This window comes from Crinia signifera, chromosome 1 (assembly GCF_055691185.1).
Source record: "Crinia signifera chromosome 1, ASM5569118v1, whole genome shotgun sequence".
Classification (NCBI taxonomy): Eukaryota; Metazoa; Chordata; class Amphibia; order Anura; family Myobatrachidae; genus Crinia; species Crinia signifera.
In genome coordinates, this window is record NC_139217.1 from 15353169 (window position 1) to 15425257 (window position 72089).

Genomic DNA, 72089 nt, shown 5'->3' on the forward strand with positions numbered 1-72089 from the left:
TGTCCTGCTGCCAAGAAGTGGCGGGGAACAGGGAGTTTTGCTTTGTTTATCTCGATCGCAGTTCTAATCGAGTTGCGGTGATTCGCCATCCTTTCCCTGAATTTGCGTGTCGTCATGCCGACATAGGCCAGTCCACAGGGGCAATAGAGGAGGTAGATCACGTGATCCATCTGGCAGTGTAGACGGTACCTTATTTTGATAGGTTTACCTGTATGGGGGTGTGGGAAAGTGGATCCTGGGGTGATGCTGTTACAGGTTGTACAGCCAGCACATCGGAAGCATCCCGGTCGTTTTGAATGGAGCCATGTTAGGTTCGTGTCAACTTGTGGACTAATAGTAGGTCGCATGAGGAGTTCTTTAAGGTTCGATCCTTTCTTGTAGGCAACCATCGGTGGGCCATACTGTTGTAATTTAAGCGACTGGTCGGAAGCCAGGATGGGCCAATGTTTCCTTAGGCTGGTCTGGACTTTGGAAGAGGTGTGGTCATACTTGTTAACAAAGACCATCCTTGGTGGTTTTGGAGTCTGGGTCTCAGAGTCGGAGGGGTTCATCTTCTTCTTGGCCTTTGATAGGCAACGCTTGAGGGTAGACTCGGAGTATCCCCGCTGTTTAAAACGTTCCGTCATTTCGCCCAGTTGGATGTTCATTGTTGTGTCATCTGTATTGTTACGCATAACTCTCATATATTGTGAGATTGGGAGATGTTCTTTCAGGGTTGGTGGGTGCTGACTTGAAGTGAGGAGAAGGGTGTTTCTGTCAGTGGATTTGCGGTAGAGGCTGGTGTGCAGTCTACCATCCAGTATGCGAACATTGATGTCCAGGAAATTTATCGATTCATCATTGATGAGGTGTGTAAACTTGATGGGGTGGTCCTTGGCATTGAGTGTGTCTACCATCTCAGTGAATTCTTCTGGCGAGCCTGCCCAAATAAGAAACACATCGTCGATGTACCTTTTGTAGAATTTAATTTTGTCCTTGTAGTGTGGAAGGATGTACCTATGTTCATAATCGAGCATGTAGGTACACGCATAGGATGGTGCCAGGTTCGACCCCATCGCGGTCCCTGACACCTGTACGTAATATTTCTTCTGGTACATGAAGTGATTGTAGGGGAGTATTACCTCAGCCAATTCAACCAGGAAGTCTGTAGAGGGGGTAAGTGTTGGGCGTTCATCGAGTCTATTTCGCAGTGTCCGTAAGCCATCGGTATGGGGAATTACCGTGTACAAGGAGTTCACGTCCATCGTGGCTAGGAGTACTTGTTGTGAAGAGATGTCAACTACTTTTAGTTGATCGATGAAGTCCGAGGTGTCCCTGATGTAAGTATCGCTGGAGGTGACAAGAGGCTGGAGGTGGCTGTCGACGTAGATGGCCAACGGCTGTAGTAGGGACCCTCGGGCCGAGATAATAGGCCTGCCAGGTGGGTGAGAGTGGGATTTATGGACCTTGGGCAAGGTATATATAATGGGGCAAATTGGGAATTCTACCGTGAGGAATTCAGATGTATCTTTGGAGATACAATTATTGGTTAGTCCTCTCTGTAGGATCTTGTCAATAATTCGTTTGAACTCAGGTATGGGGTTGTGCTGTACGGGCTTGTAGGTATTGGTGTCTTCTAACTGTCGGACCACTTCAGAGTGGTAGTCAGACCAGTTTTGCACCACCACCGCACCCCCTTTGTCTGCTGGTCTAATCACTAAGTTAGGGTTCCCTTTTAATTCTCTGAGTGCCTCCCGTTCAGTCTTGGTGAGGTTGTCAAACCTTGGTTTGGCGGGTGATTGTTGTGTGTCCCTTTCAACAAGTCTGGTGAACGTTTTGATACTGGGGTTGGTAGACATAGGTTCAAACACAGAGGGTTTATGAAATTTGGATCTGGGGATTCCTGGGTTGCTGTCAGCAAATTGTTCTTGTAGCCTCAGTTTGCGCCCAAATTTATAGATGTCAATGGTGGTGTCGAAGCCGTCATGGGGGTGGGTGGGGACGAATGACAGTCCTTTAGAGAGCAGTGAGGTCATAGCAGGTGTCAGTTCGGAGTCAGAGAGGTTAAACACTAGTTCTGCACCTGCTTGCGTATTCTTTTGCCGGAGACGACCGCAGCGGGGGTGTGGGCGCTGCCCCTGCCTCTGGGGGGTTTTCCCGGTTTTATTGAGCTGCTTGAGCCTACGTCTAAAAAATCAGACTGGGGTTCAGACTGTTCGGTCTCGGACGCTGAGGTCGAGGAACCGGTGTTAAATTGGTACGGATTTCTCTGTCGTCTCTCTCGCGGAATGGACGCTGTGGGCGGGTTGAACCTGACTCCCCCACTAGCCACCTATAGACGGTGTGATTACGATAGTCCGAAGTGACCACAGCTAGTTTATTGTGTTTAAAGGACAGTAGGTCCTGTTTATAAGCTTCAATCTGAGTTTTAATTTTGTCAATCAGGTTGGTGTTTTTGTCAGTTTTAATGGTAGCCAGATGGGCGTTACCAAATTCTTCTATGTCCTGTCTGACTTTTTTTAGCTCAACCCCTACCTCTTCGACCACGAGTAGCATGAGGTCGAAGGAGCATTTATTGAGAACCCCACACCAGCGACTGCAGAATGTGGGGTTCCGTCTCCCAATGGTAGGTACGTTAGAGACCCTAAAGCCCCTGGGTATAAATTTCTTACGATAATATTCCGAAAGAAAGTGTCCGTGTAGGGACAGGTCAACCTCTCGTTTTTTGATTTTTAGGAGCCTCTGGTAGAGGTCAGTCGGTGACTCATTGGGTAGTGAGTCAAAGTCGGTGGCGTCGAATAAGACTTTGTCGGCGTCGTCGTCGGTAAGTGAGACTATGCCGTGTTCGGCCTGTGAAAGGAGGAGGTCGTCTAGGAAACCTCCTGTGGCCATAATGGATGGACTATACTTAAGGAAGAACAAATAGAGCACAGGTAGGGAGAGACGGTACACACAGACACGTGGACAGTGGTTAGGGAGGGGAGGTCTGTACCCTGGTAGATACAGTGATGGGCAGCAGTTCAAAGTGCCGACACCTGGTCCTAAGGTACCAGGTCAGATGTGGGTGTCAGGTCAAGAGGTTTAGAGCCTCATAATCTATAGAAAGTGGAATGACCGCACTCTCACCCAAATGGAGACAGCAGAGGGGTGCCCGGCAGAGGTACATGCAACAGCATGCCCCAAATGAATAAATGCAGATTTCCACACCAGTAGGTATGGAAGCAGAGCACTCTCCTTAAATCACACATCAGCCATGTGATAAAACGACAAAGTATTTAATTCCAGCTGGGTCAACACAGCGTATGGTAATCAAAGTATACAAGCCCCGACGTTTCGGTCCCAACATGGACCTTTATCAAGGAGCCTACAGGTATACAAAAAAAATATACATACAGTTGGTACATGTACTGCTGAATTAAATGACAAGTACATGTTACACAAGCAAAAGCATAGTTACGTTTTTCAACGAGGCATCATATAATCAGCAGCACAGGAACAGCCTGGGTAAGGACAGGGTCAGCCAGCTGATCTGACTGCCCCCCCGTCCGGCTATTTATACCATATGAGGGGTATGGAGCTGGGAGGCGCCACAGACACAGGTCTGACAGGCGCTATCGTACTTCCGGTAAAACCGGAAGTGCGTCGGCCGGAGGCCGGCCCTGGAACGCAGCTCTGGAGCGCACAGCTTCCGGTAGAGAGCCGGGGCTGTGCGTAACTATGGCAACAGATTGTTACACGCACGGAGTAAACATGGCAACGAGGGATACATGGGCTATAGCCTTTAGTGTATCAGTAGTAATGCGTTAATAAAGCCGTGCTGTTTGCATTTAAAGCGAGGTATAAAGCCGGGGGGGTTAACTTATAAAAACCAGGGTGAGTGACAGGAGTGTATCGCGGGTAGTGATGGTGATTGCGCTAAGGATGGAGTGCATTTAATCGGTCATCAAGAGTGATTATGGTTTAAAGAAACACCACGGCGCGTGAATGGTGGGGTAGTGATTACAGGGATTATATGCTACCCACCTGAGGGTAGAGGGTTACAGTGTGTAATCCGTGTTTCGGAGAGGCGGGCACCAGGTGTGAAGATATAATTGGACATGAAGTGACGGTGACTGGGGGAGTGGTGGGTGGTTATACGGTGTATCACTAGGGTCTGTGTGGGTCTCTTTGGGTTAGTGCTAACTCTGCATAAGGGACACTGATGGGTATAGGGGTAGCGTTTGTGATCCCAATGATTGTAGGGAGTAACCATGTGTAGATTATACACAGAATGCAGCAAAATGCATAATACGCTTATAGAGGAAAAGTTGCAAATTTACATATCATGAAAACAGCGTATAGAGCAAGACTGCATGGGGGAAGCATAGTTAGGAAAAATCAGCCATGGTACTTCCATAGGTAGGGAACAAATCGTACATCAAACAAAGCGACTATACAAAAAAAACTATATGAAAAAAAACTATATGAAAAAAACTATATGAAAAAAGAGCAAGTCTGAATAAGGCATAACACGCAAAGAGTCTTATGGGGTTCATTTCAAGAAGATGGAGAGGGGATTGTTCTCGTTAAGACCTTTGGGGGCAAGTGTGTCCAAACGATGGATCCACCTGCTTTCCAGTTTTCTTAGAGCCAGTCCACGGTCACCTCCACGAGGGGGTGGGGGTACCCAATCGATAATGCGGCATCGGAGGCTGGAGTTCTGATGTCCTGCTGCCAAGAAGTGGCGGGGAACAGGGAGTTCTGCTTTGTTTATCTCGATCGCAGTTCTAATCGAGTTGCGGTGATTCGCCATCCTTTCCCTGAATTTGCGTGTCGTCATGCCGACATAGGCCAGTCCACATGGGCAATAGAGGAGGTAGATCACGTGATCCATCTGGCAGTGTAGACGGTACCTTATTTTGATAGGTTTACCTGTATGGGGGTGTGGGAAAGTGGATCCTGGGGTGATGCTGTTACAGGTTGTACAGCCAGCACATCGGAAGCATCCCGGTCGTTTTGAATGGAGCCATGTTAGGTTCGTGTCAACTTGTGGACTAATAGTAGGTCGCATGAGGAGTTCTTTAAGGTTCGATCCTTTCTTGTAGGCAACCATCGGTGGGCCATACTGTTGTAATTTAAGCGACTGGTCGGAAGCCAGGATGGGCCAATGTTTCCTTAGGCTGGTCTGGACTTTGGAAGAGGTGTGGTCATACTTGTTAACAAAGACCATCCTTGGTGGTTTTGGAGTCTGGGTCTCAGAGTCGGAGGGGTTCATCTTCTTCTTGGCCTTTGATAGGCAACGCTTGAGGGTAGACTCGGAGTATCCCCGCTGTTTAAAACGGTCCGTCATTTCGCCCAGTTGGATGTTCATTGTTGTGTCATCTGTATTGTTACGCATAACTCTCATATATTGTGAGATTGGGAGATGTTCTTTCAGGGTTGGTGGGTGCTGACTTGAAGTGAGGAGAAGGGTGTTTCTGTCAGTGGATTTGCGGTAGAGGCTGGTGTGCAGTCTACCATCCAGTATGCGAACATTGATGTCCAGGAAATTTATCGATTCATCATTGATGAGGTCTGTAAACTTGATGGGGTGGTCCTTGGCGTTGAGTGTGTCTACCATCTCAGTGGCAGGCCTATTATCTCGGCCCGAGGGTCCCTACTACAGCCGTTGGCCATCTACGTCGACAGCCACCTCCAGCCTCTTGTCACCTCCAGCGATACTTACATCAGGGACACCTCGGACTTCATCTATCAACTAAAAGTAGTTGACATCTCTTCACAACAAGTACTCCTAGCCACGATGGACGTGAACTCCTTGTACACGGTAATTCCCCATACCGATGGCTTACGGACACTGCGAAATAGACTCGATGAACGCCCAACACTTACCCCCTCTACAGACTTCCTGGTTGAATTGGCTGAGGTAATACTCCACTACAATCACTTCATGTACCAGAAGAAATATTACGTAAAGGTGTCAGGGACCACGATGGGGTCGAACCTGGCACCATCCTATGCATGTACCTACATGCTCGATTATGAACATAGGTACATCCTTCCACACTACAAGGACAAAATTAAATTCTACAAAAGGTACATCGACGATGTGTTTCTTATTTGGGCAGGCTCGCCAGAAGAATTCACTAAGATGGTAGACACACTCAACGCCAAGGACCACCCCATCAAGTTTACACACCTCATCAATGATGAATCGATAAATTTCCTGGACATCAATGTTCGCATACTGGATGGTAGACTGCACACCAGCCTCTACCGCAAATCCACTGACAGAAACACCCTTCTCCTCACTTCAAGTCAGCACCCACCAACCCTGAAAGAACATCTCCCAATCTCACAATATATGAGAGTTATGCGTAACAATACAGATGACACAACAATGAACATCCAACTGGGCGAAATGACGGACCGTTTTAAACAGCGGGGATACTCCGAGTCTACCCTCAAGCGTTGCCTATCAAAGGCCAAGAAGAAGATGAACCCCTCCGACTCTGAGACCCAGACTCCAAAACCACCAAGGATGGTCTTTGTTAACAAGTATGACCACACCTCTTCCAAAGTCCAGACCAGCCTAAGGAAACATTGGCCCATCCTGGCTTCCGACCAGTCGCTTAAATTACAACATTATGGCCCACCGATGGTTGACTACAAGAAAGGATCGAACCTTAAAGAACTCCTCATGCGACCTACTATTAGTCCACAAGTTGACACGAACCTAACATGGCTCCATTCAAAACGACCGGGATGCTTCCGATGTGCTGGCTGTACAACCTGTAACAGCATCACCCCAGGATCCACTTTCCCACACCCCCATACAGGTAAACCTATCAAAATAAGGTACCGTCTACACTGCCAGATGGATCACGTGATCTACCTCCTCTATTGCCCCTGTGGACTGGCCTATGTCGGCATGACGACACGCAAATTCAGGGAAAGGATGGCGAATCACCGCAACTCGATTAGAACTGCGATCGAGATAAACAAAGCAGAACTCCCTGTTCCCCGCCACTTCTTGGCAGCAGGACATCAGAACTCCAGCCTCCGATGCCGCATTATCGATTGGGTACCCCCACCCCCTCGTGGAGGTGACCGTGGACTAGCTCTAAGAAAACTGGAAAGCAGGTGGATCCATCGTTTGGACACACTTGCCCCCAAAGGTCTTAACGAGAACAATCCCCTCTCCATCTTCTTGAAATGAACCCCATAAGATTTTTTGCGTGTTATGCCTTATTCAGACTTGCTCTTTTTTCATATAGTTTTTTTCATATAGTTTTTTTTCATATAGTTTTTTTTGTATAGTCGCTTTGTTTGATGTACGATTTGTTCCCTACCTATGGAAGTACCATGGCTGATTTTTCCTAACTATGCTTCCCCCATGCAGTCTTGCTCTATACGCTGTTTTCATGATATGTAAATTTGCAACTTTTCCTCTATAAGCGTATTATGCATTTTGCTGCATTCTGTGTATAATCTACACATGGTTACTCCCTACAATCATTGGGATCACAAACGCTACCCCTATACCCATCAGTGTCCCTTATGCAGAGTTAGCACTAACCTAGAGAGACCCACACAGACCCTAGTGATACACCGTATAACCACCCACCACTCCCCCAGTCACCCTCACTTCATGTCCAATTATATCTTCACACCTGGTGCCCGCCTCTCCGAAACACGGATTACACACTGTAACCCTCTACCCTCAGGTGGGTAGCTTATAATCCCTGTAATCACTACCCCACCATTCACGCGCCATGGTGTTTCTTTAAACCATAATCACTCTTGATGACCGATTAAATGCACTCCATCCTTAGCGCAATCACCATCAGTACCCGCGATACACTCCTGTCACTCACCCTGGTTTTTATAAGTTAACCCCCCCGGCTTTATACCTCGCTTTAAATGCAAACAGCACGGCTTTATTAACGCATTACTACTGATACACTAAAGGCTATAGCCCATGTATCCCTCGTTGCCATGTTTACTCCGTGCGTGTAACAATCTGTTGCCATAGTTACGCACAGCCCCGGCTCTCTACCGGAAGCTGTGCGCTCCAGAGCTGCGTTCCAGCGCCGGCCTCCGGCCGACGCACTTCCGGTTTTACCGGAAGTACGATAGCGCCTGTCAGACCTGTGTCTGTGGCGCCTCCCAGCTCCATACCCCTCATATGGTATAAATAGCCGGACGGGGGGGCAGTCAGATCAGCTGGCTGACCCTGTCCTTACCCAGGCTGTTCCTGCGCCGCTGATTATATGATGCCTCGTTGAAAAACGTAACTATGCTTTTGCTTGTGTAACATGTACTTGTCATTAAATTCAGCAGTACATGTACCAACTGTATGTATATTTTTTTTGTATACCTGTAGGCTCCGTGATAAAGGTCCATGTTGGGACCGAAACGTCGGGGCTTGTATACTTTGATTACCATACGCTGTGTTGACCCAGCTGGAATTAAATACTTTGTCGTTTTATCACATGGCTGATGTGTGATTTAAGGAGAGTGCTCTGCTTCCATACCTACTGGTGTGGAAATCTGCATTTATATATATATATATATATATCTCCTGTTATACTAATTTTTATTCTGCATGTAATATTACTTTATTATTTGTTCTCTGTTAAATATTGCCAATCATGTCCAAAGCCGATGCGGACCACATAAAGGATGAACTCTGGAATTTACCAACAGCAAAACACTATAATCCTTTATACCAGAACCCGTCTATACAAGGTGAATTTTGCCACATGTTGTAGGGTTGTTTTTATAATGTGTTTTGTCTTAAATGTTGCATATCACCGCAAATTCATGAATAGTGGCCACACAGATTGTTGTTGTTGTTATCACGACTTAAATGGCATTTTTTTCAAAACCCTGCGATTGTATCATTAATTGATAATGTATGTATTACAGATGCTATAACCCACCGTAATGAACTGACGATACCAAGGGCCGATACGACTGAAGCTGGGCTATCTGGATACAGTGCCCCAACATCGGGGGTCAGAACAGACGCCAAACAACCTATCTGGGCACTGGCTACAGGAACCATGCCTGCGCAAACCTTTGACAAATACAAAGGTAATGTTATGTTTATTTATTTTCAGTTTCTTATATAGGGCAGCATATTCCTTTGAGCTTTACAATTGGAAACCACATGGATTAAATAAACTGTGTAGATGCAAACAGACATGGAGGTGTGGGTTTTGTGAGGGGGGTCCTGAATATGATAGGCTAGACTGAAGATGTTATAAAGCGGTTGTCTTAAACTTTGCAACCATAAATGTGTAACTAAACAATGTTGTTTTTATTACAGCTGATCCACTACAATATGCAAAAATTATAGCTGGGGCCGGCGCCGGAGATGATCAATACCCCGACCCTGAAACGGTGGTTGGACAAAGCGATACACCGATGATCGAGCGCCATCACCAAAAGAATGTATCTAGGGCTGTGGTTATGGCCGCTGAGCGTGACTATTTCAAACCAAACAAATGTCAAGTGGCGCGATCCAGAATAAACAAAGAAAAGAAAACAGATTTATCAGATCTTAAAATTAGGCTGGAATATTCAGAATGTGTGTCTCAACAAAAAAGGATCACATTACAAACCGTGTCAACTGTGAGTAATGAGGATTACCCACATGTATTTACCTCACCTGCATTACCTACAGCATCCGACATTGACATACCTCGTAATACAAAGACTGTGAAGATTCGTAAAAACTTCACGACTCTCAAGAAAAAGATTGACTCCGTTGATGGATGACGATGTCATTGTGATTTCAGACACGCAGGAGCGGCCTACAGCAGAAATGCAAAGCGTGGTTGGTAACACGCCTGCTGATGCAATTTCAGTTAATGATGAGGACTTAGATGGGCAAGTGTTTTTGACTACCCCTGTTGTAGAGTCGTCCTCACATACCCCACAGAATGGTGATGATGAGATGGTAACAGCTGTAGCAGGAATCCCAGTTAGTGCAGCGGAGGATGATTATGCAGCAACAATAACCAGGGTTTTTACCATGGGCGGCGGGGCATCCACATCGGCTGATGTTAATGCCCCGCCGTCCTTAGTATCACCAGACATAGTTGACGGGGGACAAAATCCAGATCAATTAGGGCAAGATGCTGAATTACATATATAGGACATATGCGTAGAAATGTCAATTTCCTGTTGAACAGTATAAAAGATGAGATTTATGGTTCGAAAAGGAAACCAGAAATCATTAAAGATTTGGTAGAAATGTATATGATTGGTATGTCAAATCATATAGAATAGACAGTGACGACTAGGGAGTTTATTAAAGCAAACATGTACCATTTTGCAGAAATAATTGAAACTGATCCGTGACTATGCATGGTGGGGTATAGATTGAAACGTTATTTACATGACTGTAAAAACAACCCAAGAATTAAAACAAATGTAAGGTTCAAAATCTCACAAATCTTTCACCATTCGAAATTAAAACAAGCTTTAAAATGCATATACAGGTTGAGAAAGCCTAAATGACACGAGGTGCAAGGTATACCTCGAACCCTGTGTGCCCAGGTTGACAAATCACTGGTCCAGCCATTATTAGGTGATGCAGCACAGCCTGACAATGTTGAACCCCCATCCGTGCATCATCCGTGCATAACGACTTAGACAGGGGTGCACCACCCGATAATGGCTATGGCTGGTGACATGTGTACTTAGAAGCTGTTAACAGGTATGAGTGACACCATTCTAATTTAAGAGCCATTGAGCATCATAATCATTTTCAATTTGTTAATTTGGAAAGTGTTACATCATTTGCGGAGGGTGTTCAAGCAGTACACAGCGCTATAGAGGGTATGATTGATGCATTCATGGTTGATGTTGACCCTAATGATCGTGTACAAATTAGAAACACGCTTCAAAGTAATGCTGAATTCTTATTAGCCGTGGGGTAAAGGTTTGTGATCACTGTTTTTAGAAATAGATCGGGCGGTGCCCTAACTGGTCGCGACCTTATGCGCATTCCATACAGCTTAACTATAGAAGGCGCAGAAAACACCTGTTTGATTTCAGCAATATACACATTTATTTGTGCTTTGCAGCATCGATCTGCAAACTTCTGGATAAAGGTAATGCCAATGACGCTGAAATACATGATCGGGTGCTTCAGGTTCATAAGGATTTGAACCTACCGATCGATAAAGCAGTCAGCTTTAGCAACGTTGTTGTTTTTGAAAAACACTTAAAAACAACAAATTAAAATATTATACCATAATAATGGGTCTTGCCATTATTTATGCACAGCTAGTCTATACAACGATAATACCCTGTATGTATTATATCACGATTCACACTTTTATGGTGTGATTAATATTGCCTCTTTTCTAGGCACGAGGTATTTTGTAAGTTCTGTAATAGGACTTATGAGCGTAGGATCAGCCACAATTTTCTTTTCTTTTGTAAGGCCTGTCACAGACAAGCGTGCGTTGATGATGGGGTTTCTGCATTAAGGTGTTCGGTTTGTAGGGTATTTTGCAGGTCAAATGATTGTTTAGAGGAGCACAATGCCTTAGCTTTAGATTGCAAAATATCCTGTCTTGAACATGTTTATTGCGACAGGTTTGTGTATACCTCCACAGGGCTCATGAGTGTTAGGGGCTAAAGTGTTTCACTTGCAAGGCATATGTTGATGGATTATCGGATCATTTATGTTATATACAAACCATCAAAGCAGATTAACCCACCACCAAATACATCTTTTATGATTTTGAATGTATGCAGGAGACGGGTATACATTTTCCAAACTACTGTTACGCTCTAACATTAATGGGTGAGAAATCCTGGGAGTTTAATGGCGTTGGGTGTATCGAATATTTTGTAAAGACGTTCATGAAACCAAAATTTGCGCATTACACATTCATAGCCCATAACACTGGGCGGCATGATGCATATTTTGTATTAAGCCAACTCATTAAAGAGAGATTTACCATTGACCTCCTCTCTAATCTCGGAAATATAATGTGTATCACGCTAAAAAGATATAAAAAATAAGTTTATAGACTCTCTCAACTTTCTTTTCATGAAATTGAGCAGAATTCCAAAGGCCATGGGATTTGACGGTGCTAAAGGTCATTTCTCGCATTTTTTTTTAACACAGCCGATAACCAAAATTACATGGGGGACATGCCCTCAATAGATTATTTTGGCCTACAACACATGATGTCTGATGAGAAAGCTGAAGTTACTTAGTGGTACGAAAAAAACAAGCACAAGTCGTGTAATTTAAAAAAAACATTAATACGATATTGTAAAGAGGATGTGAGAATATTGCGAAAAGGTTGCGCTGCTTTCAGATCAGCCGTTATAGCCATGACAGAACAGGAATTTGTAATAACAGTGGTAACTACACTTTATTTCAACAGTTTGCAACAACGGAACATAATTATCGCTGACCCTCTGATGTTCGATAATATCTGTGTACACGAACAGCGTATATTGGCCTCCGCTGATGTCAGCGCACGGTTTTAAAAACGTAGTTTTCGGGTGTAACCCCAGTACTCTTGGCAGTTTAGGTCCGGCTGAGATGTTGTACATAGCCTTATTGTCGATGATTACATTTCCTCCAAGCGGGTCGTACCATAGTTATATACCTCCATCCAGTTTATGCCGGTCAATTTCATAAAACCCCGGTTTAACGCAAACCCTCGTGACTGTACCGCCCAACCCATCCCACCTTGTTATTTTCAAGACACAATCACGCACATCGAGTGTATTCCAGGTGTGAGGATATTGTATTTCTGTAAGAGCTACTTCCCGATCGCCGCTTAAGTCTATCGGCCTTGCCAGGTTTGTCGTACAGTTAGAAATCTTATTTTTTGGTATGTAGAATTGTTTGTCATCCATCTTCCTCTTTGTTTATATATCCTTTATCTCCGATGCGGCGATCCAATTGTTAAATTTTGTGGGGTATCCGCGCCACTTGACTAATGCGTATTTCCGACCTCTAAGCGTCTTATTTTTTAAAATATTTTCAACTTTTTAAATCCTATTATATTTTTTTTGATATGCATTTAAGTTCTTCGGGGTAAAAACTACCTGTTATAGCCTCCCCGTAGAGCTCCTCCAATGTGTAAAGCAGCTTAAGTCCTTTAGTGTTCACGCCGCATATTACAAATATTTCCTCAGAAAAACTCTGTTCGTAACCTTTCTGAAATATATCCTTATATTTTGAGATACGAACGTAATCCCCGAACGCTAAACAAGCCTTTGTTTTCTTACTTCTAAAGTAATCGCCATATATAGTCTTGAAGACGCTCAGTCCATTAGAGTCACCCACTTCGTTTGGAGCGCACTTAATCGTTCTATGGTAAGTGTTATTATAGCTGGTAATGAAAGCTTGTAAAACGTCTATATATCGGTATGTATTATTCGCCGTGAAATATCAGCACATTCGTGTTTTTAAAGTTCTATTGAAGCATTCTATAACGGCTGCTTTCACATCATTATTGGTTGTGAACTGTTGTATATCGTATTTTTCTAACAACTTTTTTAGGACTTTGTTTAGAAACTCTTTACCATTAACGGTTTGTAGCTTCCTCGGAACGTCACCCTGCTGGAATATTTTTTCAAAAGCGTCAGCGACTGTTGTAGCGCTCTTAGCAGTCAGACTTTCAACCCAGGCCCTCTTACTGAATATATCAATGTATATATATTTAACACCGTTGTTGTACTTTGCCAAATCTATGAGCGATATCACATTGACACTTTTGGTTTTTAGTCGATACGCATATCATATTCCTTTTATAGTTTTTCTAGCCGGTTTGTGCAATGTGTACGCATCTTGCTCTTGTTACCATTTTCTCACATCGGCTCTTTTAAATTTATTTTTCAAAGCTTTAGAATATTTATCAATACCACAAAAAGTACCCGGTTTTAAAACGTTATAATATCCGGCTTTCAGCTGTCTGTTTTGATAATCATCTTTGCGCGACATCCTATCCAAATCAAATTTTCATTTAAACACGATAAAAAATTCTACGAAATTTATAGCGAGTTTATATCAAACCTGTATAAATGGGAGCGTGGCAGCTGTCAAAATCAATTAGTTTGAAGAAAAAGTGTGCCTTATCTACTCATTTGGAATTAAAAACATGTATAAATGGTTAAACCATAAAAAAAAAATCATATGTATTTAATGAATAGTTTGAAGTAGATAAAAATAATTTGAAGTAGATAAAATTTAAATATCCGGTATTGTGGTAATTACCGCATATCATAGGTGGCAGCGGTCAAGTGACCTTAAGTGTGCATCTCCTGTTGCTGGGAGACGAGTCACGTGGTTGCGTCTTCTCCGGAAGACTACATTACCCAGCTAGGCATAACCGGAGTGCGACCATTTGACTTCTGCCCCAGAGAATGGAGTTGTGGCAGCGGTCAAATGACCTCAGATATGCGTCCCTTTTTGCCAGGATACAAATCACATGGTTGCGTCTTCTCCAGGAGACTACATTACCCAGATAGTCATAGCTGGTGCACAGACGACGTGACCTCTGCCCCAGGGAATGAAATGGTGTGGTTGCTGCTGTTGTCACCGCCTCCAGCTGCATAGACAATGTATAAACCCCTGATAATAGAGGTAATATATTCCTTTATTAGGAGATAATCATCTAAATACATAGTATTCGCAAGACATTTACAGGTCGGAAAATGATGACATTTGTAAATAAATTATTCAGCAAGATCCTAAGTTGCCTCAGCAACCACTCAATTATTGATTTCCACTCCAGAGCTAAGAATGGTATTTATGTATTATTCAGGCATATCGGATTGAATTAAGATTAATTGTTTTGTAGAGTAATACATAAGCTAATGTACATAACTATACTGATCAGTTAAGCACTCTATAAATAAATTATGTACACAACATTTATAGTTTATATAATGAGAATTTAAGATATTTTAATGAGTCACAATAACCAGATTGGGGGAGAGTAAGTCAGATAATCATGGTTGAGATTGACCATTTCATTTAGGCCGTTCGGATGAATACAACCTATCAAATGCATCCAGAAAACTTCCTGCTTGCAAAGCTTTCTGAATCGATCTTTCCCTCTGTGTAATGGTGATATGTTCAGCCCATGTATATATAATGTATATATAAATGTATATAAATGCTAAGCACAGTGTTTTGGAATCCAGCAGCTTAGAGAGGATGACTGTGAAAAGAGTAGTCTTCAAGGAGAGGGGGAGAGGAAAGGGGGAGGTGGGGGTGACCAGTCAGCATTAACCAGTGTCTCATTTTGCTAGCTAAAGCACGGCAATTGGGAAGTTGTGTGAGCCTCTAAGTCTCATAACCAATACAGCCATTGCTTGGAATGGTAATCTGTCCTCCAATTATATAGTCCAGCATGTGTTAAAGTGTCAGCAGCATTGGTGTTAAGGTACACTGCTATAGTATTGCTTTAGCTTAACCATATGCATAAAAAAGGGGCTTAAACCTTAATTTCTCCGGTTTTAGTTGTCCAATCAGCTCAGAACCAGGTTCATATGGAGGGGGAGATGGTTAGCTACCAGAGTGTATGAACCCTAAATTTCTGAAACCTCCAAAGGCTAATGGCAAGCGTCAGAACCCATGGTGGTTCTAAATTTATGGGCCCATTTTAGTCTATGGGGAAAATATGTAATTTTTACCATGATATCTCTGGTTCTAGGTATCCTACAAACTCAGTGCTGACCATATGAAAGAGGAGAAAGACTAACTACTAGATTGTTTGACACTGGCAAGGAAGTGGCAAGCAACCGCATGTGTGGACCCCTCCAATTATCTGCCCAGCTTGCAGAGGTTACTGGCTAGGGGACTTGGGGACTTGGATGTACAATTTACAGAATTTACACTGGATTTGTTGACTGTGAAAAGAGCAGTCTCACAAGGTGTGGGGAGAAGTGGGGGTGACCAATCAGCATTAACCAGTTACTAATTACGCTAGCTACAACATGGACAATCAGGGATTTTGAAAGCTTCTAAGTCCCATAGCCAATACAGCCAATGAGCTGCAGGTTGGAATGACAATCTGTCCATCTCTAATTATATAGTCTAGCATGTGTTACTGCAGGGAACATACAATAAATTAAAAATCAATTATAGTCTGGGAACACAAACTTTAGTGATTAGTGCTTCACCATCCAAAAATAAATTTCTAATAAGAACTTAACCTTTGAAGTTGCACATTAAAGGGGTCCTATATTTAACTTAATTGGTTGCACTGTGGAGAGTGACAATACTGATACAAACATATTCTTTTTTTTTTCACTGCCTGATAAAATTTGCTTCTCCACACAAACTGCAACATACTGTATGTTGCTTGGCCGGTTCAGTGGATATTAAATCACAGACACTGAAACGTACTATGGATTACTAATAAAATTGAGGAGCACAATTGTTTTATAGATACCCATGATTAGCTGAGAAGCTTATAGATACTTATGACAGTGGATATACAATGAGACGCTGGGCATATAAAGAATTTAATTGATGTTGTGCACAGAAACACACACACACAGTCCTTTTAAAAAATTGATGGTGTCTTGTTTCACTTTTTGTTTGTTTGTATGTTTTTATACTCCGCCTTTTATCCCAATACTCAATAAAAATTTAACTTTTTAGGACTGACATTACTATCCCTCCTTGGTGCACTATAAAACGTGACAAACTTCCTCTTTTACCATCATTCCTATTGACATCAATAATGCTGCCTCCTCTAATCTTCTTGACGATTCCGCCTCCTTTGGACTTTCTCAATGGACCTCCACCCCCACTTATAATCTCGGACACTCCCTTGTCCTCGTCTTCACCCACCATTGTAATCTGATTTCTCAAATACTTCCTTCCCATTCTCTGACCACAATCTGCTCTCTTTCACCCTCCCATCCTCCCCTCTCCCCTCATTGTCCAGACCCACAAGCATCAGACACAACCTGAGGTCTCTTGACCCTACTGTCATGTCCTCCCTGGAGACTTTCCTCTCTCCTCTTTCCACCATGACCTGCCGCAACGAGGTTGCCTCTTTCTAGTACTCTTCTCTTTCCTCTGCTCTCGACTCTGTGGCCCTCCTCCTCACTGTCCCCCTCTGACGCTCTAAATCCCAACCCTGGCACAACAAACTAACATGATTTTTGCAAAAATGTTTGTGCTTTGCTGAACGCCTCTGGAGGAAATCTCACTCTCTGGCAGACTTCCTCCATTTCAAGTTTATTCTCTCCTCCTATAGTGCTGCTCTCTCCATTGTCAAACAATCTTTTTTTTTCAAATCCCTCATCTCCTCTCATTCTTCCAGTCCCTGCAATCTCTTTGAAACTTTCAACACTATCCTTCACCCTCCTCCACCACTCATCCATGCATCCCTCACTGCCACTCACTTTGCCACTCTAAAATTGAGATAATCCAACATGAAATCTCCTCTAATCCTCCCCCTCCCCCTCCATCTACCCAACTCTGTCCTCCTTCTGCCTTAATACAGTTGAGGAAGTCCACTCCCTCATCTCATCCACTCCCATCTCCTCTGTTCCCTCTCCCCCACTGGCTGCTCCCACCTTGCTCAACTCTTTAACCTATCCCTTTCTACTGGCATCTTTCTGTCACCCTTCAAACATGCTCTGATCTCACCTATTCATAAAAAAACAACCTGGACCCTTTATCTCCCACAAGCTACCACCCTATCTCTCTTCTCCCATTCAGCTCTAATCTACTTGACTGGCTGGTTTACAGGCATCTCACCAGCTACCTGTCTGTCCACTCCATCCTTGATCCCCTGCAATCTGGATTTTGCCCACTACACTCCCCTGAGACTGCCCTAGTGAAATTCAATAATGACCTGCTGTCAACAAAATCCATGGGTCACTTCTCCCTGCTTATCCTTTTGGACCTCTCAGCTGCCTTTGACACTGTGGATCACCCTCTCCTCCACACACTCCAAAACATTGGCCTCTCTGGCACGGTTTTCAACTGGTTTTCCTCTTACCTCACCAACAATTCCTTCTCAGTCTCTGCCTCTGGCTCCACCTCACCACCTTCCATCCTTCATGTCGGTGTTCCTCAGGGTTCCTTCCTTGGCCCCCTTCTGTACTCCCTGTACACCTCTTCTCTGGGTGCGCTCAGTAACTACTTTGGCTTCCAATGCCACCTCTATGCTGATGACACCCAAATATTCCTCTCCTCTCCTGATCTGTCCCCCACTGTTCTCTCTCAGGTTTCCAAATGCCTCTCTGCCATCTCCTGCCGGATGTCTGAGCGATTTCTGCTCAATGTGGACAAAGCTGAACTTATTATCTTTCCCCCACCCAGAGTTACACCCCTTACTAATGTCTCTATCACTGTTAACAATACCATCATCTTCTCTGTTCCCCAACTCCGCTGCCTGGGTGTCACTCTTGACTCCTCCCTCTCCTTTGCACCCCACATCCAAGCTCTGGCCAATTCTTGTCAATTCCAGTTACGCAACATTTCTCTCACAGAGTGCAACTAAGATTATCATCCACTCACTGGTCATCTCACGGCTCGACTACTGCAATGTTCTCCTCACTGGCCTAGCTCAATCCCAGCAGATTCCTCTCCAATCTGTCCTCAGCTCTGCAGCCAGGGTTATCTTCCTCTCCCACCACTCTACTTCTGACTCTACCCTTCAACAAAATCTGTACTGGCTCCCACTCCCCTACAGAATTATCTTCAAACACATCACACGCACATACAGGGCCATCTCTAATTCCATTGATCCATACATCTCTAACCTGATCTTTATTCATACACTCTACCCAATTAACCCGATCACATCGCAAAGCAACACGATCACAAAATGGTAAGTACCCTTCTTTTTTACCGGTTCTTATTCCCGTGTTACATAGAAACATAGAAACACAGAATTTGATGGCAGATAAGAACCACTTGGCCCATATAGTCTGCTGCTTTTTTAAACATGTTACCTCAAACCATATGTAATCCTTATTTTTTTGTAAGGATATCAATATGCCTATCCCAAGCAGTTTTAAATTGTACTACTGTATTTGCCACTACCACCTCTGATGGGAGGCTATTCCACTTGTTTACTACTCTTTCTGTGAAGTAATTATTCCTCAGATTTCCCCTAAATCTTCCTCCCTCTAATGTCAGTGCATGGCCTTGTGTTCTGCTGCTCCTCTTCCTGTGAAGAATGTCTCCCACCTGCAGCTTGTTAAAATCCTTGATATATTTGAAAGTTTCTATCATGTCCCCCCCCCCCCCTTCTCTGGTCTAAAGTGTACATATTAAAATCTTTTATTCTTTCTTGGTAGTTTTGTGATGTAGGCCATGCACCATTTTAGTTGCCCTTCTTTGTACAGTCTCTAATGTAGTTATATCCTTCTGGAGATATGGCCTCCAGAACTGAACACAGTACTGTAGATGAGGTCACACCAATGACCTATACAGTGGCATTATTACTTCTTTCTTTCTACTGTTGATACCTCTCCCTATGCAGCCAAGCATCTGACTTGCCTTCTTAATTGCTTTGTTACATTGCCTACCTGCCTTTAAGTCCCCTGAAATAGTGACACCTAGATCTCTCTCTTCCTCAGTAGTTTCCATTATAGTGCCATTTATACTATATTTAGTCTTTGGATTTTTGCAACCCAAGTGCATGATTTTGCATTTTTTGGCATTAAACTGTAGTTGCCATGCTCTTGACCATTCCTGTAATCTACCTAGATCATCAATCATTTGTTTTACTCCTCCTGGTGTGTCTACCCTGTTGCATACCTTTGTGTTATCTGCAAAAAGGCACATTTTACCCTCAATTCCATTTGCAATATTACCAATAAAGATATTAAAAAGTAATGGTCCAAGTATAGATCCCTGGGGTACTCCACTTGTAACTTTTCCCTTCTTTGACTGTACTCTGTTTACTACAACTCTCTATTTTCTGTCCTGCAACCATGCTCATATCCATTCAACTATCTTAGAATCCAATACCAAGCTTACAAGTTAATTTAACAGTCTGCGATGTGGGACAGTGTCAAAAGCCTTACTAAAGTCTAGATAAGCTACATCTACAGCCCCACCTTGATCTATTACTTTAGTCACCCAGTCAAAAAAGTCAATAAGATTTGTTTGACATGATCTTCCCCCAGTAAACCCATGCTGTTTTGGATCCTGTAAATTGCTGGTTTTGAGATATTCTACAACTCTTTGTTTTAAGAGTGTTTCCATCAATTTCCCTACTACTGATGTAAGGCTCACTGGTCGATAGTTGCTTACCTCTTCCAGTTTTGTGCAGTGGGACTACATTCACTGTTTTCCAGTCCTCTGGGATTACTCCAGTAGCTAGTGACTGGTTGAATAATTCTGTTATTGGTTTTACCAGCTCCCTTTAAGCTCTTTTAGTATCCTTGGATGTATCCCATCTGGCCCCATTGATTTATCCACTTTCAGTTTTGAGAGTTGCTACTGGTTTGCGGGACCTGGTAAATCTTTTGACATTGCACCAATTACCAGGTCAAACTGGCAAGAAACCGTCATGATCTCAGTAATTAGGTGCAATTTGAAAGGTCTACTAGAGTACTGGCGCAGAGATAACATAATTTGTTTTTGTTTTATGCTTGGTTTTAAGGTGTTATTGTATGTAACCACAAGCATGATTTTCACTTGTGTTGCTTATTATGGTAACATACAGTATGAGTATTTTACAAACAAATCCTCTATAATAGTATCAAAGCTGGGTTTGTAGTGTGCTTAAATAAAAGTATTGTCATTAGTAATGTTACAGATGTTTCAAATTCATTTAACTACTGAGATGAAGAACTTAATTTTGCTATTTTTGTGTATTGTTTGAATTTTAACATATGTCTACTGTAGTGAGCATATAGCAATCATAGCCTTAATTACTAACATATCTTTTCTGTAGTGAGCACATACTGTATCAGTCATAGCTTCAGTTACTAACATGTGTCTACTTTAGTGAGCATATAGCAATCATGGCCTCAGTTACTAACATATGTCTACTGTAGTGAGCATATAGCAATCATCACCTCAGTTACTAACATACAGTATGTCTACTGTAGTGAGCATATAGCAATCATAGCCTCAGTTACTAACATATGTCTACTGTAGTGATCATATAGCAATCATAGCCTCAGTTACTAACATATGTCTACTGTAGTCAGCATATAGCAATCATAGCATCAGTTACCAACATACAGTATGTCTTCTGTACTGAGCACATAGCAATCATAGCCTCAGTTACTAACTTGTGTCTACTGTAGTGAGCATATAGCAATCATAGCCTCAGTTACTAACATATGTCTATTGTAGTGAGCATATAGCAATCATAGCCTCAGTTACTAACATGTGTCTACTGTAGTGAGCATACAGCAATCATTGCCTCAGTTACTAACATGTGTCTACTGTAGTGATCATATAGCAATCATAGCCTCAGTTACTAACATATATCTATTGCAGTGAGCATATAGCAATCATAGCCTCAGTTACTAACATATCTCTACTGTAGTGATCATATAGCAATCATAGCATCAGTTACTAACATATGTCTACTGTAGTGAGCATATAGCAATCATAGCCTCAGTTACAAACATTTGTCTACTGTAGTCAGCATATAGCAATCATAGCCTCCGTTAATAACATATGTCTACTGTAGTGAGCATATAGCAATCATAGCCTCAGTTACTAACATACGTCTCAGTGGCGTAACTATCGTCCCGCAGCCCCCGCGGTGGCGGGAGGCGCTGAGGGTATGTGGGCGCCGGGGGGGCTGCGGGATGATAGTTGCCTTCTGCCGCCGTACCGTGCACCACCGGGTCCCAGCTCTCCCGAGTCCCGGCAGCCGCAGCGCTGTTCTAGTACAAAAAGGTGACACTTGGAAAATGGCTGCCCCCATACCGCAGACAGTTTTTCGTCTGCAGTATGGGGGCAGCCATTTTCTAAGTGTCACTTTTTCATTAGCAGCAGTAACGGGAGAGCCGCCCGGGACCCGGCGCAGATGGATGCGGCCAGCCGGCCAGAGGTAACGCACACACGCGCACACACGCGCACACACACACACACACACACATACATACAAACACACACACAGAAACACAACCCCCCCTCCCCACCGCCGTACCACGGCTCCCCTCCGCTCCGTTTTTTTTTACAGGGGGGCGCCTCCTGACTTGTCGGCAGGGGGGCGCCGAAAATCTAGTTACGCCGCTGATACGTCTACTGTAGTGAGCATATAGCATTCATAGCCTCAGTTACACACATATGACGATTCTTCCTGTGTACAACACATCAGTACCTGTAACATTGGACATTTCTCCCTCAGAACACAGGACACAGTCATAGCAGCAGACTTGGATTCTTCCATTAGAAGCTTTTCTGTACCCAGGAGGACATCTGTCATTGCACCGAGCTTTGGGCATCTTGTATAAGTAATGAAATGTAAAATACGAATCAGAATTTCATCCAAAATATTCCATCTTAATAGGTTTAATATATTTAATTTATAAATAATTACAACCATTAACTAAACATATTATTTATTATAAGTGTAATGTTTCCCCTTTGATACCATTGTACAGGAGATATTGGTATCCGACTCTTGTATTATATACATCTGTGTATGTCCTTGTCTGTAGAACAAAGTATTTTGTATATTGAAAAAAGGGTACAGTTCAATAACAGGGCCAGAAGTATCAAGGTTCAAATAGTGATAAAGTGGGTAATTCTGGTGATCCATCTTTAATGGACAAAACCATGCAGCACTGCAGGTGGGGCAGATGTAACAGGTGCAGAGGGAGATTTGGGTGAGTTATTTTGTTTCTGTGCAGGGTATATACTGACTGCTTTATTTTTTTACACTGCGATTTAGATTTCAGTTTGAACTTATCCCACCCAAATGTAACTCTCTCTCTTTCTCTGCACCTGTTACATCTGCCCAACCTGCAGTGCATATGATTTTGTCCATTAAAGAAGGAGTTTTCTTTTGCAAACCAACCAGATTCAGGTCAATGAAATGCATGCAATGTTACAGGTTGGGTTTGAAAAATGACAGTTATAAGCTGCTTAACTGGATGTTTATCACTCTCCACTTTATAACTTTTTAAAGCTTCATACATCGGCACCTTAGACCCCTTTCCCATTGCAGCTGGACCGGGATATTGCCAGGTTGAGGTGCGTAGTGAAAGCACCAAACCTTATAACCGAGGTCGAGCACCCTGCCCATTTGACACAGGTTATGAGAAGGATTAAACCCAGGGGGATGCAGTCAATATCCCGGCAGTCAAAAGCCGACCTTAAAATACAGACATTTAATATCCCGACAAGGTCAAAATGTAGAATGTAGACAAGTGAAAAAGTCAACATGACTTTCAGTCGACATGGGTTTTTTCACCGTTTTTTTGACCCTACATGTGCCGACAAGCGGTATTTCATGCCCTACCATCCACTAGGGCGTGATGGGAGAACAAAATAGTGTGCCCGGAGCACAGTGGACGAAGCAAGTGGTGCACGAGGTTGCAGTTGACTTCCAACTGTGTTGAAGTCGACAGTGAAAAAAAACAGTGAAAAAAACCCATGCTGACCTCGCGACCTGTCGTCCGGAAGTCATGTTAACTTTTTCACCTGTCTACCTTCTATATGTCGGCTGCTTTCCTTATGTACAGTAAGCTACGTTATCAGCGCTGCCAGGTCACTGTGGTACTTGTAGTTCCACAGTGAAATAGGCAGTCCTGCGCACCGCTGACAACCGGGGCACGTAAACTGGACACCCTGGCAATTTAGACGCTAAAGCATATAAATCCAGACTCCCTGAACTGTACACCCCGGCGATTTAGACGCTAAAGCGTCTAAATCCAGGCTCCCTGCAAACCACTAAGATGGGGGCATCTAAATTTAGACGCTAAAGCGTCTGAATTTAGTAGGGTCTATGGGCACACTATTAAACCTGTTCACAATGACACTAGTCGACGTAACAGCTGTCGACCTTGTTAATTCCGCTATCCATGCCAACCCAAAGTGTGGCGAGCGCAGCGAGCCCGCGAGGGGCGGCGGTATGCGTCCTACGACCTTTTCATACCCCCACTATCCACGTCGGCGTGGAGTTTATTTATTCAGCTATTAAGTTGCTCACCACAGGTGCTGACAATCACAAATTACCTGCTAAATGGTGGAGGTGAACATTTTCTTCCTCATGGAGAGGGTCAGCTAGGCAACCATGATTAAGTCATCACTAAATACACCTCAACACCATACTCAATGATGTGTATGTGCACACAAATAATGTATTGATGTTACACAATGAACACAAAACATTTCACATCAAACACGTTCATTTAATGGTTTAAAATAATATTTATTGCTGTTCAGCATCACAGCTCAAATGTATTGTAGATAAAATTGCAAATAATAATTAGACCGGTAATGTAAAAAAGCAACCAGACAGAACAAAAAGTACCATTACATGAAACATGTGAGACACAGCAGGAGCATGTTGAAATGAAAGGCCACACCAGCATCCGAACTGCATCATCCAGGAATAATGCTAACCAGGATCCACAGCATCAAACCTATACCCTGCATTTCAAGAGTGAGAATTACAGATTTTAGTTCCCTTTACACAGGAATGAATAGAGTTAGCACACAGGAAGGGGCCCACCACAGCAAAGGACAAGATTTGGGGCCAAACCACAGACAAAGTCAATAAGGTGACACCACATCATTTCTTCCCCCCTCTTTTCCCCTTGGATGTTGGGGGCTTGGGGGCAGCAGGTTAGCGTCCTCTTTGGACACTGGACTGAGGAGCCTCGGTTGATGTAGGCCTGGGGTAGCCAACCCTAGTCCTCGAGAGCTACCAACAGTTAATGTTTTGCAGGTCTCCTCACAGAATCACAAGTGAGCTAATTAGCTCCATCTGTGGATCTTTTAAAATGTGTCAGTGATTAATGAGTGCAGCTGTGCAGCAGCTAGGTTGTCTGGAAAATGTGAACTGTTGGTAGCTCTCGAGGGCTAGGGTTGGCTACCACTGATGTAGGCAGTGGTGCAGCTTCAGGTGGGGAAGCTGATGGGATTGCTGCCTGGCCCATCACAAGCACCCTGGCAGAGGTGGCAAGGTCTGCCAGAATGTCATTCTGGTGGCTGGACTGCTCTGACATAGTAGTCATGCCAGCCACTAGCTTCTCCGCTAATGCCAGCTGACACTCATGACAGGCCCCAGTCTCCACCCCTTGCTGCAAGATGCTATTTAGCAGCCGGCTTGCAACCGGATCCTCAGCCCGTGTGGTAGCCTGTGGGCGAGGCTGCTGTAGTGGTGGGCATGAAGAGGAAGCTTGGGGAGATTCAGGAGTCTCAACCTCAGCTATGGAAAAAATAGTGTCAGAATCACATCAATAAACAATGTATCTTACCAACAACAATGCATTTTCCAAATTGACCTATTACTTCAGCAGCAAAAACCTCCACCGGGAGCTCACTATCCATGTTGGATGCCCCCCTGACCTCGACCTCATCGATGATATCTAAGGCCTCGGACTCCAGGGTGGTATACTCCAGGCTGGAGGGCATAGGCCCACTCCCGGTGGTCATGCTATGAATATAGCGATCACTTATCTTCCTCTTCATGCCCGTTTTGAAATCCGTCCACCTAAGAAACAACCAAAGTATGTTTAGTCACTACATATCTCACGGCCTCTGCTACTACACAGCATGACTACTGTTAATTTGTTATTGTGGCTGTTATGGTATGTACTGTATCTGTATACGTTTGCAGGTCACACATTTCTGTAACCATTACAAAGCATCACACTTTCACATATTTAACTCTATTGAAGGGTAACGGCAACAACATATGTCTCTATGTTTTAGTAAGAGGATTCTAATGACACTTTATTCTGATACTACATTTGTGACCCTCCATTATGGAATACCCATCACATACTTCACATAACCTCAAAAGCGGCCCACAACTCACCTCACACCAATGGTGCAGGTGTCACCTATATATGTTGCTTATCACAGATGCTGAAATTGAAATCACTATTTAGGAAATCTATTCACCTCTAGCCGAGCACTCCCCTCTATGAATGAGGTCACATGTGTCATTAAAGTTTTCACAATATCTACAAACATACCTTTATTTTAAATGCTATAGACACATTGACCATATTTAGACAAATAAGTATATATCAGGATAAACAACACACTTGACTTTTCCTCACAGACTTCACATCCCTCTGCAGTGGTGCCACCTTATTGACTTCATCTGTAATTCGGTCCCAAATCTTGTCCATCGCAGAGGGAGTCAGCTTCCTGGTGCTGAATTCTATCCTTTCCCGTGCTCGGGGGACCAAAATCTGTCATTTGGTCTGCCTGGCTCATTTGGGTGCTGCTCTCTCTCCTCCTCCTCCGCTCCTCGGCCTTCCTCCTAATATTTTCTGTCATAGACTGCTGTTTAGCCAAAATATAAGTTCTGAGTCTGAGATATCCCCATCAGAACTGTGCTCAGACATGTTTGCAGTTAATTTATCCGCCTGCCAGCTATCTATATATACCCTGGCAGAGGGGGCAAAAGCCCGCCCTCCATTTTTTTTAACCTTGTTGCCGAATTCCCACCGAAAAAAAATGGCGTAATTTACGCATGCACACACAGGCGGATTTCAATGTGAGAGATTGTTAAAGCTCATGAAATTACATTCTTATATCACTATTGTATGCCATTTATCGTAACAGGTGTATGATTATTTGTGTGGTATTGCAATAAGATTGGAAATGTGATTTTAAAGTTAATGTACTATAACATTACACAGTTCTCAGTAGATAAGTCCCGAGACACTGTTTGAAGATGGGACATAGTGTCGCTAGTATAAAATCTATTATAATAGACCATGTCACTGCTACCCTAAGGGGCGGCAATAGAAACAAGGCCTTATTGAGGAAGGAAAGCCGCTGGATCCATTATTTGGGGACAGTGGCCCCGAATGGCCTCAATGAGAACTTGGGGCTACAATGCTTTTTATAAAATTGTAAAATCAGGGTGATTCTTCTCCTTTTAATGCTGTGAATATCCTACCAATTGTTTGATTAATTAATTGAATTAATGGCTCATAGTTTCTTGCTCATATGCATACAAAGTGCTGTTTGGTCCCTAAGGTTATGACGGACTTATATATAAGTATTAGTCCATACTATTGATATAATGCTGATTTACCTGCTTCCGGCCTTAGATTGGACACTAATCTGACTCGTTACAGAATTGTTACTATTTAAATATTGCCAATGATAGTGTGTGGTACTTTGCTTAAATATACGTATCGACAAATAAGAAAAAATCTTGATTATGTATTTAATTGCAAAATATTGACTTCTCACCAATTGGATAGCACAGGTTTTAATAAATTATTGTAACATTCACATTGTTTTAATGTACATGCTTTTATTGTTGTTTTCTAGATTGCCTGGCAACACAATCCACCTCCTGTACAGGGTTAGCCATTGGTTGAAGCACATCACATGACTGGAACCCCGGAAGTGTGCGCCGGCTTGAGCAGTACCCGGAACTATGGCATCTGCGCGTTGTTCTGTGGGGAAGCATTTCGGCGTAACTACTATCCAGCGTGGTTTACAGCGGTGACGGACGCCGGCGGTGATTCCCTGGACAGGTGAGTGAGGCGTGTCCACGCCAGTTCTGGGGGAGTGGTGGTGGGAATTTTTATGTATATATGCACTTAAATGTCATTGTTTAAATGTCTGTTAAATGTATGTTGCCCCGAAACGCTGTAGGAAAATAAAGGCTTTTTACTTTACTACTGGAATCCAGTCTGATTGAGTGCCGCCTCCTCCACTGGTTATATATATATATATATATATATATATATATATATATATATATATATATATATATATATATATATATAAAATCACAGCTGTGATGGCAATATGGTATATATATATATATATATATATATATATATATATATATATATATATATATAGAAAACTGTATATCAAAAGATATAAAGAAGCAGCACTCCTTATTTGATTTTTAAAGTCCCAACAAACGGACAATTTATTCCAGTGGCAACTGAGCGTCAAACTTTTTGCAGCTTATCACTCGGCATTAGCATGCCTATAACATTAGCGGGGGTCACAAACATAATCACCCATCCTAGTAGTGTAGGGAGAACACAGTCACAGTCGACGAATCCGTTTCGGTTCAACAGAACCTTTCTCACAGACTGACCCAATGTTAGTGACACTCATGCAGTGTTAAATAGCCATCACCATTAACTTCATTCAAACCACAACAGCTGCTGTGCATCACAGACCAGCCAATCATAGCTAGTAGCCAAATCACGCCCATGCCCGGAACTCCATATATGGAGATAGACCAACACACTCCCCTATCCCACTCACGTGGGTCTCACCTGCCACTGCTGGGTCTCAGGCTCACTCAACCAGCTGCGGCGGTATCAGCTCAAGTGCTGGAGACGGAGGTGAAACGCAGCGCTTCGCGCCGCGTCACCCGCGTCATCACGACGCACCAGGTCCAATCAGGGAGGCCGGCGTCACGCATCATCACCTGACGCGGTCCCGGCCACTCCCCTGGACCAACTACGGAGCGCATCGCCATGTTGGAGAGGGCAGAGAACTCTGCGGGCTAGGTGTATGGGGATGCGGACGCCATCTTGTGGAGGTCACTAAGCAAAGACCTTAAGCGATCATAACTGAGGCATAAAAAATGTAACACATTGATTACAGGCATTAGCGGCGGGGGCAAGTCACTAGACAGGCTGGCTGTTAAAGCACAACAACAAATACGATACTAAAGTATACAAGAAACAAACGGATAAGAACACACTCTTGGCATACGACAGTTTTCATCCTCAGCCACTTAAGAGAGGGTTGCCCTTTTCGCAGCTCATCAGAGTTGCGAGGATTACATCTAATCCGGATGACCTCAATGATGAACTGCAGATTATGGCACAAAAAAATTCTTGATCGAGGATACGATAATAGAGAGGTCCAGGAAGCAGAAGTGTAAAATCATAAAACGCGAGGACCTACTGAAACCTACAAATAAAGATTCTAACCTCGACAGAATAGTGTTTCCGACCACCTACTCTACCAATTCGGGACTCCTAAAATCGTCTGTACAGAGACACTGGCACATCATGAGCACCGACCCAGTGTTGGGCCCAGATTGTGCCAACACTCCACTATTTAGCTACAAAAGGAGCAGTAATCTGAAACAGAGGGTTTCCTACTCCGACATCAGCCCCGTTAAGACATCTAGTGGGTGGCTGACATCTAAGAATGGCACCTATAAATGCACAAAATGTGCCAACTGCAGCTTTCTAGTCACGGGCACACATTTCACCCATCCGATCTCCGGACAGACATTCCCAATCTATCATCGCTTAAATTGTGAATCTAAATTTATCATCTACGTTACCCTTTGCCCCTGCAACAAATTGTACGTGGGTAAAACCATCAGGATGGCGAAGGAGAGAATAGCGATGCATCGATCTTCTGTCAAAAAGGCCCTGAATGGGGTAGATATAAATACACCTCCGGTAGCAAGGCACTTTGTAAATGCCGGACACTCGATTATGGACTTTAAGTTCATGCTGGTGGACCATATACCTCCTCTCAGAAGAGGAGGTGATAGACATAAAATGTTGTTACAGAGGGAATGCCAGTGGATTCGGAAACTGGATACTTTATCTCCATCTGGACTCAATGAAGAATACCCTATTTCTGCTTATCTGTGACCTCATGATATACATGCGATCTCCCGCTCAGTCATTGTCTGACCACATTGGGCCAGTCTCTGACCTCATCGGGCCACATGTCATTGGTTCAGGCTTGACTAAGATTCTTATGAAACCTCCCCCACTGTAAATAATGTATATATTATATGTTGTTATTTGTATTGTTATGTCCACTATACTGATGTGCTTTAACAGCCAGCCTGTCTAGTGACTTGCCCCCGCCGCTAATGCCTGTAATCAATGTGTTACATTTTTTATGCCTCAGTTATGATCGCTTAAGGTCTTTGCTTAGTGACCTCCACAAGATGGCGTCCGCATCCCCATACACCTAGCCCGCAGAGTTCTCTGCCCTCTCCAACATGGCGATGCGCTCCGTAGTTGGTCCAGGGGAGTGGCCGGGACCGCGTCAGGTGATGATGCGTGACGCCGGCCTCCCTGATTGGACCTGGTGCGTCGTGATGACGCGGGTGACGCGGCGCGAAGCGCTGCGTTTCACCTCCGTCTCCAGCACTTGAGCTGATACCGCCGCAGCTGGTTGAGTGAGCCTGAGACCCAGCAGTGGCAGGTGAGACCCACGTGAGTGGGATAGGGGAGTGTGTTGGTCTATCTCCATATATGGAGTTCCGGGCATGGGCGTGATTTGGCTACTAGCTATGATTGGCTGGTCTGTGATGCACAGCAGCTGTTGTGGTTTGAATGAAGTTAATGGTGATGGCTATTTAACACTGCATGAGTGTCACTAACATTGGGTCAGTCTGTGAGAAAGGTTCTGTTGAACCGAAACGGATTCGTCGACTGTGACTGTGTTCTCCCTACACTACTAGGATGGGTGATTATGTTTGTGACCCCCGCTAATGTTATAGGCATGCTAATGCCGAGTGATAAGCTGCAAAAAGTTTGACGCTCAGTTGCCACTGGAATAAATTGTCCGTTTGTTGGGACTTTAAAAATCAAATAAGGAGTGCTGCTTCTTTATATCTTTTGATATACAGTTTTCTATGATCTCCTGTTGTCGGGCACCCTCAGAAACAACATCTTAAGTGTGCGGATTTCATAAGTTTTCTTATATATATATATATATATATATATATATATATATATATATATATATAATCACAGCTGTGATGGCAATATGGTATATATTTATATATAAATATATATATATATATATATATATATATATAATCACAGCTGTGATGGCAATATGGTATATATTTTGAATTAAAAAGCATACTCATATATATATATATATATATATATATATATATATATATATATATATATATATATATATATATATATATATATATATATATATATATTTGTTATGCCTATCTACGACTTTGAAACACAACTCATGAATATTCAAATGAGACTAATGTTTCACAGATGTTTTAAAGTACACTGATGTATATAATGGGGAGCTCTAATAGGGTCTTCACACACACTATTCAAGACAGAGAACTTGAAGTTTTGTACCAGAACAGAGGGTAAGTCTATTTTAAATTTCTAAATAAATATATATATATACAATATTTCTAAATAGTGTAGTTTTAATATTTTATAATAGTATTAACAATGTATTATACATAGCAAATGTTTTATTTAGCGCCAGGGTTTTAATACGCTTTTAAATAATCTTAAAATTGTGGAGTTATAAAACCCAGCATGGCTGGCCTCAATTTTGCTATTAGGACTTGTTAATACAATGGCAATGCATGATGGGTGTTTGTAGTTGATAACCGATCATTTTTATGTGTAGATCTGTAATTAGTGTGTTGTGTGTGTATATAGCAATTTAAAAAATGTTTTATTTAGCGCCAGGGTTTTAACACGCTTTTAAATCTTAAAATGTAGCTTGTTATTGTATGCTAGTTATTACGGGGCCTAGTCTGTATAGAGTCTTACGCTGGTTTAGTATGTTGTGGAATTACAAACCCCGGCATGGCTGGCCTCAATTTTGCTATTAGGACTTGTTAATACAATGGCAATGCATGCTGGGTGCTTTTAGTTGATAACCGATCATTTGTATGTGTAGATCTGTGATTAGTGTGTTGTATATAGCGATTTAAAAATGTTTTATTTAGAGCCAGTGGTTTTAACTCGCATTTAAATAATCTTAAAATGTAGCTTGTTGCTGTATGCTAGTTATTACGGGGGCCTAGTCTGTATAGAGTCTTACGCTGGTTTAGTATGTTGTGGAATTTCAAACCCCGGCATGGCTGGCCTCAATTTTGCTATTAGGACTTGTTAATACAATGGCAATGCATGCTGGGTGCTTGTAGTTGATAACCGATCATTTGTATGTGTAGATCTGTGATAAGTGTGTTGCATATAGCGATTTAAAAATGTTTTATTTAGAGCCAGGGGTTTTAACACGCTTTTAAATAATCTTAAAATGTAGCTTGTTGCTGTATGCTAGTTATTACGGGGGCCTAGTCTGTATAGAGTCTTACTCTGGTTTAGTATGTTGTGGAAATACAAAACCCTGGTATGCCTGGTCTCAATTTTGCTATTAGGACTAGTTGATAACCAATCATTTTTATGTGTAGATCTGTGATTAGCGTGTTGTGTTTGGTATACAGATTTTGTGCACACAAATTCTTTTATGATTGCTTAATGATGTATGTTGTTATCAACAGTGCCATCTAGTGGTTGTTGCAGAAAATACCTTTGAACTTAAGCTATCAACAAAACATCAACATGCAGGTGTGTGTATATGACATTTACAGTAGTTTAACACTAGTTTGTTGTATTGTAAAAAAAAAAATGAAAAAAGAAAAAAAAAATGTATGTTATTATTATTTATTACAGAGAAAGGAATACAAAATCATGAATGCAAATACAATCAGTCTCAGAGATTTTTAAGATTTACCCAGCTATCAACCGCAATCAAATGACCAGTCAAATACTTGTAAGTTTACATATCAAAGTCACATTGTTGTTGCTAGGGCATGATTTGTTAAGACACAGGGCATATTGACAGGGTTATTAATGTTACGCTGTTGGTGTTAATTATTATTATCAGGGTCAGTTGTGTTAGTCACGAAATCTGTTAAGACAAGCACCCTATTGGTATAAATGTTACACGTGTTGATTGTATTTTTCGTTCTACAAAATTGTTGTGTTAATTTTTATTTTATTTTTTATGTATTTATCTATTTTCTATTAAAATTGTTAATTCTCATAAAACAGTTTCAGATATCACAAATGACGCATCTGAAGTTGGATCATTTGGTTCGGATTTCACAGTCGGGCCGGATCTGACGACATTCGAAAACCCATACGCCGCATACTCTGATTTGTCCGAATCGCAAAAATGTAGGTATACATATTCATATAAGCCATCAAAAATGTAATGTATGTTAAAAGAAATATATGGGGGCGTGTCTAAATTTCCAAAAATATGTCTCTCTCTCACTCTCTCTCACGCAATCTCGCGCGCACTCTCTCGCTCTCTCTCATATGTATATATATATATATATATATATATATATATATAAATATCCAGTTATATTCATTTTTATACCGCCTGTAATATTAATGTGTTATTTGTTCTCTGTTCGTATCACCGATTATGTCGAAAGCTGATGCAGAACACATAATGGATGATCTCTGGAATTTACCATCGGCAAAACACTATAAACCGTTATACCAGAACCCGGCTATACAAGGTGAATTTTGACACATGGGTAGTGTTGTTTTTATAATGTGTTTTTGTGTTAAATGTTGCATATCGCCACAAATTCATGAATAGTGGCCACACGGGTTGTTGTTATCATGACTTAAATGGTGTTTTTTTTTGTTGTTTTTTTTCTCAAGTCAGCGAATGTGTCATTAAATGATAATATATGTATTACAGATACTATAGCTAGCCGGTATGAACCTACGGTACCTAGGGCCGATACGTGTGAAGCTGGACCATCCAGATTCAGAGAACCGACACCAGGTGTTAGATCAGATGCCAAACAACCCATCTGCGCATTGGCTAAAGGCACAAAAAGAGCCCAGACCATCGATCAATCTTTCTGGGCATTGGCTAAAGGAACCATGCCTGCGCAAACCTTTGACAAATACCCAGGTATGTTATGTAATGTTATGTTTATTTATTTGTTTTCTTATATAGGACAGCATTTACCATTGTTGTTTACAAATGGAAACCACAGGTATTAAACAGACTGTGTAGACGCAAGCCGACAAGGAGGGGTTTGGGTGGTGATCCTGGAGGTGTTATAAAGCGACTGTCTTTGTGTCTGTGTATGTGTAACTAAAACGGTGTGATTTTTATTACAGTAGGAACAACGCCGTTGGAAATATCTGGCAAATACCCAGGTGTGTAATGTAATGTTTATTTATTTAGTTTCTTATATAGGACCGCATTCACCATTGCTCTTTACAATTGGAAACCACAGGTATTAAACAGACTGTGTAGATGCAAACCGACATGGAGGGTTGGGGGTTTTGGAAGGCGGTCCTGAAGGTGTTATAAAGCGGTTGTCTTAGTGTCCGCGAATGTGTAACTAAAACGTTGTTATTTTTTATTTACAGTGGATCCACGACAATACGCAAAAATGATAGCCGCTGCCAGGGTTGCTCAACCACTCAATGCTGAAACGGATGGGGGAGAATGCGCTAAAACGGTGATCGACCCACAACACCAAGAAGATGTATCTAGGGCCGAGATCATGGCCACCGACCGCGACGATTTCAAGCCAAGCAAGCAGAGAAATTCAAAAAGTCGAACGGATCAAGAAAACAAGTCCGATTTATCAGACCTTAAAAGAAGCCTGAAATATTCGGAAGGTAGACCTGTAAGAAAAAGGATTGCATTACAAACAGTGCCAACCGTGAGTAATGTGGATTACCCGCACGCATTTACCACACCTGCAACACCTACTGAATCCGGCATTGACATACCAGGTAATACAAAGACTGTGAAGATTCATAAAACTTTACGGCTGTCAAGAGAGAGATACACTCCGCTGATGGATGACGATGTCATTGTGATTTCAGACACGCAGGAACGGCCTACTGCAGAAACGCAAAGCGTGGTCAGTAACACGCCTGCTGATACATTATCCGTTAATGATGAGGACTTAAATGGGCAAACATTTTTTACCACCCCTAGTGAAGAGTCCGTCTCAGGTACCCCGCAGAATGATGATGAGGTTGTAACATCTGTAGCCGGAATCCCTGATAGAGCAATGGGTGATGATTACGCAACAATACCCAGTGTTTTTACTACGGGCGGCGAGGCAACCGCATCGGGCGATGATGCTGCCCCGCCGCCCGTGGTATCAACAGACATAGTTGATGGGGGTCAGAATGAGGAGCAATTAGGACAAGATGCGGAAATACAATACTATGCGGTTATGGGGAGGATGCGTGAGCATATAGGACACATGCGTAGAAATGTCAATTCCCTGTTGAACTGTATAAAAGATGAGCTTTATGGTTCAAAAAGGAAATCAGAAATCATTAAAGAGCTTGTAGAAATGTATATGAATGTGATGTCCAATCATATAGAAGAGACGGTGAAGACTAGGGAGTTTATTAAAGCGAACATGTATCATTTTGCCGAGATAATTGAAACTGACCCGTGACTAGGCATGGTGGGGTATGGGTTGAAACGTGATTTACATGTGTGTAAAAAAACCCCAAGAATTAAAGCAAATGTACCGTGCAAAATCTCACACTTATTTCGCCGTTCGAAAATAAAACAGGCTTTAAAATGCATATACAGGCTGAGAAAGCGTAAACAACACAGGGTGCGAGGCACACCCCCAACCCAGTGTGCACAGGCTGACAAATCACCGGACCAACCATTACCGGGTGACGCGGCGTCACCTGACAATGTTGAACACCCCGCAACACCCATGCATAATGACATAGAGGGGGGTGCGTCACCCGGTAATGGTGAAGGTCGGCGAGATGTGTACTTAGAAGCTGTTAACAGGTATGAGCGACACCATCCTAATTTCAGAGCCGTTGAGTATCATAATCATTTTCAATTTGTTAATTTGGAAAGAGTTACATCATTTGCAGAGGGTGTTGAAGCCATACACAACGCTATACAGGTTATGATTGATGAATTCATGGTTGGTGTTGACCCTAATGATCGTGTACAGTTAAGATTGGAGGGGGGTGGTTTACACAACGCCATCTACTCACACCGAAAGCCGCAAGAATCATTAGACGCAGTCAGTTTCTTGAATCAAATTACAAACACTCTTCAAAGTAACGCTGAATTCTTATTAGCCACGGGTTTAAGGTTTGTGATCACTGTTTTTAGAAATAGATCGGGTGGGGCCCTAACTGGTCGTGGCCTTAGACGCATTCCATACAGCTTAATTATAGAAAGGCGCAGAAGACACCTGTATGATTTCAACAATACGCACAATTATTTGTGCTTTGCGGCATCGATCTTCAAACTTCTGGATAAAGGTAATGCCACAGACGCTGAAATACACGATCGGGCGCTTCAAATTCATAAGGATTTGAACCTACCGATCGATAAAGCAGTCAGCTTTAGTGACGTTGTTCTTTTTGAAAAACACTTAAAAACAAAAATTACAATATTATATTATAATAATCGTTCTTGGCATTACTTTTCTTCAGTATAGCGCGACGATAATACCCTGAATGTATTATATCACGATTCACACTTTTATGGCGTGATTAATATAGCCGCGTTTCTAGGGGCGAGGAATTTTTGTGGGTTCTGTAATAGAACTTATGAGTGTAGGAACAGCCACGATTGTCTTTTCTTTTGTAAGGCTTGTCACAGACAAGCGTGCGCTGATGATGGGGTTTAAGGTGCACGGTTTGTAGGGTATTTTGCAGGTCGAGTGAATGTTTAGAGGAGCACAAATCCTTAGCTTTAGATCGCAAAATATCCTGTCTTGAACATGTTTATTGCGACAGGTGTTGTCTCTACCGTCGCAGGTCTCATGAGTGTCAGGGGCTAAAGTGTTCTACTTGCAAGGCATATGTTGATGGGTTTGCGGATCATTTGTGTTACATACAGCCCATCAAAGCGGAAGAACCCACCACCAAATACATCTTTTATGATTTTGAATGTATGCAGGAGACAGGTATACATATACCAAACTACTGTTATGCTCTCACATTAATGGGTGAGAAATCCTGGGAGTTTAAGGGCAAAGGTTGTATCGATGATTTTGTAAAGACGTTCATAAAACCAAAATTTGCGCATTACACATTCATAGCCCATAACGCTGGGCGGTATGATGCGTATTTTGTATTGAACAAGATCATCAAAGAACGGTATACAGTATCCCTCATCTCTAATGGCGGAAATATAATGTGTATCACAATAAAAGATCTGAAGATTAGGTTTATAGACTCTCTCAACTTTCTCCCCATGAAATTGAGCAGATTTCCAAAGGCCATGGGATTTGATGGCGTTAAAGGTCATTTCCTGCATTTTTTTAACACAGCCGATAACCAAAATTACATAGGGGACATGCCCTCAATAAAATATTTTGGCCTACAACACATGATGCCTGAGGAGGCCGCTAAAGTTACAAAGTGGTACGAAAAAAACAAGCACAAGTCGTTTAATTTTCAAAAAGAATTAATACGATATTGTAAAGAGGATGTGAGAATATTGCAAAAAGGGTGCACCGCTTTCAGATCAGCCGTTATAGCCATGACAGAACAGGAATTTGTAATAGCGGCAGAGAAAAAAGATGTAGCCGTTAAACGTCATGTTGATCCATTCCAACTGACGACTTTAGCGTCGGTTTGTATGGCTATGTATCGTTGTAAATATTTACAGGCAAACACATTGGCTCTTGTACCGGGTGATAACTATCACAAGACCCAGAAGCGTTACTCAACACCAGCCATACAGTGGTTAATGTATATAGAACACAAAGAAGGTGTGAGTATAAGACACGCTTTACAAGGGGGGGAGAAGAAAGTCGGCAGATACAGTCTGGACGGTTACGCCGTGATTAACGGCGTGCCAACAGCTTTTGAATTCCAGGGGTGTTTTTATCACGGTTGTGACGCCTGCTACAAAGCCGATGATGAAAACAATCTGACTAAAACGACCTACGGTCAACTGCGTCACAAGACACTGTTGAGGATACAATTCCTTAAACGGTGTGGATTTCAGATAAGGGAGATGTGGGGTTGCATGTGGAAGAAAATGAGGGAGACAGATGTGGATCTACAGGTTTTTCTGAAAGGTTTGGAAAAACCTGACCCCTTGGATCCTCGTGATGGTCTTTATGGCGGCCGCACTAACGCCATAAAACTTTATCACAAGACAGAGTGCGATAAAAAAATACACTATTTTGACTTTACTAGCCTATACCCATTTGTCAACAAAACCAAAACATATCCTATACGTCACCCACGCATCATTTATAAGGACTTTGATGATGTCACAAAGTATTTTGGTTTTGTTAAATTAAAAATTAATCCTCCGCGAGGACTTTTCTTTCCGTTTTTACCGGTTAAAATGAATGGTAAGTTAATGTTTCCACTGTGTCGCACATGCGCCGAATCTGGACAGTGTGAGCCATGTGTTCATGACTCAGAAAACCGCGCCCTAACCGGTACATGGTGCACAGTGGAGATAAATCTTGCTATAGAAAAGGGGTACAAAGTGTGTAAAATCTATGAGGTGTGGCATTTTGATGAGAGATCTGATGATTTGTTTTCAGGTTACTTTAAAACACACCTCAGAGATAAACAGGAGGATTCTGGTTACCCCAATTGGTGTACAGACTCTGTGAAACAACAAGAGTACATAGACGCGTATCAAAAAAATGAGGGCATAGCTTTAAGACACGAACACATAAATGTCAACCCCGCCAAAAGACAAATTTCTAAATTGTTTTTAAACTCATTATGGGGTAAATTTGGTCAACGTAGCAACATGCCCAATACTTGTCTAGTGACAGATCCTGATAAGCTTTTTGAATATGCCTTCCTACCACACTATATGAGGTGTCTGCTTTAGACTTCATAGACTCAGAAACTGTTATGGTCAACTGGAAATACGCCAAAGACCATTATACCAGGGCTTCAACTACAAATATATTTATAGCAGCATTTACCACAGCGCACGCACGCATCGAGTTGTACAACCTATTGGATAGATTACAAGATAGATGTCTGTATCACGATACAGATTCTGTATTTTTTGTCAGCAGGCCCGGTGACTGGAATCCGCCATTAGGTGATTATCTAGGGGAATTGACCAGCGAGCTGCCAGCTGGTACGCATATAACAGAGTTTGTTTCAGCTGGCCCCAAGTCATACGGCTATCGACTAAGCAACGGCAAGACGAGCCTCAAGGTCAAAGGTATAACGTTGAATGTTTGTAATGAGCAGCACGTTTACTTTGAGAGTCTGAAAGAACTGGTCTCAGATTACCCTTTAAACCCCAAAGGCGAGGATCAGAAAAAAATTGTGACCAGGCAGCCCGGTATAGTACGTGTGAAAAAGTACTGGCAGATTGAAACCCGTATGCTGCAGAAAACGCAAAAGTGCATTTACACTAAACGTAACCTTACGGATAATTTTACAACCCTACCGTTTGGTTATTAAGATGGACATCCGTTTTCAACACCCCTTCTCCAATTCGGGGAAAAGTTATTTTGTGAAAACGCTAATACAACACGCATCCACACATATGACGCATGTACCTGATAATATTGTTTGGTTTTACACCTGTTGGCAACCAATATATGATCAACTTCTGAGTGCTCACCCTGATATGCGTTTTATAGAGGGGTTGCCCGAGTCATTTAGCGACGACCAGCTTTTTCCCCCTGATAAGGTTAATTTAGCGGTGATAGATGACTTGATGGATGCCGCGAGTAATAATTCTGAGGTTGAGAAAGCGTTCACAAAGTATGTGCACCATCGTAATCTCAGTATCATGTACCTTGTGCAAAACATATTTTGTCAAGGTAGAAAGAGCAGGACTATACATTTAAACACAAAATATATGGTCCTGTTTAAAAACCCCAGGGATAAAATGCAGGTTAGCATTCTGGCTAGACAAATGTACCCATCAAAATATCGTTTTTTTCTTGAAGCCTATGAGTCCGCTACGGAGCCACCATATGGTTATTTACTGGTTGATTTAAGAAACAATGCCCTTGATGATTATCGTTTACGAAGCGGTTTATTTCCGCCCGACACACCAGTAGCTTATGTTGTTAAGAAGCGGGGTTCTAAATAGCTATAACCGCGCATTCTATAGTCATTCATTATCACTTCTAACAGCTGTGAACATGTCGACGAGGATAAGGCGTAATTGGGCCCTTTTAAAAACTCTCATTAAAGCCAAACCGTCCCAAAGAAACGCTATATTATCCAACGCTTCAAACGATTTGGTGACAGCCATATGTGAGATTGCTCTCAATATGCTTAAAGGTAAAATACCCCTGTCACAGCGTCAGTTGAACTACCTTAAAAAGAAGAGGAACCTTATAAAATCGCTTTGTAATAAGAAATGTGCCATTGGGAAAAAGAAGAGGTTGGTGAAACAGTCGGGTGGGTTTATCGGATCGTTGCTAGGATTTGCTATTCCATTAATTACCGGGCTACTGTCTAATCGGTGATGGAATACGCTGAGAAAATGTATCTGGTACCCCAGCAACAGATAGACCGTTTAAACAACAAACCAACCAGCGATGATATACGCAAAACAGCCACGCAAAGCCTAGATGCTGAGATCATAAGTATACTACATAATAATGCTTTATCAGAGTATGAAAAGGCAAAACGCTACACAGCTGTGTTACAGAGATACCTGGTGTTGAGTAAACAATCTGATAGAGAAATGTCAACTTTAACGCTTGTATCACCCGGTGCAAATGCTGTTGAGGATACAACTAATCCTACACAAGACGATGCTACCGACGCTGTTTACCACGACGTCTTGAACAGTGTTAATGCGCGGTATAAAAAGAACTGTGAAATACTAATGAGTAAAATGGTTCGCTCTAAAGACATTGCGAATTGGGACAGCAAGGGTGTGTTTATGTATAAAGGCGTCACAGTGCCAGGATCCAATGTGTTAGACTTGATAAGGGGTATCACGCAAAATCACAGCGTGACGAGTCATAAAATGCCTAACGGCTGGATTGAATTTATGCACGCTATGGCTGAGTTGAATATCCCATCCACTGTAGTTGGTAATGCATCAAACAGATTACAGTTAGATCGCTTAAAAGCTGAAATCTACGATGATGAAATTGGCAATGTAAATATAGCCTCCCCAATACACAACATTAAAAAAAGTTTTATAAATGTTTTAAATTCCCCCGGGTTAACAATGCCACATGGCAACTTACTATCGAGGAAAAGATCCTTAAATCTGTTTCAGGATTCGCAGTGGTTGAACCTTTAACATATAACTAATTTATAATGTTTTTATACAATGTATTTTTGTGTGTTTAATTTGTACGATGACGTTTAATTTGTATTGTATCATGAATATTTAGTGTATTGTTTTAAATGTAAAGTTTATTGTGTTATTCGTGACTATTTTGCTGTAAATACATTTTGTCTGTACCAATAAAATATGATTATGATTTATAAAATACTGTTTTGTTCTTTGATTCTAATCAGTTTGTCTGCAAAAATACGCAATCACGCGATATAAAGTTCAATAAGCAAGATTTTTTAATAGAAAGTAACCATAAGCAATGTACATACAGCATTTCAATCACAACATTAGTTACAAGTTACACAAACAATTTTGTATTACACATTATTTTTATCAAACACATGTTGGTTACTGGTGACACAGGACTGTATACAGTTACCCGTATATCGACTCAAACAATGACTTCTAGGGAGACGTCTTACAAAGTTTGATACAAAGCGATCATTACGTTTTGTATCAAAACTAAAACGGGCCAACACATCTGTATATTTGTAATTTTTACACATGAAAAATATAAAGTATATACAATATTGTCCACAAACGGTGCTGTTAAAACCTTGCAACTGCTTATTTTGGTGGTAAATTCTTTTTGAATTTGAGTTTAAAAAATGTATTATGGCCTTTGGGAATAGGGGGTTGTCAGGTTCTAATCCATAAGAGTCCAAAAAGTAACACTCGCGCTGGTTGTTAAAATAAACGGCCAACCAATGCTCCCCCGGTTGGGTGCTGGTGTGTGTGTTGATTGCAAACGCGCAGGGGTATTGCGATAGTTTACCGCTCGGTAGCATATCGCATGGGTAGGTCCCTTTAAAAAACAGGCGCGTCACCGGATTAGCGTACAGTATACAATTTATCTGTAATGTGTTCATATCGCTGTTGGGGTGATGAATATTGGTAAATATACGATAAATATAAAAATTATTTATTTCATTTATAGATAATCATACAGCACATCGCGCCTCTGGTTGATCTCGATGATATTATCAAATAATGCGTATATTATTATGTTGACTGTCCGGTCTAGTGCTCCTGCAAACCGGAATTCAGCTCGTAGATTTCCGGTTCTGATTAGAGACAGATGCTCCGCGCATTCCTGTTCAGGCAACAGATCAAAAGCAAATAGTGTGTAGCCATTGAGGTACTCTTCACGGTCAATTAGTATACCCGAATCTGATTTCTGCTTATTTGTGATCTGAATGAGTGACATATACTCACGAACCGCATTACCGTGTTCAAAGTCTGGTTGAAATGGTTTGGCCGGATGCGGTGTTCCATCCAGGTATAGGGATGCGAAGTTTACATTTTTATGTTCAAACCGTAGAGGGTTTTTGTCATAGGCTCCTGAAAACGCTTCATTATCTACAAAAGCGGCTATAACGGTTTTTGGTACCTGGCCTAAAAACAGATTTTCTAAATTAAATACGCGACTCCCAGCCGGTATGCTATAGATCTTCATGCCCACTCTATCGATAGCATATTTGGCATTGGTGGTCAGTAAGGCCTGGGCGTGTCCAATCCGGACGGCGGATGAGACCTGAACTCTTTTCACAAACAGGGATGCTGCAACAATCTGAATTTTAAAGGCCTCCGCTTCAGCAGACATTAAGCAGAAAGCATCTTTGTTTCTGGTGAGTTTTATCTTCAAGTCCACGGCGTTCAATATTGTTGATGAAAAAGGTCGCAGTGTAGCGGCCCCAATAATTCAACCGTTCGACTTTGTGCCGTTGTTCTTGCCCTTTTTATAAACCCTGTGTTTACACCAACCAGGGTTCTGGTGTTGTGTTCTCCAGCCACATCTTTGTAGAATAATCCAGTTGTGTGTTTTGTGGATAACGCATCTGAGCTATAATTCAGTATGGTCTCTATGTAGGCCCTATAAGGGTAAAGATTATTGGACTGCGATATGAGCCTATCGCCCAAAGTAACATCAACCTGGCTAAATAAAGTTGCTATGGGGTAATTAATAAGAGCGACCTTGGCGTCTTGAGGTATAGCCGTGTTATCAGGCCGTACGATCTTGCAGGTCACGTACAGCAACGTGTTGTTCAGATCGTAGTAGTGTTCCCCGCTGGCTGCTATGTAGAATTCAAGCGGCGCGGTCTCGGATAATGCCGCCAAAGGTTGAACTTCGACGTAGAGGCTTTTCTCTACGCTGGTCTGCGTCGGTGGTACAACAAAAAGATCAAGTTCAGATTTTGCGCATTCCATGGATTCATTGTGTATGAAAGACATGCTTAAAAAATATCACCAACCCTCCGCTTCGGTTTTCTTTTTTTAATTAAGCCGCGTCTGCTCCGTTTTTTGTTTAAAAGGGGCCTGCACCATGTCGGAAGTCATATTGCCCGCTTCCGTTTATTTTTAGCCGCCCCTTTCCTGGCATAGATTAAACCTGATCCATCTTGCTTCGCTTGATTTGCGTCGTGTATTTTGCTCACAACCGCCGCTGTGGCTTGTCCGATGACGTCTTTCGCAATGTTGCGTGCTGCATTCTTCAAGTTGGGCTTTGCTAACGCCAGACCTCTTCGGAAAAGCGGTACCGCTTTTCTGAACAGGCTTCGAAAAATTCCGCCTAAACCGCACCCGTACATATACGCGCTGCCGTGAAAACCGGGTAATCCATTACCGGCCTGTGTTTTATAATATTGCGCGTAGAACCCCGGGTCACCATAATTTTTAACGGCTACCATTGTCTTTAATAAAATTCGGATTTGCAACGTCTGAAATGTAGTTTCACGTTCGCTTTCCCAAACTTGAATGACATGTTCTCGTTCTGATCATTCTTTATCTCTATGGCTATAGTGTAAAAATGCGTTTTGCACAACGGAACATAATCAGGCTTCTCATATCGTATAGTGACCATCTCGTTGTTACGGCCCTTTATTTCAACGGTGCGCAACAACGGAACATAACTATCACCGACCCTCTGATGTTCGATAATATCTGTGTACACGAAGAGCGTATATTGTCCTCCGCTGATGTCGGCGAACGGTTTTAAAAACTTAGTTTTCGGGTATAACCCCAGTATTCTTGACAATTTAGGACCGGCTGAGATGTTGTACATCACCTTATTGTCGATGAATATGTCTCGTTCAAGCGGATTGTACCATAGTTTTAAACCGCCATCCAGTTTATGTCGGTCAATTTCAGCGTTGAAAGAATCCAGTAACGCCTCGATAGTTTCATAAAACCCCGGTTTAACGCAAACCCTCGTTACTGTACTGCTCGTCCCATCCCACTTTGTTATTTTCAACACACAATTACGCACATCGAGTGTATTCCAGGTGTGTGGGTATTGTATTTCTGTAAGAGCTACTTCCCAATCTCCACTTAAGTCTATCGGCCTTGCTAGCTTTGTGGTATAGTTAGAAATCTTATTTTGTGGAAATGTATCGGCTGAGGCGTTACTCGGCAATGTTATGTAGAAGGGTTTGTCATCCATCTTCCTCTTTGTTTATATATCTTTTATCTCCGATGCTGCGACCCAACTGTTAAATTTTGTGGGGTATCCGCGCCACTTGACTAATACGTATTTCCTCCCTCTAACCGTCTTATTTTTTAAAATCTTCTCCACTTTGTAAATCCTATTATAGTTTTTCGGTATACTTTGAAGTTCTTCGGGGTAAAAACTACCCGTTATGGCTTCCCCGTAGAGATCCTCCAACGTGTAAAGCGGCTTAAGCCCTTTAGTGTTCACGCCGCGTATTACAAATATTTCCTCAGAAAAACTCTGTTCGTAACCTTTCTGAAATATATCCTTATATTTTGAGATACGAACGTGGTCCCCGACCGCTAAACAAGCCTTTGTTTTCTTACTTCTAAAGTAATCGCCATATATCGTCTTGAAGACATCCAGCGCATTAGAGCCATCCACCTCATTCGGCGCTCGCTTAATCGTTCTATGGTATGTGTTATTATAACTGGTAATGAACGCTTGTAAAACGTCTATATATCGGTATGTATTATTCGCCGTGAAATATCGCCACATTCGTGTTTTTAAAGTCCTATTGAAGCGTTCTATAACGGCTGCTTTCACATCATTATTGGTTGTGAAATGTTGTATACCGTATTTTTCTAACAACTTTTTTAGGACTTTATTTAGAAACTCTTTACCGTTATCGGTTTGTAGTTTCCTCGGTACGTCCCCCTGTTGGAATAATTTTTCAAAAGCCTCAGCGACAGTCGTCGCGCTCTTAGCTGTCAGACTTTCAGCCCAGGCCCTCTTACTGAATATATCGATGACGGTTAGTATATATTTTACGCCGTCGTTGTGCTTTGCCAGATCTATGAGTGATACCAAATCACATTGCCACTGTTGATTTATATCCGATACGCATATCATATTCCTTTTATAGTTTTTTCTAGCCGGTTTGTGCAATGTGTACGCGTCTTGCTCTTGTAACCATTTTCTCACATCGGATCTTTTAAATTTATTTTTCAAAGCTTTATAATATTTATCAATGCCGCAAAAACTACCCGGCTTTAATACGTTATAAAACCAGGCTTTCAGCTGGCTGTTTTGATGATCAGCGTTGCAAGACATCCTACACAAATCAAATTTGATATAAAACAGGATCTACAGTTCTACGAATTATATATCTGTTGTATACCGTATTATTCTAACATCTTTTTTTAGCATTTTGTTTAGAAATTCTTCCAGCTGGTTAAGATATCATTAAGCTATCTTTATAAATTAATTTATACAGCTGTGGTGTTATTTTTATACAGCTGTGGTGTTATTTGATATAGTGATATCTGTGTGTGAAGTTACAGCATCAAATCATTTATATTTTAATACTGTTTAATATTAATTATATACTACTTTCATATCAAACGCGATTTCGAGTTTGATATCAAACATATCAAACGCGATATCAAGTTTGATATCAAACTGTATAAAAGGGGCGTGGACCTGTCAAAACCAATTAGTTTGAAGAAAAAGTGTGCCTTATCTACTGTTCTCATTAACACTATTTCTCATTTGTCTTGAATCATTTATTTTTGTGAATAATATTCAGCGAAAAGATGCTTTTAAACATAGTTGCGTATCAAACTTTCACTGTTTTACTGTTCAGAGAGTAATCAGAGATAAGACCCTTTAAGAAGAAGAGTCTATTTGATCCACCATGTACAAATCCCTTGATTGCTACTTTTATGAGGATAGTCAGACGTGATTTGATCCCCTATATGTCCAAACAAAAATATTCTTACTCTAATACAACAGCAGAGGAGAGAACTGCCATTAAATCCCTCAAAACTAACAACCAAATTATAATACACGCCGCCGAAAAAGGCGGTGGCGTGGTTGTGCTCAATAAAAGTGATTACATTGATGAGGTCAAACATCAGCTATCCGAATTGACGTGCTATAAAACCCTGCGGTATGACCCTACCGCAGGATAGAGCAAGGAGTTAGAGGGCATTTTAATGATGGGGTTGACTAATGATTGGATTGATGAGGTAACCTATGAGTTTTTACAGCAACCTTACCCAGTCACCCCATTGTTATATATATTGCCCAAAATCCATAAGTCCCTCCATAAACCACCAGGGAGACCAATAATTTCATCCAGGAACTCCCTGTGCCAAAATGTATCTCAATTTGTAGATTTCTTTTTGCAGGCAGTAGTTCAGAGCATTAACACCATATTAAAAGATGCCACAGATTTTTTGATACGCATCAAAAATCTTGAGACAGTACCACCAAATTGTTTGTTAGTTACATGTTAGTTACATGTGACATTAATTAGTTTGTACACTAACATCAGTCACAAGGAAGGCATTGAAGCCATCAGGAAGCCATCAGGAAGGTGATCACTATGAATCCAATCTATAAAGGCCCTCCAGTCGAATTTTTTCTGTTATTGATTGAGTTTATTTTGCATAAGATTTGTTTTTTGTTTGATAATTCTTTTTATTTGCAGCTACAAGGGACGGCCATGGGGTCAAACATGGCCCCGGCCTATGCAAATTTATTTATGCATTATTATGAAACTACTCTTCTTTTACATAACAGAACTTTTTCACCATTTATTTTGTTATACGTGAGATTTATCGATGACATTTTCTTTCTTTGGACGGGGGGACCTGAAAGATTGGATTATTTTATGGCATACAGAGAGGGGTTTTGGATCCGCACAGACTTGAAAAATCATTATTTCAAAACATCTCAAAGGAATGTATCTGATTACCAATATTATAGACTACTTTTTACCATTATTGTAGTCATAGATTGGTGGTGCGCCCAACACATTCAGTATTGTGACTGAATAGAAGGGGGTTTTGTTTGCGGAGGGCAAACAGAAAGACAAATGTGCCTTTTTGGGCGCACTCTTTTGTTTATTCATTAAATGATAAGATTAGTTATTTAAAACATCACTTTTATTTAGACTCTGCACCTAAAAAATAGGAGGTGATTGTAGCTCATGCATTGTACAGTCAATTAATATTGTGCACTGTTATCTACACGTGAATAAAAGGTTTTTCAACTAGACTTTGTGTTATTGTATGGATTAAGCGTTCATTCTAGCTGTCTACACATATTCAACAGACTTACTCATCATGTGCCTTTTATTGGCTGGCTTCGTCTCTTACAATACACAGTCTACAAATTACACATACTTGTGTGTGTGCATAACAAGCATTTTTTTATATATTTTTTCATTTTATTAAATATTCTCGCACATAGTTAAAGAAGGCCCACGTGAAAAATTGCCCCCACAACCGGTTGCTCCTGTACATCTACTATTGACCACCTTGCCTATGTTACCAGCCGACTCTTTGCCAGGAGTCTCCTCACTGGTTACTGGGTCGGCCCCTATTTTACACCGTGGAGTTCTAGTTATGGTTAAGGCACATGGGTAACAATATGGCATTGGTGTCAAATGAGAGTGCCAGGTGGGTTGTATACGGGAGCTAGATTGCAGATCACTTCTGCTTTCCAGTCCAGCCCGATAGGTCCCCTGATGCTTTTCAGTATTGCAGGGATAACCTCTCGGACTGGGTGGATGAGAGAGTGATAGAAAGGTGATTACCAGTAGCAGAGTGTCAGACCACCTATCAACCGGACTTCTGCTTTCAGGGATCTGTCAAGACATCGAATCCATGATGAGAGAGTCCTAGGTTGTCAGGTGTGTGTCCAACGGAATGGTGTGTATATAGATAAAGATGGAAATTGCCCAGTATCTGACCAAAGTGGTTTAAATTTAGTGAGTGTTTGGTATAGCTGCAGAATGGTAAATTGACACCCACTGTGTGAAGAGTTCCCTGTAACACAAGGGTGTTGGCACCTTATTGCTCTACGTTATTGTGAACATGAAAATACATTCCAAATTCACTGTGCCCTATTGTTCTAAATCAGTAATGCATCAGTTGAACTATACACACCTGCAATCAAATTGCGTTTCTAAATGACATTTATTTATCAGATCCCATCTCTGTTGAATTGGATGGTGTGTACAGAATAATTGGAAGTTACAGCCAATCTTGCTGACACAATTTTACCAGTGCCGCGATCCTATGGCTGGTTAAGTACAATTAATTAAATCACAGATTGTGGCACCAATCTTGCTGACACAATTTTACCAGTGCCGCGATCCTATGGCTGGTTAAGTACAATTGATTAAATCACAAATTGTGGCACCAACATTCTGCTCATGGGGTCAGGACCACAGTTCACACTGATACCTGTAATTACTGACACATTTACTCTGCAGCAAAGGATTTCCACTGCTGGTAGAATTAAATTATATCCACCAGAAACACTCCAATTTCCAATTATAACCTAAGTCAGCCTGATACCTTGTTTTAGCTGGCCTATTTTTGCTCCAGCACAGAAATTTTTCTGCTGATTGAACCAATTAATGCCTCCGGCGTACACACTCTGCTCAAGGCTGGCAGAAATTCACAAATATACATGTGCGGGGAAACTACATACTTTAATGGTATATGCGAGACAGACAATACACACACAACAATAAAACATAAATAAGGAGTAAATCTCCTGCAAGGATACCCGGGTATATTAGTTTATACAGCAAAGATCGTCAATCTGCTCAGCGCGAGCTGCAGCAGTGACGCAACTAATTATATACACGGAGGAAGGAGTAGATCTCTTTTACTGCGCCCAAGTGAGATAGGTACTGGTGTCCAGGGGGCAAGGGGTTAATCCCCTTCAGTGCGCCCGGATAAATGATCCATTACCCGGCAGATCTGCCCGCTCGCCGGCTCGATGTGAGCTTCGGCGGTTGTTACCTTCCCGAAGTTTGGGGTACCTCAGACCTGACTCGTCACTGGGTAGTATTTGCTCCGCTCGTCTAGTGCTGTCCCGGGTGTAGTGAGCGGTGGCTGGATACGCGTTTCACCAGGTCGGCTTCCTCAGTCCGCCATCTTTGTTGTGGGCAGCTGCCCTCTTTTTATTCTCTGTGAGACGTGTATCCATTGGTTGCAGTGTTTGACTGACGTTAGTAAATGGCCAGTAGGCTCATTACTTCAGTTGCTATACCTCCTCCTAAAACACTGTCTTTTTATAGGGTGGCTGTTACGTTTACATCTGAATATTGACAATAAAACAACTTAGTAGCAAAAGTATCAGAGAGTTTGTCCATTTAGGGAATGCTTACAATTTAACAGCACACTGGTCTCATTCTAGTTAATGATAGCTGTCTAGAGGAAATGTAGCAATATTGAATTTTTGCTACATAATATTGTTAATACTGGTTGTTGATTTAATGGGATCAAAGGATCTTCTTCTAGCTATATTATAGTGGTAACCCATATGAATTGCAGTTTGTTTTATCATAATTGATGCTCCCTTTTATATTTTGCAATGAGAGTTATTTATTTAGGACACATATTTAAGAAAATAATATTGATATCATTATAGTAGAAACATGAGAAAATAATAAATAATGTGATTGTGACTGTTCCGGAGAATATAGTATCAAAGTGAAGAATATTTATATATAAAAAGTGCAGTAGGGCGGGGGATACCGTTGTGTGTGTGATATAATAATTATTCTCTATACATACACATATATGTAGGGGTATATCTCCACATCTGTTATGTATAGTTGTGATAGTGTTGTTAGAAACTTTATGAGGACCGACTGGAATGTCCTGTGATTATTTGTATATTGTGAGTGTTTATAAATATTAAAATATATAAATGGAAAGAATTTACTGAGACAAAAAGGCACTATGGTGGGAACTCAAACCTGTGTCTCCCCATGTTCCAGTTAGTATGTGTATTGTGCATACTACAAATTATAGTGGCTATGCAAGTGTGACGGTGATTTTTGACTGTTTATCATCTATTAACCAGCCGTGTCTGCTGTAAGGAAAATTGTGTGTGTGAAAAAAACCGTGCTCCAACAATAAAGAGAAAATAAACAATAAATAAAAGGATGGGTGTAACTCAAAACCGTGGGTGAAAAGGAAAGAATATAGAAGGTACATCTGTCCTTTTTCTACAATACTATTCTAATTGTGTTTATAGTAATACTTATATTATGGGTTCCTCTATTGTCTTTATTGTAAGAAGGCTGAGTAATTGATGTTATCGTTTAGGCCTCCTGGTGCAAGGGACCCCAACTGGAAAATCCATCTGCTTTCTTTTTTCAACAGGGATTGTATAATATCCCCTCCTCTTAGGCCTAATTTTATTTGTTCCAAGCCCCAGATCTGAAAGCTGGTCGGTTTACCTGCATGTTTATGCAAGAAGTGTCTCGCCACTGTCGTAACCTGTTTCATTTTTGCAAGGTCTGTGGCGGCATTTCTGATGTTGCCAAGGTGTTCCAATGCTCTTTGTTTTAGCATGCGAGAGGTCATGCCAACATATTTCAGATTACAGCTACATGTAATGCAATAGATCACATTTTTACTTCTACAATTGAAGTAATCTTTTATTCTCATGATCTTTCCATACTTGTCTTCCATCTCGGTGACTTTACTGATGAGTGGGCAGATCTTACATCCTCCACATGGGTAGCTGCCAGTTGTTATTTTGTTTTTACTTGTTGCACTGGTATAGTGGCTATGGACCAGCTGATCCTTTAGGCTTGGGGCCCTCCTCCAGCTCATATTGACCGTTGATCCCAAACGCTCAGCGAGATCTTCATCGTTCAGTAGGATCGGCCAGTGTTTCTGTAAGATGTATCTGATTTCTTTCCATTCTGAACAAAAATTACCAACGAATCGAATTGCATTTTGTTCTTGTGGGGGGATTTGATCTTTTGTTTTATACAATATCTTTTCTCTTGTTGTTGCTGAAACCAAATGTCGTGCTCTTTTAATAGATCGCATTGAGTAACCCCTCTCCTTTAGTCTAAGGGTTAGATCATCACAGCTCAATTGATAGGCATCTTCGTTGGAGCAGTTCCTTCTCAGGCGTAGAAATTCTCCTTTCGGGATATTAGCCATAGTTGGCGGAAAGTGTGCGCTCGTTCTATGAAGAAGGCTGTTCGTCGAGGTTGTCTTCCGAAATAATTCCGTAGCAATTTTGTCATTACTGTCCCTATAAATCCTAAGGTCCAAGAATGAAATACTGGAGGTACTATATTCAAAGGTGAACTTCAAGTTCAGATTATTGTCATTCAGAGAAGATATGAAACTGCGTAGTTGTTGTTCCGTGCCATTCCATATGATGAACACGTCATCAATATATCTCATCCATGTGGTGACGCAGTCCACAAAGACCTGATTTCTCTCACTGAAGACAAATTCGCGTTCCCACCATCCAAGGAAGAGGTTAGCGTATGTGGGGGCACAAGCCGCCCCCATCGCTGTGCCCCTTCCTTGGATGTAGAAATGATTGTTGAATAGGAAATAATTCCTATGTAACACGAAGCTCAGTAGGTCCAGTAGAAAATGTTGGAAATCTCCCAGGCCTTCCATTGTCAAGAAGTATTCTACAGCCTTCAATCCTAGGTCATGTCTTATACTTGTGTATAAGGCTTTGACGTCTAAACTGACAAGCAGTTCTTGTTTGTCCAGATACACGTCATTGATTTTTTTAAGGACGTCTGCTGTATCCTTTGTGTATGATGGTAATGCCATCACGTGGTGTCGGAGATGGGTATCGAGAAAAATGCACGCATTTTCTATCAGCGCCCCATTCCCCGACACTATAGGCCGGCCTGGTGGTTCTAGCAGATTTTTATGAACTTTCGGCAACATATAGAATGTTGCCGTTCTTGGATTGGGGACTTGAAGAAATTGATGTTCTGTTTTCGTTATTATATTGTCACGCAGTGCCCCGTCAATGATCCTTTCATACTGGATCTTAAAGTTTGCTGTGGGGTCGAACATGGTTTTAGCATAACAAGAGGTATCGTCAAGCTGCCTGCTTGCCTCTTTAAGATAGAGGTCAGTAGGCCATAAGACTATATTTCCACCCTTGTCCGATGGTTTCACTGTTACGTCTTGCCACTGCTTAATCTCCTGTAGGGCTTTTCGTTCAGCTTTGTTGATGTTACTAAGGGATCTGAATTTGTATTTCTCTTTTTTATGTAGTTTGTCCAGGTCACGTGTAACCATTTTAGTGAAGACTCGAATCTCTGGACAGGCATTGTCGGGAGGGAAAAAGGTCGAGCGTTTTTTGCATATTTTCCTTGTCCTCAGATCTGACTCCTGTGTGTCCGGATTATTTTCTAATTCCTCCAATATTCTGATCGCTTCTTGTTCCTCAATTGTCCATTGTGTTTGTGAGGTCAGCGGATTATCCTTCTTAGCATAGAATTTTGTAAGGAGCAGTTTCCGGTTAAATAGCTGTAGGTTCGTTTCCCATTGGAAGCGGTCAAACCTGTTGGTGGGGCAGAATGAGAGGCCTTTTTGTAAAACAGATTTTTGTATATCTGTGAGTATATACTGTGATAGGTTGATCACCTGTAGTTCTGATATCCCTGTCTCTCTCCCTCCTTCGCCCTGAGGGGGTATCGATTTGGTGTTCTGGGTTCCCACTTGGAGAAATCCCTTCTTCTTCTTCTGTTTCCCCCGTCTTGTCTGTCTTTTTGTTTTGGGCCTCTGGTATTCCGGCCATAATCTAAAAAAGACGACGACGATGCGGAGGGGAGAGATGCTGAGGAGGATCCCATATTATGTTGTAAATGCGGTTGTAGCTCGCTTGGTCTCCTTGGGACTGATACATCTGTTTGGTGAAAGCTGGTATCGCTCAGATCTTCCATACTAGAGCAATCTGTTTCTGAGGAGGATGGTGCATACCTCCTATTGGGCCTCTGGGGATTGCTCCTGGTCCAACGGAATATTTGACCAGTCGCAAAATCCCTCTGATCCCGATAGAATTTGTTCTTCTTGCGCTCTATTATATTATTTTCATACTCCTCTAAATCCTTTTTGTTCCTCTCAAAGTTAGTTTGGAAAGCTGCTAATTGCTCCCATTGTTCCAATCTTTTGCCTATAATTTCTATTTCTTTGGAGATTTCGTCTAACACCAGATGGTTATGTTGGATAAGGATACCCATCAGGTCTTGGGAACATTTTAGTAAGGTTTTCTCCCATTCCTTTTTCAGGTTATCGGTGTAAAGATCGAATGCCGGGAATGTTCTAGGTCTTAGACCCCTGGGTGTGATTTTGGTTTTGCAATAATTCTCCAAACTTGTCAAATCCCAGTTTGTTCTGGTTTGACGTTGTAATAAATATTTTAATTTTGTCAAATCCTCGGTCCAATTTCCATCCTGAATGGTTTCACCATCTGGTGTTGAAAAAATACTATCCAGATCCTCAGTCCTTCTTTTTTGTTGAAGTTCATTCTTTAAGCTGAAAGTGGACATTTTTACTTCCAATATCCCTTTTTAGGAGTTTGGACTGTATGTCAAAGATAGGTGTCAGAAATAGAGTCTAAGATATTATCTTGTACGTACAAATACTGTGTCGTGCTGGATCCGGAACTCAGATAGACATCAGTAACTAGTCGAATACAGAGAGGGGTTTTGGATCCGCACAGACTTGAAAAATCATTATTTCAAAACATCTCAAAGGAATGTATCTGATTACCAATATTATAGACTACTTTTTACCATTATTGTAGTCATAGATTGGTGGTGCGCCCAACACATTCAGTATTGTGACTGAATAGAAGGGGGTTTTGTTTGCGGAGGGCAAACAGAAAGACAAATGTGCCTTTTTGGGCGCACTCTTTTGTTTATTCATTAAATGATAAGATTAGTTATTTAAAACATCACTTTTATTTAGACTCTGCACCTAAAAAATAGGAGGTGATTGTAGCTCATGCATTGTACAGTCAATTAATATTGTGCACTGTTATCTACACGTGAATAAAAGGTTTTTCAACTAGACTTTGTGTTATTGTATGGATTAAGCGTTCATTCTAGCTGTCTACACATATTCAACAGACTTACTCATCATGTGCCTTTTATTGGCTGGCTTCGTCTCTTACAATACACAGTCTACAAATTACACATACTTGTGTGTGTGCATAACAAGCATTTTTTTATATATTTTTTCATTTTATTAAATATTCATAGTTAAAGAAGGCCCACGTGAAAAATTGCCCCCACAACCGGTTGCTCCTGTACATCTACTATTGACCACCTTGCCTATGTTACCAGCCGACTCTTTGCCAGGAGTCTCCTCACTGGTTACTGGGTCGGCCCCTATTTTACACCGTGGAGTTCTAGTTATGGTTAAGGCACATGGGTAACAATATGGCATTGGTGTCAAATGAGAGTGCCAGGTGGGTTGTATACGGGAGCTAGATTGCAGATCACTTCTGCTTTCCAGTCCAGCCCGATAGGTCCCCTGATGCTTTTCAGTATTGCAGGGATAACCTCTCGGACTGGGTGGATGAGAGAGTGATAGAAAGGTGATTACCAGTAGCAGAGTGTCAGACCACCTATCAACCGGACTTCTGCTTTCAGGGATCTGTCAAGACATCGAATCCATGATGAGAGAGTCCTAGGTTGTCAGGTGTGTGTCCAACGGAATGGTGTGTATATAGATAAAGATGGAAATTGCCCAGTATCTGACCAAAGTGGTTTAAATTTAGTGAGTGTTTGGTATAGCTGCAGAATGGTAAATTGACACCCACTGTGTGAAGAGTTCCCTGTAACACAAGGGTGTTGGCACCTTATTGCTCTACGTTATTGTGAACATGAAAATACATTCTAAATTCACTGTGCCCTATTGTTCTAAATCAGTAATGCATCAGTTGAACTATACACACCTGCAATCAAATTGCGTTTCTAAATGACATTTATTTATCAGATCCCATCTCTGTTGAATTGGATGGTGTGTACAGAATAATTGGAAGTTACAGCCAATCTTGCTGACACAATTTTACCAGTGCCGCGATCCTATGGCTGGTTAAGTACAATTAATTAAATCACAGATTGTGGCACCAATCTTGCTGACACAATTTTACCAGTGCCGCGATCCTATGGCTGGTTAAGTACAATTGATTAAATCACAAATTGTGGCACCAACATTCTGCTCATGGGGTCAGGACCACAGTTCACACTGATACCTGTAATTACTGACACATTTACTCTGCAGCAAAGGATTTCCACTGCTGGTAGAATTAAATTATATCCACCAGAAACACTCCAATTTCCAATTATAACCTAAGTCAGCCTGATACCTTGTTTTAGCTGGCCTATTTTTGCTCCAGCACAGAAATTTTTCTGCTGATTGAACCAATTAATGCCTCCGGCGTACACACTCTGCTCAAGGCTGGCAGAAATTCACAAATATACATGTGCGGGGAAACTACATACTTTAATGGTATATGCGAGACAGACAATACACACACAACAATAAAACATAAATAAGGAGTAAATCTCCTGCAAGGATACCCGGGTATATTAGTTTATACAGCAAAGATCGTCAATCTGCTCAGCGCGAGCTGCAGCAGTGACGCAACTAATTATATACACGGAGGAAGGAGTAGATCTCCTTTACTGCGCCCAAGTGAGATAGGTACTGGTGTCCAGGGGGCAAGGGGTTAATCCCCTTCAGTGCGCCCGGATAAATGATCCATTACCCGGCAGATCTGCCCGCTCGCCGGCTCGATGTGAGCTTCGGCGGTTGTTACCTTCCCGAAGTTTGGGGTACCTCAGACCTGACTCGTCACTGGGTAGTATTTGCTCCGCTCGTCTAGTGCTGTCCCGGGTGTAGTGAGCGGTGGCTGGATACGCGTTTCACCAGGTCGGCTTCCTCAGTCCGCCATCTTTGTTGTGGGCAGCTGCCCTCTTTTTATTCTCTGTGAGACGTGTATCCATTGGTTGCAGTGTTTGACTGACGTTAGTAAATGGCCAGTAGGCTCATTACTTCAGTTGCTATACCTCCTCCTAAAACACTGTCTTTTTATAGGGTGGCTGTTACGTTTACATCTGAATATTGACAATAAAACAACTTAGTAGCAAAAGTATCAGAGAGTTTGTCCATTTAGGGAATGCTTACAATTTAACAGCACACTGGTCTCATTCTAGTTAATGATAGCTGTCTAGAGGAAATGTAGCAATATTGAATTTTTGCTACATAATATTGTTAATACTGGTTGTTGATTTAATGGGATCAAAGGATCTTCTTCTAGCTATATTATAGTGGTAACCCATATGAATTTCAGTTTGTTTTATCATAATTGATGCTCCCTTTTATATTTTGCAATGAGAGTTATTTATTTAGGACACATATTTAAGAAAATAATATTGATATCATTATAGTAGAAACATGAGAAAATAATAAATAATGTGATTGTGACTGTTCCGGAGAATATAGTATCAAAGTGAAGAATATTTATATATAAAAAGTGCAGTAGGGCGGGGGATACCGTTGTGTGTGTGATATAATAATTATTCTCTATACATACACATATATGTAGGGGTATATCTCCACATCTGTTATGTATAGTTGTGATAGTGTTGTTAGAAACTTTATGAGGACCAACTGGAATGTCCTGTGATTATTTGTATATTGTGAGTGTTTATAAATATTAAAATATATAAATGGAAAGAATTTACTGAGACAAAAAGGCACTATGGTGGGAACTCAAACCTGTGTCTCCCCATGTTCCAGTTAGTATGTGTATTGTGCATACTACAAATTATAGTGGCTATGCAAGTGTGACGGTGATTTTTGACTGTTTATCATCTATTAACCAGCCGTGTCTGCTGTAAGGAAAATTGTGTGTGTGAAAAAAACCGTGCTCCAACAATAAAGAGAAAATAAACAATAAATAAAAGGATGGGTGTAACTCAAAACCGTGGGTGAAAAGGAAAGAATATAGAAGGTACATCTGTCCTTTTTCTACAATACTATTCTAATTGTGTTTATAGTAATACTTATATTATGGGTTCCTCTATTGTCTTTATTGTAAGAAGGCTGAGTAATTGATGTTATCGTTTAGGCCTCCTGGTGCAAGGGACCCCAACTGGAAAATCCATCTGCTTTCTTTTTTCAACAGGGATTGTATAATATCCCCTCCTCTTAGGCCTAATTTTATTTGTTCCAAGCCCCAGATCTGAAAGCTGGTCGGTTTACCTGCATGTTTATGCAAGAAGTGTCTCGCCACTGTCGTAACCTGTTTCATTTTTGCAAGGTCTGTGGCGGCATTTCTGATGTTGCCAAGGTGTTCCAATGCTCTTTGTTTTAGCATGCGAGAGGTCATGCCAACATATTTCAGATTACAGCTACATGTAATGCAATAGATCACATTTTTACTTCTACAATTGAAGTAATCTTTTATTCTCATGATCTTTCCATACTTGTCTTCCATCTCGGTGACTTTACTGATGAGTGGGCAGATCTTACATCCTCCACATGGGTAGCTGCCAGTTGTTATTTTGTTTTTACTTGTTGCACTGGTATAGTGGCTATGGACCAGCTGATCCTTTAGGCTTGGGGCCCTCCTCCAGCTCATATTGACCGTTGATCCCAAACGCTCAGCGAGATCTTCATCGTTCAGTAGGATCGGCCAGTGTTTCTGTAAGATGTATCTGATTTCTTTCCATTCTGAACAAAAATTACCAACGAATCTAATCGCATTTTGTTCTTGTGGGGGGATTTGATCTTTTGTTCAGTACCTCCAGTATTTCATTCTTGGACCTTAGGATTTATAGGGACAGTAATGACAAAATTGCTACGGAATTATTTCGGAAGACAACCTCGACGAACAGCCTTCTTCATAGAACGAGCGCACACTTTCCGCCAACTATGGCTAATATCCCGAAAGGAGAATTTCTACGCCTGAGAAGGAGCTGCTCCAACGAAGATGCCTATCAATTGAGCTGTGATGATCTAACCCTTAGACTGAAGGAGAGGGGTTACTCAATGCGATCTATTAAAAGAGCACGACATTTGGTTTCAGCAACAACAAGAGAAAAGATATTGTATAAAACAAAAGATCAAATCCCCCCACAAGAACAAAATGCGATTAGATTCGTTGGTAATTTTTGTTCAGAATGGAAAGAAATCAGATACATCTTACAGAAACACTGGCCGATCCTACTGAACGATGAAGATCTCGCTGAGCGTTTGGGATCAACGGTCAATATGAGCTGGAGGAGGGCCCCAAGCCTAAAGGATCAGCTGGTCCATAGCCACTATACCAGTGCAACAAGTAAAAACAAAATAACAACTGGCAGCTACCCATGTGGAGGATGTAAGATCTGCCCACTCATCAGTAAAGTCACCGAGATGGAAGACAAGTATGGAAAGATCATGAGAATAAAAGATTACTTCAATTGTAGAAGTAAAAATGTGATCTATTGCATTACATGTAGCTGTAATCTGAAATATGTTGGCATGACCTCTCGCATGCTAAAACAAAGAGCATTGGAACACCTTGGCAACATCAGAAATGCCGCCACAGACCTTGCAAAAATGAAACAGGTTACGACAGTGGCGAGACACTTCTTGCATAAACATGCAGGTAAACCGACCAGCTTTCAGATCTGGGGCTTGGAACAAATAAAATTAGGCCTAAGAGGAGGGGATATTATACAATCCCTGTTGAAAAAAGAAAGCAGATGGATTTTCCAGTTAGGGTCCCTTGCACCAGGAGGCCTAAACGATAACATCAATTACTCAGCCTTCTTACAATAAAGACAATAGAGGAACCCATAATATAAGTATTACTATAAACACAATTAGAATAGTATTGTAGAAAAAGGACAGATGTACCTTCTATATTCTTTCCTTTTCACCCACGGTTTTGAGTTACACCCATCCTTTTATTTATTGTTTATTTTCTCTTTATTGTTGGAGCACGGTTTTTTTCACACACACAATTTTCCTTACAGCAGACACGGCTGGTTAATAGATGATAAACAGTCAAAAATCACCGTCACACTTGCATAGCCACTATAATTTGTAGTATGCTCAATACACATACTAACTGGAACATGGGGAGACACAGGTTTGAGTTCCCACCATAGTGCCTTTTTGTCTCAGTAAATTCTTTCCATTTATATATTTTAATATTTATAAACACTCACAATATACAAATAATCACAGGACATTCCAGTCGGTCCTCATAAAGTTTCTAACAACACTATCACAACTATACATAACAGATGTGGAGATATAACCCTACATATATGTGTATGTATAGAGAATAATTATTATATCACACACACAACGGTATCCCCCGCCCTACTGCACTTTTTATATATAAATATTCTTCACTTTGATACTATATTCTCCGGAACAGTCACAATCACATTATTTATTATTTTCTCATGTTTCTACTATAATGATATCAATATTATTTTCTTAAATATGTGTCCTAAATAAATAACTCTCATTGCAAAATATAAAAGGGAGCATCAATTATGATAAAACAAACTGCAATTCATATGGGTTACCACTATAATATAGCTAGAAGAAGATCCTTTGATCCCATTAAATCAACAACCAGTATTAACAATATTATGTAGCAAAAATTCAATATTGCTACATTTCCTCTAGACAGCTATCATTAACTAGAATGAGACCAGTGTGCTGTTAAATTGTAAGCATTCCCTAAATGGACAAACTCTCTGATACTTTTGCTACTAAGTTGTTTTATTGTCAATATTCAGATGTAAACATAACAGCCACCCTATAAAAAGACAGTGTTTTAGGAGGAGGTATAGCAACTGAAGTAATGAGCCTACTGGCCATTTACTAACGTCAGTCAAACACTGCAACCAATGGATACACGTCTCACAGAGAATAAAAAGAGGGCAGCTGCCCACAACAAAGATGGCGGACTGAGGAAGCCGACCTGGTGAAACGCGTATCCAGCCACCGCTCACTACACCCGGGACAGCACTAGACGAGCGGAGCAAATACTACCCAGTGACGAGTCAGGTCTGAGGTACCCCAAACTTCGGGAAGGTAACAACCGCCGAAGCTCACATCGAGCCGGCGAGCGGGCAGATCTGCCGGGTAATGGATCATTTATCCGGGCGCACTGAAGGGGATTAACCCCTTGCCCCCTGGACACCAGTACCTATCTCACTTGGGCGCAGTAAAGGAGATCTACTCCTTCCTCCGTGTATATAATTAGTTGCGTCACTGCTGCAGCTCGCGCTGAGCAGATTGACGATCTTTGCTGTATAAACTAATATACCCGGGTATCCTTGCAGGAGATTTACTCCTTATTTATGTTTTATTGTTGTGTGTGTATTGTCTGTCTCGCATATACCATTAAAGTATGTAGTTTCCCCGCACATGTATATTTGTGAATTTCTGCCAGCCTTGAGCAGAGTGTGTACGCCGGAGGCATTAATTGGTTCAATCAGCAGAAAAATTTCTGTGCTGGAGCAAAAATAGGCCAGCTAAAACAAGGTATCAGGCTGACTTAGGTTATAATTGGAAATTGGAGTGTTTCTGGTGGATATAATTTAATTCTACCAGCAGTGGAAATCCTTTGCTGCAGAGTAAATGTGTCAGTAATTACAGGTATCAGTGTGAACTGTGGTCCTGACCCCATGAGCAGAATGTTGGTGCCACAATTTGTGATTTAATCAATTGTACTTAACCAGCCATAGGATCGCGGCACTGGTAAAATTGTGTCAGCAAGATTGGTGCCACAATCTGTGATTTAATTAATTGTACTTAACCAGCCATAGGATCGCGGCACTGGTAAAATTGTGTCAGCAAGATTGGCTGTAACTTCCAATTATTCTGTACACACCATCCAATTCAACAGAGATGGGATCTGATAAATAAATGTCATTTAGAAACGCAATTTGATTGCAGGTGTGTATAGTTCAACTGATGCATTACTGATTTAGAACAATAGGGCACAGTGAATTTAGAATGTATTTTCATGTTCACAATAACGTAGAGCAATAAGGTGCCAACACCCTTGTGTTACAGGGAACTCTTCACACAGTGGGTGTCAATTTACCATTCTGCAGCTATACCAAACACTCACTAAATTTAAACCACTTTGGTCAGATACTGGGCAATTTCCATCTTTATCTATATACACACCATTCCGTTGGACACACACCTGACAACCTAGGACTCTCTCATCATGGATTCGATGTCTTGACAGATCCCTGAAAGCAGAAGTCCGGTTGATAGGTGGTCTGACACTCTGCTACTGGTAATCACCTTTCTATCACTCTCTCATCCACCCAGTCCGAGAGGTTATCCCTGCAATACAAGTATGGAAAGATCATGAGAATAAAAGATTACTTCAATTGTAGAAGTAAAAATGTGATCTATTGCATTACATGTAGCTGTAATCTGAAATATGTTGGCATGACCTCTCGCATGCTAAAACAAAGAGCATTGGAACACCTTGGCAACATCAGAAATGCCGCCACAGACCTTGCAAAAATGAAACAGGTTACGACAGTGGCGAGACACTTCTTGCATAAACATGCAGGTAAACCGACCAGCTTTCAGATCTGGGGCTTGGAACAAATAAAATTAGGCCTAAGAGGAGGGGATATTATACAATCCCTGTTGAAAAAAGAAAGCAGATGGATTTTCCAGTTAGGGTCCCTTGCACCAGGAGGCCTAAACGATAACATCAATTACTCAGCCTTCTTACAATAAAGACAATAGAGGAACCCATAATATAAGTATTACTATAAACACAATTAGAATAGTATTGTAGAAAAAGGACAGATGTACCTTCTATATTCTTTCCTTTTCACCCACGGTTTTGAGTTACACCCATCCTTTTATTTATTGTTTATTTTCTCTTTATTGTTGGAGCACGGTTTTTTTCACACACACAATTTTCCTTACAGCAGACACGGCTGGTTAATAGATGATAAACAGTCAAAAATCACCGTCACACTTGCATAGCCACTATAATTTGTAGTATGCTCAATACACATACTAACTGGAACATGGGGAGACACAGGTTTGAGTTCCCACCATAGTGCCTTTTTGTCTCAGTAAATTCTTTCCATTTATATATTTTAATATTTATAAACACTCACAATATACAAATAATCACAGGACATTCCAGTCGGTCCTCATAAAGTTTCTAACAACACTATCACAACTATACATAACAGATGTGGAGATATAACCCTACATATATGTGTATGTATAGAGAATAATTATTATATCACACACACAACGGTATCCCCCGCCCTACTGCACTTTTTATATATAAATATTCTTCACTTTGATACTATATTCTCCGGAACAGTCACAATCACATTATTTATTATTTCCTCATGTTTCTACTATAATGATATCAATATTATTTTCTTAAATATGTGTCCTAAATAAATAACTCTCATTGCAAAATATAAAAGGGAGCATCAATTATGATAAAACAAACTGCAATTCATATGGGTTACCACTATAATATAGCTAGAAGAAGATCCTTTGATCCCATTAAATCAACAACCAGTATTAACAATATTATGTAGCAAAAATTCAATATTGCTACATTTCCTCTAGACAGCTATCATTAACTAGAATGAGACCAGTGTGCTGTTAAATTGTAAGCATTCCCTAAATGGACAAACTCTCTGATACTTTTGCTACTAAGTTGTTTTATTGTCAATATTCAGATGTAAACATAACAGCCACCCTATAAAAAGACAGTGTTTTAGGAGGAGGTATAGCAACTGAAGTAATGAGCCTACTGGCCATTTACTAACGTCAGTCAAACACTGCAACCAATGGATACACGTCTCACAGAGAATAAAAAGAGGGCAGCTGCCCACAACAAAGATGGCGGACTGAGGAAGCCGACCTGGTGAAACGCGTATCCAGCCACCGCTCACTACACCCGGGACAGCACTAGACGAGCGGAGCAAATACTACCCAGTGGCGAGTCAGGTCTGAGGTACCCCAAACTTCGGGAAGGTAACAACCGCCGAAGCTCACATCGAGCCGGCGAGCGGGCAGATCTGCCGGGTAATGGATCATTTATCCGGGCGCACTGAAGGGGATTAACCCCTTGCCCCCTGGACACCAGTACCTATCTCACTTGGGCGCAGTAAAGGAGATCTACTCCTTCCTCCGTGTATATAATTAGTTGCGTCACTGCTGCAGCTCGCGCTGAGCAGATTGACGATCTTTGCTGTATAAACTAATATACCCGGGTATCCTTGCAGGAGATTTACTCCTTATTTATGTTTTATTGTTGTGTGTGTATTGTCTGTCTCGCATATACCATTAAAGTATGTAGTTTCCCCGCACATGTATATTTGTGAATTTCTGCCAGCCTTGAGCAGAGTGTGTACGCCGGAGGCATTAATTGGTTCAATCAGCAGAAAAATTTCTGTGCTGGAGCAAAAATAGGCCAGCTAAAACAAGGTATCAGGCTGACTTAGGTTATAATTGGAAATTGGAGTGTTTCTGGTGGATATAATTTAATTCTACCAGCAGTGGAAATCCTTTGCTGCAGAGTAAATGTGTCAGTAATTACAGGTATCAGTGTGAACTGTGGTCCTGACCCCATGAGCAGAATGTTGGTGCCACAATTTGTGATTTAATCAATTGTACTTAACCAGCCATAGGATCGCGGCACTGGTAAAATTGTGTCAGCAAGATTGGTGCCACAATCTGTGATTTAATTAATTGTACTTAACCAGCCATAGGATCGCGGCACTGGTAAAATTGTGTCAGCAAGATTGGCTGTAACTTCCAATTATTCTGTACACACCATCCAATTCAACAGAGATGGGATCTGATAAATAAATGTCATTTAGAAACGCAATTTGATTGCAGGTGTGTATAGTTCAACTGATGCATTACTGATTTAGAACAATAGGGCACAGTGAATTTAGAATGTATTTTCATGTTCACAATAACGTAGAGCAATAAGGTGCCAACACCCTTGTGTTACAGGGAACTCTTCACACAGTGGGTGTCAATTTACCATTCTGCAGCTATACCAAACACTCACTAAATTTAAACCGCTTTGGTTAGATACTGGGCAATTTCCATCTTTATCTATATACACACCATTCCGTTGGACACACACCTGACAACCTAGGACTCTCTCATCATGGATTCGATGTCTTGACAGATCCCTGAAAGCAGAAGTCCGGTTGATAGGTGGTCTGACACTCTGCTACTGGTAATCACCTTTCTATCACTCTCTCATCCACCCAGTCCGAGAGGTTATCCCTGCAATACTGAAAAGCATCAGGGGACCTATCGGGCTGGACTGGAAAGCAGAAGTGATCTGCAATCTAGCTCCCGTATACAACCCACCCTGCACTCTCATTTGACACCAATGCCATATTGTTACCCATGTGCCTTAACCATAACTAGAACTCCACGGTGTAAAATAGGGGCCGACCCAGTAACCAGTGAGGAGACTCCTGGCAAAGAGTCGGCTGGTAACATAGGCAAGGTGGTCAATAGTAGATGTACAGGAGCAACCGGTTGTGGGGGCAATTTTTCACGTGGGCCTTCTTTAACTATGTGCGAGAATATTTAATAAAATGAAAAAATATATAAAAAAATGCTTGTTATGCACACACACAAGTATGTGTAATTTGTAGACTGTGTATTGTAAGAGACGAAGCCAGCCAATAAAAGGCACATGATGAGTAAGTCTGTTGAATATGTGTAGACAGCTAGAATGAACGCTTAATCCATACAATAACACAAAGTCTAGTTGAAAAACCTTTTATTCACGTGTAGATAACAGTGCACAATATTAATTGACTGTACAATGCATGAGCTACAATCACCTCCTATTTTTTAGGTGCAGAGTCTAAATAAAAGTGATGTTTTAAATAACTAATCTTATCATTTAATGAATAAACAAAAGAGTGCGCCCAAAAAGGCACATTTGTCTTTCTGTTTGCCCTCCGCAAACAAAACCCCCTTCTATTTTATGGCATACCTGAATGGATTACCTGGCACCATTAGGTTCACCCATGCAAGCAGTCCTGTTCAACTATGTTTTTTGGATGTTGATGTACACATTAACAAGGGTAGCTTTGAGACATTTGTTTATAAAAAACAAACGGACACTAATTCGGTACTGCGGGCTGAAAGTTTTCACCCGTTGCCGCTTAAACGCGGATTACCGTATTCTAAGCTACTAAGAGTTGTAAGAATAACTTCAGATTCTGACAATCTACCCCAAGAACTCAAAAAAATGGGAGATAAGTTCCTACAAAGAGGCTATAAGCGAGAAGAAGTAGAACAATCAATCCAAAGATGTCTTCAACTAGACAGAACAACTCTGTTGGAAAAGGAGAAGATGGACAGGACCGTTAGCCGGATGATCCTGCCCACCACTTTTTCAGTAGCATCTCCGAAATTAAGAGGTGTAGTCTTAAAACACTGGCACATATTGCAGACTGACCCAGTGATGGGCCAGTTTTGTCAAGAAAATCCTCTTTTTGCCTATAAACGGAGTAAAAACTTGAAAGATGAGATCACCTTTTCGGACATTAGTTTTACTCCTGATAACTCCAATTGGTTGAGTGTAAAAAATGGAGCCTACAAATGTAGTGGGTGCGTTAATTGTCAACATCTGATCATGGGAGAAACCTTCAAGCATCCAAAAATGGATTATAAATTCAAATTGCAACATCGCATGACTTGTGAGAGCAAGTACATCATATATGTTATTGTTTGCCCCTGTCCTCAATTGTATGTGGGCAAGACAATTAGGATGCTGAAGGAGAGGATCGGTATGCACCGATCTTCGATAAAAAAAGCAATGACCATTCGCGACCAGACAACACCTCCAGTCTCGAGACATTTTTATGATGCTGGACATACCATCAAGGACTTTAAGTTCATGCCCATTTACCATGTTAAGAACCCCAAGAGAGGGGGTGATCGTCACCTGACCTTATTGCGCAAGGAGAGTGAATTTATTTATGATCTTAATTCACTCAGTCCCTCTGGTCTAAATGAGGAACTCAACTTTAATGTCTTTCTTTAGAAACAAGGGAATGCTTGCATGGGTTTCTTGGAATAGTGTACATAATAAGATGAATTTATTTTCTTTAATGGACAGTCCCTGACTGTCATTCACCCATATATACTTCTTCTATTGTGCTAGTGTAAAATTAATTGTCAGTATGTTATTATTACGTGTAATTCTTTAATCACTATTTGGTTATATATTGGCTGATCATGGCTGATTGTCACAATAATTGTTTAAAGTTTTGGACCTGAGACTCGCCATATCATAGGTCATACCGGATTGCCTAGTCTGTGGCCATTTGTTCTATGGCAGTAAATCCTTGCACACCTTGCATTGTATATCAGTGACTGTGACTAATAAAGCTGGACACCAGGTGACATGAAATGCGGCTTTTTCATTGGTTGATGTAGACAAGATGGCTGTGCGTTTCACTGTCTCTTGTTCTACGATCCCACTGACTGACGCTGCTGTTGATTAGCTAAACCTCATAGGATTGAGCACAGAGTATGGGCTGCTGGATGCGGCTCACGCTCTGGAGCTCTCCGTGTTCTGAGCTGTATAGTGGTTATACGGCGATGGGCTGACGGAGGCTAGAATACACAGTCGCACAGGAAGTGGAAGAGCGTGCGTGTCACGCGCCGCTGTGCGTTTCACTGCAACAAGGTGAAAGACGCTGTGAGAGGTAAACATCCCGTGCTTATTTGCCACAGGTAAGACTGGTTACAGTGATTTTGGCGGGTCTCTGTGCCCTATTTATGTGGTAACTATTCAGAGTTTGTTGTGCTCTTGAAAAAGGTGGTAACGCACCGAAACAGGCTGTCGAGCCGGTTGGTTATGAGACCAGCGTGGAGTTCCACGGGTAGCATGCTGTTTGCCCGCTAAGGATAAGTGACCCACTGCTATCTTTATTTTTTCAATATGTTGCCATGTGTTTTAAGATCTGTCTAAAACTGGACTTTCAATTATATTCTTAAACAAGTACATTGGTGTGCAGATGTCGTTTCTCTTAAAGGAGAACACTGTGTATATTTAATCTGAATATGGGATCTGGCACCCAGCCAATTGAATCGGAAGTGGAGTGCATTTTTTCTCTGTGCATCTTTTTATATATATATATATATATATATATATATATATATATATATATATATATATATATATATATATATATATATATATAGACATTGGATGGGCTCTGCACACACTAAATTAACTGATAATAAATAGTGGAGATTTGGTTCATGAATTGATCAATGCATTTAAGCCTGCAGCCCCCGTCAAGGGACCCCACTGTTCTGCAGGTCCTACCACTATCGCTGAAAATGGCTGCAATACACATAGCTATCACATCAATGTTTGATACCAGGCATGCTATCTGGTCTGAAGCTCACAGCAGACTTTGCTTTTATAGGTGAGCAGCTACCAACACACCTGTCACTAATCATCTAGGGAAATGGCTAACACAAGCTATGGAATTCCATAGCTTGTGTTAGCCATTTCCCTAGATGATTAGTGACAGGTGTGTTGGTAGCTGCTCACCTATAAAAGCAAAGTCTGCTGTAAACTTCAGACCTGATAGCATGCCTGGTATCAAACATTGATGTGATAGCTATGTGTATTGCAGCCATTTTCAGCGATAGTGGTAGGACCTGCAGAACAGTGGGGTCCCTTGACGGGGGCTGCAGGCTTAAATGCATTGATCAATTCATGAACCAAATCTCCACTATTTATTATCAGTTAATTTAGTGTGTGCAGAGCCCATCCAATGTCTGTTTAAACAATGTGGTCACAAGCCATAGGGCACCCCAAAACTAGGAAAGGTGAGTGCCGATGTTAAGTGTATATATATATATATATATATATTCCAACAATATCGGCACTCACTCGTAAAAGGTCACGATCTCCAGATGTCCCCCTGAGTATGCAGTACAAAGGAATCGATCGAGTGCCACCACTCAATTGATTCCTCTGAACAGATGGAGCCAGCTGCCAGCTCCCGCCAGGGGGCACGCGCGCATGGGACACAGGCGTGCCCTGTGGCAACGGAGCTTGCCCCGGGTCCCTGCTGCCTCTCCCACCGCCGCCAGTCCTCCTCGCCACCCTGAAGCGGAGATGGGTAGGGGCCAGCAGTGCCGCCATTGAGAGACAGGGATGCGCTTGCATGTGAGACACATGCTTGTCCCTGCTCAATGTAGCCCCTGTCCGCCGGCGCTCGTCAGAGGGGAGGGTCTGGTGAGCCCCGGCCAAGGATGACAGGGGCTACATCTGTGTATATATATATATATATATATATATATATATATATATATATATATATACACATACACATACATACTGATCCCCGGCACTCATCATTAATAATCAACTGCTCCACTGCCCAACCTCTTAAGATAAGTATATGTGATCAATGGGTTGGTACTTATGAGGCTTGTTACTGTAGATATGATGAAGATAGGAGGTCATGATGGGTTCACTCAACATTTTGGGCGGTGTAGTCTTTTATCAAGACATAAATGTAATTCATGACAAATTTTCCTAAACACAAAAGGAGAATTGAGCACCAGCGTGCACTCTGACAACCATCCTGCCCTCGGCGATGTGCAAATGGCGTCATTGGCACTCATGGTACCTACAAATACCGCTCCAGTGTGCCGAGTTGGTGGATGCATGCAATACAATATCCATGCAAACATATCGCCAATGCTCCACCAATCTAGCGGCGGATTGATATACCATTGGAACTGCGCTGTTTACCAAGAGTGGGGGGTGCTTACTATACAGTACGTATAAGACGCTCAAGCGTCTCATTTCCATGAACATTGCTGCGGCTCCAACTGTAGTGTGCAATACAAACAAATGGACCTTGTAGTGTTCTGGTCCCCTAGGCAAATAATAACTGCAACCTGTAGTTCTCTGAGCCGATCCTGAATATGGTGAACACAAAACCCAATCTAATTTTTAGCGAACCGCATTACAGCTCTGTCTTTACATAAACTCATGAGCAGCGGCTGCTATCACCAGGTGGCGTAGGCTAGTGGATAACTGCGCCACTGTACAAGCTGGAAACCTGGGTTCAGTTAAAGTGTAAATTTTTTATTATTATTTTTTTAAAGTGAAACATTTATGAAAGCTATATTTAATAAAAGTCTCCCATGGAAGGGGGAAGGGAGGCGGGGGTTGGGGTGGGCTGAATACAACACTTATCCACAATGGGAGTGTCTGAGACACTTTAGCGACTCATTTTTCTCGAATGGTGCTATGGCGGCCTCTGAATTGGAGCATTCTCTACATGGGTTCTTATGGAAAGTGAGATGTTTGCTACCAGCTGCCGGAAGGGGACGCGTGTGCACGAGAAGCTCGTGCATCCCCCTCCGACAGAGCCCACCACACCGCTCCCTCATCGGTGCCCACAGCCCCCTCCACCCTCTAATCCTGCCCATCTCCCTGAAGCAGAGGCGAGCAGGGATTCAATGCCTTGCCGCTGAAATACGTGCGTGTACATGTGAGATGCTCGCTCGTCCCGGTCAGATAGAGCGCCTCTCTGGTGATGGACGAGAAGCATCTCCATCTGTATGTGGTGATTCACAACTCTCAGGAGGAGAGGAAAACCTCGGAAAATCAATCAATGGTGGGTAAAAGTCAAATGATTTTACCTCTGGGCGGGCACATGGGAGCGGGCAGCGTAGCACTGGGATTGGGGCAATGGAGGAGCGGGCATTTGTAGGGCGGCATTTTTCTGCTCAATAGGTAGCAAATATACGTAGCCTAGCAAGCTGGGCTGAATCAGGCACTAAGGGGGTTATTCTAGTCCATTCTTCCTTCTTAGATGGACAAAACCATGTGCACTGCAGGTGGGGCAGATGTAACATGTGCAGAAAGAATTAGATTTGGGTGGGGTTTTCTTCAAAGTGAGATCTATATTGAAGTGTAAAATCATGCAGTCAGTATTTTCCCTGCACAGAAACAAAATAACTCACCCAAATCTAATTCTCTCTGCACATGTTACATCTGCCCCCCTGCAGTGCACATGGTTTTGTCCATCTAAGAAGGATTTTGTCAGAAAGTATGAACTAGAATAACCCCCTAAGTTCCTTATTTCAGTTTCAGTTGCAGTTTCCTGCCGGGACATCGGTAACCGACACTCTCATCCCGGGCTACATTTATATGAGGCTGAAGATGTGTACCCATGTCTTACCACGGGAGGGCTAAATGCTGCCAGCAATGGTGTTCACACATTACAAAGATCAATGTCTCACCTATTGTTATCTGGTGTTGCTGTAACATTTATTTATCTCTCTTGGGGCCTGATTCAGATCTGTTTGCTAGGCTGTGTATATTTGTAGACTAACGAATTTGTAAATAGCCAATGCTGCTCCTCTAAATGCCCATCCCCCCCCACCCGAATCCACTCACTAGCTGTGAATGTTCGGAGCCCAGTGAGCAGGTAAACACCACCCACTCAGGTGTCTGAGGATGGAAACCGGCCTTTTAGTGGGTGTGGTTAGAAAATTGCAGGCGTGCCTTGGAAAGCACTGGGAGTGTCCAGGATAATGCCTGGCGTGCCTTGGAAAGCCCTGGGAGTGTCCGGGATAACGCCAAGCGTGCCTTGGAAAGCACTGGGAGTGTCCGGGATAACGCCAGGCGTGCCTTGGAAAGCACTGGGAGTGTCCAGGATAATGCCTGGCATGCCTTGGAAAGCACTGAGAGTGTCCGGGATAACGCCAAGCATGCCTTGGAAAGCACTGGGAGTGTCCGGGATAACGCTAGGCGTGCCTTGGAAAGCACTGGGAGTGTCCAGGATAACAGTAGGCGTGCCTTGGAAAGCACTGGGAGTGTCCGGGATAAAGCCAAGCGTGCCTTGGAAAGCACTGGGAGTGTCCGGGATAACGCTAGGCGTGCCTTGGAAAGCACTGGGAGTGTCCGGGATAACGCCAGGCGTGCCTTGGAAAGCACTGGGAGTGTACAGGATAATGCCTGGCGTGCCTTGAAAAGCACTGGGAGTGTCCGGGATAACGCCAGGCGTGCCTTGGAAAGCACTGGGAGTGTCCGGGATAACACTAGGGTGCCTTGGAAAGCACTGGGAGTGTCCGGGATAACACTAGGCGTGTCTGAGCATTACAGAGGAAGGTGTGTGACATCAGCTCCAGCCCGGATCTGCCTTTATCCGTCGCACCGCTGAGTAAGTCTCTGGCTACTCTGAGCTTATGATGTATTGTGCCCAGTGTAAGAATCAGGTGATGGTGAGTCTGTTATGATGGGTTGCTTGGCTGCAAATAGATTTATAGCCATCCACATCTATTCACACAGTAGGCACATTTATTTGGATTTTACTCTGGGGGGGGGGTGAATTTGCAGCTTTACAATCAGGTCTGAATGACCCCACTCTGTAAAATATGTGGGTGTAAACTGATAATATGTCATACTTTGAGGGTCAATCTGATTGTGACACGGCATCACCTGCAGCACTGTCACATGGAGGTTTCCATTTCACTCACACCTCCAGGCCTGGTAACTGCAAAGGAGGTGGAGTTGGTATATTACTGTCACAAGCCTTCACATACTCCGTTCTACCAC